General features: G+C 27.5%; 1 protein-coding gene, 1 long non-coding RNA gene and 1 pseudogene across 4 annotated transcripts; 1 reads left to right on the top strand and 2 right to left on the bottom strand.

Annotated features, from left to right (window-relative positions):
- Positions 1 to 7,943: 7,943 nt before the first annotated feature.
- Positions 7,944 to 11,345, bottom strand: LOC132937149 (uncharacterized; annotated as a pseudogene).
- An 11,913-nt stretch (positions 11,346 to 23,258) lies between these two features.
- Positions 23,259 to 37,083, top strand: LOC132935038 (uncharacterized). The gene is made up of 3 exons (XR_009663140.1): positions 23,259 to 23,499; positions 36,264 to 36,389; positions 36,460 to 37,083. It is a non-coding gene; the product is annotated as an uncharacterized LOC132935038 (long non-coding RNA).
- Positions 37,084 to 42,740: 5,657 nt separating this feature from the next.
- LOC132935036 (uncharacterized) lies at positions 42,741 to 48,801 on the bottom strand. 3 transcript variants are annotated; one of them, XM_061001471.1, is made up of 7 exons: positions 48,770 to 48,801; positions 47,780 to 48,694; positions 46,515 to 46,611; positions 45,802 to 45,901; positions 45,524 to 45,649; positions 45,078 to 45,236; positions 42,741 to 43,261 (listed from the first exon to the last, which is right to left on the bottom strand). In XM_061001471.1, the coding sequence occupies exons 2-7, from the start codon at positions 48,519 to 48,521 to the stop codon at positions 43,196 to 43,198; spliced, it is 1,290 nt and encodes a 429-aa protein (XP_060857454.1). In that variant the 5' UTR covers positions 48,522 to 48,694; positions 48,770 to 48,801; the 3' UTR covers positions 42,741 to 43,195. The 3 variants fall into 3 exon arrangements, with proteins under 3 accessions (XP_060857454.1, XP_060857455.1, XP_060857456.1); XM_061001472.1 differs by lacking the exon at positions 48,770 to 48,801 and having other exon boundaries at positions 47,780 to 48,539; positions 48,600 to 48,694; XM_061001473.1 differs by lacking the exon at positions 45,524 to 45,649.
- Between the last annotated feature and the right edge of the window lie 23,288 nt (positions 48,802 to 72,089).

The following is a 72,089-nucleotide window of genomic DNA, read 5'->3' as shown; positions in this document are numbered from 1 at the left end:
AACTCAAAATAAATGAACGTATACATAACATTTTCACTGTTTGTTTATATTTGAATTTGATTTGTTTTGAACTGTTTAGGAACATTTTCAGTTTCCAATTGTATTAGTCTTTTTTTCTATGAATGTCAATAAAACTTTATTTGTTGGGTAAAAATGCTTGAAAATTTAATTCAAGGCTCCTACTATATTGTTACAATGAGATTTAAAAAATATTAAATATCCTTAAACACAATTTTTTTTTTATAAGGGTTAAAAGTTCAAATTTTGACAAAATACGGAAAAATCACGAACGTTAGAGTTTTGCATAGGCGCAATTTGGGGGGGGGGGCTTTGCCCCCTCTAGTTTTTTAGGGCCCCCCTCAGTTTTTAAATATATTCATTCTTAAATCCGCATTATAAAAAAAATTATCAAATTAAAAAAAAAAATTAAATATGGAATTTTTAGCCAACTCGATAATCAGTGTACGTATGTTGTCTAATTAGTAATAAGTATAATAATTAACATCAATTTATAGAATATATAATCAATTGTTGTTATTAATGTTATTTTAATGATATGAATATAATATGACACATCGTTGAATAAAAGCTTGAGTATAGTATATTGTTCTATGAGTATAGGTAATCTGCTATCATAGTAGTAATACGGGTTTAAATATTATTGTCGAATATAAGCTATTTTTAGAATATGAAATTTACGGAGATGTCATCTGTATATATAAAACGGTAACCACTGATGATCAAAATCATCGAGATGAGACACAATATGTACAGCAAAACGCATGCCATGCAAATGTGATAGATGTTTCGACCACGACATCTTATCGTTTTGGTGTCCAACATCTGATACAGTCCTGTAAGTTTGGCCAACCTAATGTTGAAAACATGATTAGTCTCGTTCCGAATGTCAATCGTTATATTATTAATATACTGTTGGAAACAAGGAATAATAACATAATATATCTTTTAGTAGTTTTTTTTGACAAATATACTATATCCGTGCGCGTCACATATAATTAAAATTTCGTAAATATGCAATTTAACAAGACAAACCTGAAAGAAAATTGTGTTATTATACTCGTTTCCTATAAAATATTATGAATTGTTATCAAACTCTAATTTTAAATAATATTTACATCAATGTGATTTAAAAGGCTTGCTACTCGATAATTTTTTGAGCGTCTTTAACCGATCGTTTTAATTGAAAACGAAAAAAAATTCAGATTTTATAAAATTTAACGTAAAATACGTAGAAAAGATCGCGGTGCAAGTAATTTTTTTGTCTACCTATATCGCTGTTTATCTGAGTTGTACACTGCTGCCTGTTCATATGAATTGGACTAAGGCTACAAGCTCATTTTTATATATGAATCCAACCACTCCACACCATGCCCTCGAATTATTAATTTTAATTATAATTATGAATCATTTATTCATCATTGCCAATCAATTAAAACAAACCAATAATATTTTATTTTTATTTCTTATACCTACATTTATTTCAATACTGCAGTACAATTCATATCATACGAGACCATCTCCCACGTAGTAAAATATATAATTATTACTTATGTTATTTAAATATTGTATTAATAATAAACATATTATTATTACAATTCTTCGAGTTAACAGAAATAATATTACAAAGTATATTATATGTATATTGTCAGTGTTGGGGAGTAACTTAACTTAAGTTACAAGTTATTGTAACGAAATTATTTTTTAAGTAATTTGATGGTAATTTAATTACATTTTATCGGAAGTAATTTATATGTAATTTAAGTTAGTTTTTTGTAGTTATATTATTACTAAATTACTAGTTACTTTTTTTTGGATTAATACATTTTTTAGAACGTATTGATGATATTGTGTGTAGGTAAATATTAAAATATATCATAATATAACTTATAAGTTTTTTGATTTATAGGTAAAATTGTCCAAACTGTAATATTTTTGTTATAGCTATTGACTATTTGACTATAAAGTGTTACTTTTAGAATGGAATTCTTATCTTTACTCTAGCTGTGTTGTATCGTCGCGGACGGTTCACGGCGACAACGACTGCGCATACATCATTGTTGGAACTATCAATAAATAGTAATAATAATAATAGTGTGGGGGACGGAGTGGCCGAGCGAACTAAGGCGTTGGTTGTAACGCGCAACGTCACCGGTTCGAATCTCGGTCACGGGCGGAACTTCTCTCCGGGCAGACATCTGTCTGATCCCCTGACCGGGCATGGCAGAAACCTACGGGTGCCCAATTTGAAATTCGTCACCTCAGTTATGTGGGTAGGCAATTTTGGTTACCACTGTCTATTAATATAAAAAAAAAAACAACAAAATGCATTCCAGTTAAAAGCTCCATATTCTAATTTAAATAATTCAAGAACTATAAGTATAATTTTGGTTCGGAAAATATTGCAACTGGCTTAATTCGTTGGCGCTGTATTAAACGTATTTGTACAACGAAGATATACACGACTGCAGCAGGAATAGTAACGAGCGAACTAGATTCCATTGAACACGACAATGATCCATTAAATGTAAACGAAATTAATAGGCAAATTGTAAGTACAGCGTGTAAACGTAAGGCAATAGATGATGCCCATAATTATCCAAAAAAAAATTATACTAAAAGAGTTAACACAAAATAGTTCTTTTATAGAGAATTTCACCAATGACGATATAAATAAAATTAGAAATGTTATATATGACAGTCGTATAAAAGTTCTTCCAGTAATTCCTAAAAATATTATTGAAGCTCATTTAGCTTTATAAAATACGAATGTAATAACTTGTAAAGGTGAACAATTTTTAATTCTCAATGATCAAATAAAAAATGTTGTTATTTTTTCATGCGATACAAATTTAAAAATGTTATGCGAGGTTGATTCAATTTACGTTGACGGAACATTTAAATGCTGTGCTCGATTTTGGACTCAAATGTTTACTATACATGGCTCTAAAAATGGAAATTATATTTTATTATATTGGTTATTTGTTTGTTGCCCGATAAAATAACTGAAACTTATGCATATGTGTTTAATCAAATTATCAATAAATGTAATCGAATTGGAGAAACTTTTTTACCCAAACAAGTAGTGATTGATTTTGAAATGTCAATACATATTTCCGTCACGAAAGTTTGGCCTTCAAGTCATATAAATTGGTTGTAGATTTCACCTCACGCAGTCATGGTGGCGAAACATACAAAAATTTGGTTTAGTCAGTGATTACAATGATAGTTCATCAATTATTGGTACATGGTTACATAGTACATTTGGTTATACAATATACGCAATGCAAAAATGACATTAGGTATATGTAATACGGGCGATTGTAAACTCCGTCAGAATACCGGTCAAGATAAAAAGGTAATAATAATAGGTCTATGGTAAACTCCGCCAGTTTTATTTTCTTACCTATAATGGGTATATGTAAACTCCGCCAATTTTATTTTCTTACCTGGTCAGAGCTCACATTGTCACGTGCCTTCTCACATTAAATACGTTGAAATCTATTGCGATGATATACGTCAAAATTGATAAAATATTGTCAAGGTTAGATCGATTCATTAATAATTATTAATAATTTTATCATATTATCTGAAATCAGGATTTCCAACGATGATATCGGCAGTAGGTGAGGTATACGTAAAGACGTATACTTTGACGAACATAATCATTGGTAGTCTGCGTGTCTCCGTGTATATCTCCCAACGAAATTTTGTAATTTCCGATACTTCCGATATTTGTATATGTCCGAACGAAATATGTCGCAAGAAAGTAATAATATAAAATTAATTACTGGTAAACGAAGCAATTTATTGGTTGTATTTAAAAATTATAAGTATAATAAAAATATAAAATACGCGTCTGGTGAAATAAAATGGAGGTGCAATAACAAAATTGAATGAATATATATTACCTATATTATATCAATTGTATACTCTTAGCTGTTAGGTTAGTAATTTTTATATATATTTTGGCTTGATTTTGACATATTTTATTTATTATTTACGTAACAATTATATTTCAATGTGGACGATTATTAAAATTATGAATTTCTTTTTTAATAATATATTATATCCTCAAAAAAACTACTTCAGAGAAGTAAAAAAGGCTTTCTGTGCGTAAGTTGAAGAGATTGGGAGAAAAGATAGAACTTTGGTGTTAATAAAGATGTGAAATCAATCTCAAAGTTCTGTGCCAAAAAGTGCCACGGTTGAAAAAATAGAATTTGGGGCTTAATAAAGAAGTGAAATCAATACCCAAATTATGTGCCTCAACTTGAAAAAATATCTTATTCAAAAAAATTTCAAGATGTTCAACTGTACAAACATTAAAAAAAAATATTAGCACAGAACGGCGTACAATAATGATGAATTAGCCATAAATCGGAGTTGTTGACTTGTTTACGAGTTAATCTGTCTGACTAGAATTTTTGTTGATAATCTGTAATTAGGGCCACTTTGCGCTAATTTTCTCATTAGTATGAATTTTTGTTGACAAACTGTAATTCACGCAGTTCTGTGCTAATATTTTTTTTTAATGTTTGTACAGTTGAACATCTTGAAATTTTTTTGAATAAGATATTTTTTCAAGTTGAGGCACATAATTTGGGTATTGATTTAACTTCTTTATTAAGCCCCAAATTCTATTTTTTCAACCGTGGCCCTTTTTGGCACAGAACTTTGAGATTGATTTCACATCTTTATTAACACCAAAGTTCTATCTTTTCTCTCAATCTCTTCAACTTACGCAAAGAAAGCCTTTTTTACTTCTCCGAAGTAGTTTTTTTGAGGATTTCAATTATTTTTCCTAAGCACGTTGTGCTGCGATATACTGAGGATTATATATATTATTATATTTTATTTTATTTGGAAATATGTTTCTTCCATATTATAAATTCAAATATTACAGACAAGCAAACATGTACTTTACTTATATACTTTATTGTAACTATTGTAGAATAGAATAGAATAGAAGACTAGTTAGATGTTTTTGTGGGTGAAGTTCGCGGTACGGTAGCGGGAAGGCCGTAAAATTCCGGAAAATAAATTGGTGGAACGTATAAATCCCGGAACATATTTACACGGACCGTATATCACCGGAATCCAAAATCATTAAACCGTATTTGCCCGGAACGTATAGTTCCGGAACGTATTTTTCCGGACCGTATGTATCCGGAATCAAATCCGTATTCATCCGGACCGTATATACCCGGAATCTAAAATTTGAAAACCGTATTTGCCCGGAACGTATTTACACGGAACGTAAGTGACCGGAATGTATTTATCAGGGACGTATATTGCCGGAATCCGAAAGTTGTAAACTATATTTGTCCGGAACAGATATTTCCGGAATATAAAAATTTGGAAACTATATATCCCCGGAACGTATATGCCCGGGAATCAAATTTCGAAATCCATATTTTGACGGAACATATTATTCCGGACCGTATAAATTCGGAAGTTTTGTAAACTGCCTATCTTAAACCCCTTAAAAACGATGGTGAAAACCTCTTAATTGAATTTAGGGGAAAAATATGTGGGCAGATTCCTTGCCATGGACTCAATGTGATAAAGTGTATAACTGTATAACTGTATAAGACTACGGGTATAAAGATCCTTATTATCTATGTCTTCTATGATGAGACCAGTGAAGATAAGAACACAATTATTTACATATGAATTATTGAAAATAACCTCACCTTATTGTTTGCTGATATTTTAAGTGGTAACCGTCTAAAACCTGAACCATGGTTCCACTAATTAATAATTCGTTATTATAATTTAAAATTTTTGATTATTTGATTAAACGAATTTTGTATGATTTCTTTCGTTTATTTTTGAATTTTTTTAAATTCGTTACACCGACCATTTAAATAGAATCTCCATAAAGTTCTTTATCGATGAACTTTAGATTTCACCATTTGCCGTTCTCCTATGTGAGATTAATCTCATCTACTAACAAACGACCACAACATTGTTCTGAATAGAGTACATACCTAATATTATAATATACATCTGTCATTTACTAATTTACTGTACGTGTATACCTATTGTCCAGCGTTAGTATATTTCAAAACATGTCATATTATAGTATTATAACAAAATACATTTAATTATAATCATTTTTTGAGACGTAGGTATATAATATCATTAACTTTGATGATTGAAATTTAAAAACCATCAGTTATATAAACAAACAGTGGCGTCCATAGGCGGGGGCTAACGAGCTGAAGCCCCCTCCCCCATTGACCATATTATTATTACTTTTTCAAAAAATATTTATCAAGTTTCAACTGTCAACTATAGTAAGAAATACGTAGATTTCATATATCTCTTACCAGAATGAATTCATTTTCGAAAAAATATTGTATTTGCATACCAATTTTCCTAAAATTATCTGTTATTTTTCGGTACAAGTATGAACGACTTGTATGAAAGACTTTGTATTAAATTGTCTATATAGCATTAGCTCTACACATTTAATATTTTATAAGTTTTGTACAAATTAGCTGTGGTTTTGACGACATTTGAACTTTAAATGCTTATAAAAAATAACCATTATGTCTATGTATCGTTAATATTTTAGCTATAATTAAAACTTACGTTTACATTTTTAAGCTTTTTGACCGGATAAATAATTTTTTATTGACATTTATAGAAAAAAAATTTTAATTAACCAAATACAATAAAAGTCTGAGGTCTGAGGACGGAATAACCAAGTTGGTTACCAAACAGTTTTAATAAATTTTCATTTTATTTCTCCAATTATTTTAAAAAGCACTGAGCATTTTCAATTTCATCCTCCTAAAAGTACCAACTAGATCCAATTTGTATCCAAAAACATACGTCGGGTATCGAAGTTTATGATCTGAGCATTTTTTCTTCTAGAAAAGTTTAGAAGTTACAAACATTTTAAAATACCTCAAATAAACGTCTAAAATTATAAGACTGGACAAAATAATAATAAAATTGTAATTAATTTTCAAGCCCCCTCCCATTAAAAAATCCTGCATACGCCACTGTAAACAAATGTTCATGTTTAACACTCTTAAATATATTTACTATCGATGTGATGATATGAATAGGTAACTACTTCTAGGAAAACTATTGGCATAGAATGTTGTATGCTGCTGGCGTACTTACCAAATGCGAACAAAAGTATGTAAATAATATGCAATAGTTTAAGTTCGAAAATCATTTATTAGAGTCTTTAGTTATATAAATATGTGTGGTCCGTTGCATAGGTTTTTCAAATAGGTATTAATGTATTATATTGTAAACCTAAATCATTCAATGTAAGAACTATCGTTGATTTATTCGCTGGTGAACGACGCAAGAATTGGGATTTTTTCTAACTTTTGTAGTTTGGCATGAGCATTCTTTTTTTGTTCTTATCAATTTCACTGTTATCAATTGTTATTAAAATCGGGAAATCTGTACTCTATGGTCCCACCATAACAATGATAACAACCAAAACCATGATAACAACAGAAAACCGTTTTCAACTTATTAGTTATTTAATATTCCTATACTAATAAATAATAATAATAGTCCTTAAAAACTGCATCATTTATTAGTTATGCATAACGTTATTCTTTGTATTTTTAGGTAAATATGTGTGGTTTAATGTAAGAAGAAACTATATTAATTTGTATCAAATTTTAAACATCATAGCTAAATAGCTTACAAAAATGTATTCATGTAACATAATGCATAATTTTATTAAAGATGTAAGTTACAAATTATGTTAATTTATTTAATTAATACATGTTGCCAACAATTAATATATTTTTAAATTAGGTTAAATAATTATAAAAAAATAAAGTACCTATTTAAATGTATTATTTAAGCTATCGTTTAATGTATTTTAACGGATTTTTTGTTTTTTTTTTCATTCAACATCTAAATTATTGTTTTTAAAGTATACATAATAATATTATGTCCCACATTGTAATACAGATAAGTAACATGAGTTCTTAGTAAAAAATAGTAGGGTGTCTGTGTTTCAAGTTGTAAAACTGCATACAATTAAAAAAAATAAAAATACAAAATACTTAAGAATAAAACATAAAAAAAACTAAAAACATAAGATACATAATTTATTGATGAAGAGTATTTATTTACTCTGTATTTATTAGTTAATACATTGACTTCTTGTATCACTAATATTAGTATTTACAGTGTGTAAATAAAAAAAAACATCTAAAATTATGGTACACACATTCAACCCTGTGTAATAATATAATTACCTATGTGTGAAAAAATACATGATATCATCGTACACACTCACAGATACCAATAATTACATTATAATATAATGTATATATTATGAATATAGAATATGTTTATACTAAGGTATTCTGAGTTATAGTTGGATTTTAGGTAATACATGGGTTGAATCTAATATTTTAGTAGATGCATGTGTTACATATCCATGCATGACCACAAGGTACAATAACATACTGTTGACTATTTGCTGCCGTGATAAACATGCAAACCATACAAACAGACTCTTGCGACTCTGCTGTTACAGGTTGTGGTGGTTCTTCTGTTATATTTTGTTCTTCTTGGGCCGTTCCTGCTTCCGGTTCTGGATCTAAATCTACTTAATTCACCCAATTTACTTGTTGATTCAAGTATCTTGAAGTAGAATAAGATACCATTTGCATAAATTGCCAAATACTTATAACACCAGCATTATACTGGTTTGTGGCATTTTTGATCCTTTTTGATTGCAATAGATACTTCATCTTTAAACTTCTGGTTGGTTGAAGGTTATTACTGAGCTGGTTAAAAATTATATGGTAATTTTTAAACAAATTACTCAAATTACCTATTAATAAAAAAAAGTATATATTTATTTTAAGTGAAAGAAATTATTAATTAATAAATAAATTGTAGAACATTGTAATAACTTAGGACTTAGGATACGTGTGTGGATTTTAATGTTATATTTACCAAACAGTTCTATTTTAATGGTTTAAATTTACTTTTGCGTGGTGATAAATATATGAATCTTACAATAATATGTATTTAATGTCTGTTATCACCTGTTGAGGCGTGAAAAATGCTATGTTTTACAACTTTGAAAGTGGTTTCTGGTAAGAAATTTGATCTAGTTAGTACTTTGATTTGCTAAAAGTAAAAAAAATTCTATTGCTTTTCAAAATAACATAATATGGTAAATACAAAATTAAGTTTAAACCATAAAAATAAAAAAAAACAATATTAGTAAGTTGTTGTATAATAAAAAAAAAGTTTAATACAATTTTTACTTTAAAATTAAATTTAGTTTATATCAAACTGGGTCAAAAATAATTAATATATTTTTAAACTAACTATTTGAAATTCATAAAACAATGTGTTATATTAATACACAAAACATTCAAGCAAATTTGATCTTTAACAGTATAAACCAAAAAATGAACTAAACACTAACTACATTCAAATTCTTGCTAAATATAACCTATTATTAATTGCGGTTTTAAGTTTAGGTTGTCATTACACAGTCATAGTGATTGTAAATACTAAATTAGTACAAATCACAATGTCTATGTTTAATATTTATTGTTTGTGTTAGCGATCTGTTTATTAACTGTTGTCAACTTTATTACTTGTTATTTTGAAAGTGCTTTAACAATTACAAATGAGACAGTTATTATGCTTGTGCATTGTACATAGATTAAAAGACATGGTTAACGATAAAAATGAGTGAATAATATATGAATGAGCTATAAAATATGATTATTTGTCATAGACATACCTATAATTAATATAGATGTAGATAATACCTATTTGTTAATACTATTTCAAAATTGGGCAAATGTTAAAGGTAGGTTCTCTATTTTTAAACTCAATTTTTTTAAACTTTTTGCACACCATTTTCACTCCCCCTCGTCCCCTTATACGTCAATTATAACTTCTACTGACTATAATTAATAAATATTGATATATTTACCTAAGAATATCCATAAATTAGGATGTGTCACAGAGAATTTCAACCTTAATTGGTTATGGAAGCTCTCAAGATTGTTGTTTGTTCTCCTTGGAAGGCCATACACTGACATAATCTGAGCACCTACACGGTGCAACCAATACCTAGATAGATAAAATAATAACTAATAAATTCTTACATGATTAAGATAAATAAAAAATAAACTGTTGACTAATTGTAGACCTTAACCAAATATATTTGTTATTAAACATTACCTTTTATAATAGTTGAATAAATCATCCATCGGTACACCGTGGTTAATCACAAACATTTTTTATTAATCTAAAACCTCTCTCGATATCTTGAGCTGGGAGTAATGGTAATCCGAATAAAAGTTTTAAACTTTTTAATGCGTTTTCATTAGTTTTTATAAGCCTATAATATCCCCTACTCTTCATATTTTTGAAAACAGCCTGCATGAACAAAAAAAATTATGCATCGAATAAAATTTTATTTTATTACATAATAATTATAATAAAAACTTCTATTGTATTATAACCAACCTGATTATGGTGAAACTAACAACCTGAGGTTCATGCTCCTGGAAAATATGACTGGAGCACATCCCTCAATGCTGTTTCATAATTGTAGTGGGAGATATATTTGGTAAAAGATTATTTTTAATGTAATGGAAAACGGTGTCGTATGAGTTTCTGGTTTTCGCTTCCATCAATACAAATATTATTGGTAAAGACTGTAAATAAAGTTTTTACATTTAAAAATTTGGTGTATTTTATTTTAAGAAAAAAAAACTTACATAATTTTGTATCATAACATGAATAGATAACATTTGGTAACCCATTCTAGCCGGAACGACATTAAATGTACCATCTACATGGAGTTCTTCTATATTTGTATTAATGATATTTTGTGTTAATACTGGGCATGCGAATATCATGTTATTTTTTCCATCTATATCTTGCACGCAACTTCTGAATATCGATACATCACAGCAGTTATATCTTGGTAATTGTCCATTTTCAAAAATGATTGCCAGTTGCAATAAATTGTCTGGTAAAGGAGGCATCGATGATCTACGAGCTAAGCGCATTAGCGATTCAGCAGTAGACCATGGATACATGTTTGCTGCCAACGGATGTCTAAAAGATATATAATTATTATCAATATAATAAATAATTGTAGTTTTGTTTTCCAAAAAACATAATATATTTAATTTACCTTCTACACTCTTCATCGTAAATTAACTTCAATTGTACACTGTCTGAAGCCGCTCTTCTTTTTAAAATATTTTTAAGATCATCTACTAACTGCATATCATTATTTTCACGCTCATGATTGGTATGCGGTTGCATCACAATTAATGATCCATTTGGCATCTTTTTCATTGTACCCGTGCAAAAATGTAGGGTACGTTTACTACATTTGTAATAACTAATGAATAAAGAACAGATTATTATTGATTTATTGATTTTTAATTTATAGAATTTTTTCAATTTGGTTTTTAATTTCAATACTTATTACTAAAAACCAGATTTTGCATAAAATGCATTTTGCTATTTTCTACATCATAAACATGCAGTCAAGGATTGTTCCGGATTGTTCATAAATCATTACTTGATTGATAAATATCAAAATTGTATACTGCATATTTATGTATATTCTGACTTTATGGCATGGTCTGCATATTTTTGAATATTTTAACAAAAAAGTTTATGTATACACTTACACCACCTAACAATCCAAATAGGTGTTAAGCAAAAAAAAGAATTATTGACACGTTTATATATCAAATATTTTATGTTTTAGAAAATTAAATTTATTGTAGACTCTTACTAGAATTTTACCTATTTACATGGTATGAATGATTAAAAATTAAATTACAATTTATAACAAATTACATTTCTGTTCTACATATTATCTATGATATTTTTTGTTTATAAAAATTTTTATATAGTTTATAAATAGGCAGGTAATTAACACTACAAAATTAAAATAAGGTATAAAACTGAATAAAAATTTTAATTTTAATATGTATATTTAGTAATTTTTTCTTGCATATTTAGATTTTTTTGTGCATGTTTGCAAGCATATTTTACAATGTTGAATGCATAAAAATCCGGTCTTTAATTATTACTATTTGGGATTAATATAAGAATTCAATGATTATTTAATTCTTACATTTTCCTTTTTAATACCTAGGTATCTAGCTATCTAATAAATATCTGAATTAATATAAATATCTGATAAATAAATTGTAATTACATATTGTTAAAATAATTATAAACTAAATAAAATGTACCTATATAAATATAGACATAACATTGATAACTTATAAATTGTAAGTAATAATTAATATAATAATATAATTTTTAAATACTTACGTGGCTCCATTTTTTTTCCCATTATTATGATATCTGTATCCGTCGTATTCCATGATCAAAGACAGTAATATTTAAATAAATATTATAATATATTAACAATTATAATATTATAATATAATGTTAAAGTGTTAATAATAATATTAAGACACAAGACTACACTTGCATTAAAATCTCGATAGAGAATGGCAAACAAGAATACTTAAAAATATATTATTATAAATTTATAATTCTATAATTCGTTTATACTTATTGAAAGCGCGTCTAAAATAAATATAGAAAAATTATTTGAAAATAACATACAGTATATAGTATAACATATAGTATATTATACCTTCTATGGGTTTTATTCAATGCTTGTTTCAAAACAAAACAAAAATAGAATGGAAAAATAAATTGGTCACTGACCACTGTTTTGTATATTGCTATTTAAGTAGGTATTTTATTTCATTATTTGTATTTGTATTAACTATTAAGGTAGGTTGAATTCATTTTTGCCGAAAACATTGCATTTATAAGTATTAATAATGTTTAATTATTTTGATAATATGTATTATATATAGGTATGGATAGGTTCAAGGTATAAATAGCTAATACCTAAAAATTATTCTACTTGTTTTGAAAATTTCATTGCGTAGGTATACTAAAATTCTATACATTGCGTTAGGTTGGATCCCTACAAATCATGTTTTTGAGTTAAAAAAAATAATAACCATCGTATTCATAGTTCAAAAAAAGGTAGGTATCTAAAGGTAGGCAACCAAACCTCCTTTTACTTTTATGATTCAATACCTAGCTTGTTTTTATTAGTAGTTCAATCTCCAATGACAATCACAAACATTATAGTATAATAAAAACGGGCAGGTACGTTTATAGGGGAAGGAGAAGGGGTCAAGAGTAACTTTGCTAACATGGCTGACAAGATTTTTAGTCCATTTAGGGCAGCGGTTCAAAACCTTTTATAAGCGTGACCCTAAAATTTTAAATTAAACTCTTTGGCGACCAAAAAAAAAAAAAAATCATAATTGCAAACTCAAAATTCATTTATTTATTATTATCATCAAATTGGTAAATATCTATATTTATTAAATGTATTGATTTATCTATCTATAATCTATATTCTATTCTGAAATACTTAAATACACTATAACTCGATCATTTTATAATTTTATTATTAGAATATTTCAGGAATTTTTTTTGAAAATAATAATATTAATAATATGTAAATTTATTGTAAAACGTATGTAATGATTTCGCGACCCACCATAAAAACCTCGATTGGAAATCGCTGATTTAGGGGGTGGTAAATTTATATTGACATATTATTATTGTGTATTAATTGTATTAAATACAAATGTATTATATATGTATTATGTTTCAATTATTATTATAACCTTTTGTTAAAAGCAATTATTACAGATCAAAAATATAGTTTTATTGTTTCCATCCATTAGTCGGTAAATAATATTAATAATAATTACAAAAAATATTTAAGGTCAATAATTGAAAATAATAATTATTATGAACCAAGATAGGATTTTTACGTTGGCATTATTGATAATAGAATCAGAAATAACAATTAGGTAAAGTAGATTTTGTTGAAATTATCACTTTACTTTCAAATCTCCAATCTAGCAGAAAGTTGATGAAAATATGAAATATTGAAATTAATGCAGTTTAGCTTTCAAGCGACTTTTGTGATTTTTTTTAACATTTTTTTCAAGTTTAGGTTATATACTTCAAAATCTTGTTGTTACGTTTAAAATACCAAATAATAGAATTTTCGAATTTTTTTTGTATAGATAATATATGCGTATTTTTATCTTTCACATTTTGGTAGAATCAGAAATTACTTAACGTACTTACTTTTTACTTTAGTGTTAATAAATTAATTTAATAAAAATAAAAATTCCCAGACGGGTGAGAATACGCAAACTTCTGAACTTCAAAAAGTTATAACTTTTAAATTAAGTCCGGCCGCAAAATTCTGATTAAAAAATATTCATAATCACTTGGGAGCTAAACTGCAATTATGCCACAAAATAGTAGTTATAGGTACCTTACATTTTAAGAAATAACTATTTTTTTTTGGGGGGGGGGAGGGGCAAAATATGGTGCCCGACAACGGGAAAAGGACAAAGCTAAAAAAATTGAAGACGACTCACCGGCGTTTTTCAAGGGGTTAAATATAGGCAATATACAATACATTCCGGTTCCGGAAAAATACGGATTTTGGTTTTTGGATTCCGGTGATATACGGTCCGTGTAAATACGTCCCGGAATTATACGTTCCGTGAATATACTGTTTTCGAATTTTAGATTCTGGGCATATACAGTCCGGATAAATACGGTTTTTGATTCCGGATATATACGGTCCGGATGAATACGTTCCGGGCATATACGTTCCGGAAGAATACGGATTTTACATTTTTGATTCCGGTGATATACGGTCCGGATAAATACGTTTCGAAATTATAAGGTCCGGGCATATACTTTCCGGAACTATACGTTCCATTAAAATACGGTTTATATTTTTTGGATTCCGTCGAGATACGGTCCGGATAAATACGTTCCGTAGTTATACGGTCCGGGCATATACTTTCCGGATTATTATAGCCCTCCCGGTAGCGGCCGGCTTGTGGCGGTTGCTACGGCGCGGCGTTGGAAGGGGAAGTTTGGGCGGCCGCATCTCGCTGTATGACGGACGAAAGATTTAAAGACTCACAAAACTGCAATTTTTAGCTCTGTCTCTCTCGCACTCTGCATGCAACCAACTTGTGCGAGTGAGAGGTCCGAGCGCCGAAACGAAACTTAATGTATAATAGTCTCGCTATCGGTTGTCGGTGTGCTGTTTCTTATCGGTGTTACTTATGCACAGAAAGAAGTATCTAGCGAGACTCTTCGATTCGTTTTATAGTGCTACTTAATTTTCTTCAATGGCGGAGTTTACATGAACCTAATTTTACCTGTGTTTTTTTTTCTGGCGGAGCTTACATGCGCCCGTTTATTTATTATAATATATACATGTACCTACCTACAGACCGATACAGTGGCTATATCGTGTATATTTATGCCAAATCAAATATATAAATACCAATATAAGGAAGCCACGGCGTGACCTAGTAGGCAAAAGGACAAAAGGCAGTCAAATATAATATAATAATAACGCAGTTTATTGAATCAAAAAAAAATCAATAAAAAAAAATCGAACTTTTCGACGCATGTATTTATGCCTGTATAATATAGTAATACGGTTGCACCCAAAAACCGCACACTTTTGATTTTAGCCCTAAAAAGGTCGATAGCCAAAAACCGCACAGCTTAACGGTCATTGTATAACAAATTACCGTACATTTATAGTGGGTTAAAACCGCACACTATTTTTAGTAAAAATAGTGAAAAGATAAGATTATATGATATGTACTATTGTTTCAAATTTGGCAAGAATTTTTACGTGACGGAGATCGTATAAAGTTTCTAAAAAACGTCGGCAGTCGGTTTCAGCCAATCAAACTTTGAAAGTTTTAATTTTTTTTAAATTAATATTTAAAAATTTTTAATATACCTATACATTTTTTTTAAATTAATATTTTAAATTATTGAATTTATACATTTTTAAGTTGACATTTTTTTAAAATTGATATTTAAAATTTTTAAATAAATATTAAAAAAAAATAGAACAAATTATTAATTGTACATATACACGTGCGTTTTTTGTTTATAGACCTTTCTGGGGTCAAAATCATAACTGTGCGGTTTTTGGATACGACAATTTCTAAAATTGTGCGGTTTTGACCTGTATTTTATCAAAAATGTGTGGTTTTTGCAGCCAACGAGTAATACCTACGCGACGTAAAGTGGTAAAACTCGACTTTTCTAAAAAATTATCGATAAACATGCGCGACGGTGGCACTCGGTTTGCACGTTATCTCCGCCGCGGCGGGCCCGCCGTGAACAAAGTACGACCGGAAATACCTACCTACCAATTAAAAATATTGAGTTTTAAAAACTACGAGCAATGTTAAAACGCGTGGGTAATTCTTCTCCTTTGTAAATGCTGTATAATTATAAAAAAAAAGGCAGCTGCAATGGTGTATTTTATAATAACATATTAAGTGAAAGGGCTATGGAATATTATATTATGTGCATTGTTTTACGTGTCAATAATATCATTATATACTTTAAACCTATAACCACAGTCACGCATTCGTATGATTATTAAATTAGGCAATTGATGAGCCACCTGCTATGATATGAAATTATATTATTTTGTTACCCAAGTCCATTTCTTATGGTCGGTGGATACCAACAGTATTCATGCTGTCGACATGCAATATACCTACGTATTTTATAAAAAAGTTTATTAAAATACATTTTTATTTTTGTTGTATGACCTAAATTCAAGGATATTTGATCATCCTCGGGTAAATGTTTTAAATCGCTATTTTGTAAGTTGTGCAAGCTCAGTGTTTCGTTATTATTAAAGAACTACCCGGTATATATAGTTTCGTTTAAATATGTCAAAATTGCAATGAAAATATATCAAAATAAATTGCAGAATACATACGTTAAAATTGGAATGAAAATACATGAAAGCTACATAAAAAAAATAATATCATATAAAATATATAATTGGTAATTACTTATTGTTAGGTAGTTTAAATATTACAGAATTACAAAATATTATAAAAATATAAATATATATTTAAAGATATATTATAAGTTATACATAATATATTATTTTTCTGAATTAAAATGTATGGTTATATAAATTCCTAAATCATGTTCTTAAAGTATGTTTAAATATATTATGAAAAAGAACATTCAACATCTACACTTATTATGTCGGCGTATGTTTAAAATAATATAAAAATGTTGGCTTTATATCTAAATTAACATTTTGATTTCCTGCCGTAACCCCGGAGAAAAGTTTAATAGTTTTATATAAAGGTTTGTTTGGTATCCCAAGTACCTACCCCTATAATTGTATAATACAATTATAAGAGACTTGCGTACTTATATAATATATCTGATTATCTGAGTAGATGATGTCTGACAGACGACAGTAGACAACTGAATGATATATTATAATGTCATATTTTGATCTAAATCGGGGACAACGGTGGCCTATTTAGGTTTTTGTCTTGGTGGTGAGGGGGGGGGGGTATGATTTTATCGATTGTTGTGCATTTCACGAATTTATAAACACTTTGTCGGTAATTTTTTATTTGTTTTGCAAAAATAATTTGCAAATTTAAACAAAGCCGGCATAAATAAAGCCAGAAGTACATTTAAGTGTCAAATATAATACATTTGATTTAAAATGAAACATTTATAGTTTAATGTTTATATTTAGCCAAGTACCTAATTTATCATGGTTTGTTTCATATACTAGATGACTATATATAGCGCTCACGAAGCTATGGACCCTAGACAATTGCAGTGCATTCCCGCTTGAAAACTATATAAAAATATAAAAATTACTTATTAGAAAACCAGGTAAAACTTTGGAACAAGTAGTATTTAGGTATCAATAACTTAATACAAATGTAAAATTCAAAAAATAATTCAAATTAGCTTGCCCTCATTACAGAGGTTCTACTAATATGAAATACTACCAATCCAAAGTATACTACATTATTATTTTGTAATTTAAAAATTTAAATCACAATTAGATGAAATTTCTTATTTTTGTTCCAATAACAATGCAATTTTATAACTAATTAATATAGCATATTCAACAAATACTAACCAAGTCATTTTAATAGGTAAAATGAGATTGCATGTAACACTTTTACGAATATAAAATCGTCACATTTAGCATTTTATACCTAGTTAATAATTTAAAAAACAAATACATTGTCTGATATAAAGAAAAAAGTTATATGTTATAAGTTAAATGATATTCCATAGTTGGGTGAAGAATAATTTTTGTTTCTGTCCAAAAAACATATACAAAAATCTATTTAATGTAAACTTCAACCAAATGATGTTGTGTGTGACTATTTCCCTGCCTGAGTAGGCACCTATTTTTTTTTACATATTTGTGATTTTTGAGGGGAAAACGTTATTATCACCTTATTTGACGCAAGGAAAAATATTATGGTGATATTTATATACTGTTATAATATTATAAAACGTACGCCATACAATATGTTTTTAAAATATTATACTAATTTGATATATTGAGACTTTTTTGACCAATTAATATAACTAGAACGTTTTTATAACATATCTGTTAGCACGAGGAATCGAAATAATAATATTTTTATATTATTATTAATTATTTATACAATATCAAAATAACATAATAATTATATATATTCGCTATCTGGGGGATGGTCTCGTATAATATGAATATTGCAGTATTGAAAATAAAAAGGCATAAGAAATAAAAATACAAAATAAATGTTAGGTTTTAATTGATTGGCAATGACGCATAAATTATGCATAAATATTATTAATAATTCGTGGACCTAGTGTGGAGCTGTAGTGGTTGGCTACCGTCACTAGTGTGTGCATCGTCCGGCGTTGGACACGAATTTTGATCATAGTATAACGATGGACATTCGTAACGAGAAAAACCGTGTTTTAAACTTTAAGTTGGCCAAATGTACAGGTTTGTATCAAACGTTGGATATTGAAAACGTAAAATATCGTGGTCGAAAAATCGATCACATTGCCGTAGTATGCGCTTTGCTGTACAAGTCTCTACAGCTGGACGGTCAATGATGTTAGGTGTCGGAGCCAGTTTTTCAAATTTTCCGCAATTGTATTATAAATATTAAAATAAAATTTACATTATATTTAGTAACTTGAATATTACCCTTTACCACTAAATTGTATTGCCCAATACCTATTTAAGATTAAAGGGAGGGGCGCTGATACGGTGTATAATATTATAAAAAATTGACTCCACGGAAAAAACGCTCATGTCTCATTTATATGTCGGATTTCAATGGTTTTTCTTTTATCTGAAAGATGAAAACTTTTTGCGGGTAGGATCAACGCCAAATTTTCATTTCACTTTAAATAGTGCTTATAATAAATATTTTTGAAAAAAAAAACAAAGATTGTGTATTATACAAATGCATATATTAGCTTCCATGATTATAATTATAAAAATTAGGCATTGATCCTTCCTGTAAAAAAAAAATATGGACATTTTGATTAACCAAAAAAGTGATTGAACAAATTAATTTGAAAATGTGATTTCTTTTAGCAGGGAGGAGGTGGACCACCGAAGTCTTATGAATAAACAAATGAGTTATTATTTAACAAATACTAAACATAATCAAATAAATTCATTCATATGCCAATTACAGGGTGTAACAAGGGTGAAGACCTTGCACATAAAATAATTTTTGATCTAATACATTTTTATTTAATTATTATTTTTAAGCGGAGCGATGAATGTATTGATTTTACAATGATGTGTGTTTTTTTATTTTTTTTTTATTTTTGTGTTCGGCAGGTCAAATTTTCTAATTTTCAATAGTTTGCAAAATCGCCAGGAAAAACAATATAAAAATTAAGGAAAAACGGAAATTTTTACGCAAAATTTCGAGAAAATCGATTTTGGTTTTTGGTGTAACTCTAAAACAAATGAACGTATATACATGAAATTTTCACTGGGTGTTTATATTTGCATTTTCTATACACGATAAAATATAAAAAATATTTTAATTTGTTTTGAACGGTTTAGGAACATTTTCTGGTTTTCAATTTTATTAGTCCTTCTTTCTATGAATGTAAATAAAACTTTATTTGTTAGGTAAAAAAGCTTGACAATTTAATAAAAGAATCCTACTATATTGTTACAATGACATTTGAAAAATATTAATAATCGTTAGTCACAGTTTTTATTTTTAAGTATTTAAAGTTCAAATATTGACAAAATACGGAAAAATCACGAAAATTAGCAAATTATTTTGAGTTGAGAATTTATAAAAATTTTTCTTTTTGAATCTAAGATTTCAAAATGTAATACAAGATTATACATAAAATTTACCTTTATCAAAAAAAAAATGTCTAAAAGAAAGTCAAATTAAATTTTTATTAGCGTTTGAAATTCATATTTTTACAACATTTGATATTCACTTGATTTCTCGTGTAATGATTTTCTTATTTTGTTGTAATTAAAAAACATATGACAGTAGATACTTGAAAATATCACTGAATATTTATATTAACATTTTCTATACACGATAAAATATTGCTGGAGTGATAATAATGTAATAATAATAATAATAATATAGCTAAACCTGTGCACTTCGTGGCCCATAAAAAATGACAACTTTTAAAATAATTGTGATTGTTCAACTCTTTTTTGATGTAACACACTGCAGTAAGTGAAAATCAGCCACCCTGGTAGGCAATGTGCGAAAATTCGATTTGATACATGCTTATACCTGGTCTGCCCGATTAACCAATAGCAACCAATAATAAATAAATAATATTTTTATTAATTATTTCTCCTATAACCAATAGCATTCATTTATAAACAAATATTTCCATCGTAAATTTAAAAATCCCTGTTTTAGTACTTCTATTAATTGGTCGTAATGTGATGCTATATAGCCTATAGCCTACCTTTTATATTACAATATTATGTCAATATACTTAAAATAAAAATTCAAATGACTTAATATGGTTTTGATATTCTTTTTTTCAGGAAATATAAAGATTTTTTTAACTATATTTAGACGCGTGATGTTGTTACACGTTTTCGTATCGTCATTATCGGTCATCGGGCTTGGGACCACATGCGTGATGGTAAAAAATTACAATAATATTATTGTACAAATTGTATATGATATTCATATTAAACCTGTAGGAACCTACAATAGTTATTTAGATGACCGAGATTATTATCAATGTCCAATGATATTTTTGATCTAAGAATTTATAATTACCGTTACATTATTTATTTCACAAGGTATAAAACTGACTATATAGTTATTACAGTCGTGTATATTTTGACTTCAAATATGAAGCGATAAAAGCACTTGTATCATATGAGTAGTAGTGCTATACTATACCCTGCAATGAAAGAATAAATGTTGCTATGACATACTAGTTTATAGTTGTATGTATAACAATAGTTAATATTATGTTAATAGTTACCGCAGCTACTGCATAATATTTGCAAAAATAAATTCACTTTTTGTTAATGTTGATAAAATATTATATGGTACCCATTTGTAAATCAAAAGTTAATAAGTTCGTTTATCTGAAATTATTTCAGAGTTTCTCCAACGATAAGAGATTTAATGCTTCGGAACTTTTACTAAAAAAAATGCTGTGCTCAATTCCTCCAATATTGTTTGAAATATTTATGGTGTGTTATTTATTTGGCACTATAGACAATCAAGTAATTTTAATTTTTTTTGATATTTATCGTATATGCATAAATATTCTCATCTTCATACATTTTATTAGCGGTTTTTCGCCAATCACTTTTAAAATGTATGGATTAGTTTTATTCTTAACAAGTACAAACTACAAACCAGATCCAATTTACTTTCAAAATTGAACATTTGAACACTTTTTCTGGTATAAAAATTATGTTTACTGTTTGGAAACAAAAAAAAAGGTGTACGTGTGGGTATCTCCCCCACCCCTCTTCAGAACACGCATGAAGGGCTATAAGATATATTATGCACATTATATTGCGTGACATTAATATTATCATACTTTTAACTTAAAACCCTAGTCACGCATATGTATGGTTATTAAATTATAGTCAATCGAGGAGCCACCTTCTATATTTTAAAATTACATTATTGTGTAACTCAAGTCTATTTCATGCAGTCGGTGGATAACAGCGGTATGCATTCAGTCGGCATGCAGTTAACTTATGTATTTTATGAAAAAGTTTTTAAAAATAAATTTATATTTTTGTGTCAGGTATAACTTACGTTTAAATACGATCAATGATTTCTCACTGGTAAGTGTTTTAAATCACATTTATGTAAATTATATAAACTCAGTGTTTAGTCGTTATTAGAGTCTAGCTATAATTTCGTTAAAAATATGTCAAAATTGCAATGAAAAATGTATAAATATATCAAAACAAATCGCAGTATAAATATATTAAAATGCATTGAAAAATAAATTACAGTTACAATAAAATCATTTAATATCATATGAAAAAAGGTGGGTAAGTGGATGTCGCTCTGCTGTACAGTAGGTTACAACAGTGGGTCACTGGAATGGATGGTATTAACTTTGAATTCAATGATATAATATCATTGTATAAAAAAAACGATTCTGAGCGAAAACGGTCAGTCAGCCTATGATATTACCAAGTATATTTGATGATATCATTGTGAACAAAGTAATTTATATATTACCTATTCACGTGGAAATTTTCAATCCTTAGCTATAAAAGTTGAACATTTTATAAATTTTTAACTACTAAATAATTACTACATTTTAAATTTGTTAAATTTTGTCAAAATTAGAACTTTAAATGCTTATAAAAAAAAAGTGCCTATATATTTTTAGTATTTTTCAATTACTATTGTAACAATATATCAGGAGCTTTGTATTACATTTTCACGCTTTTTTCCCCGACAAATAAAATTTTATTGATATTTATGTTGAAGTTAATGGTGAAAGATTGGATAAAATTAAAAGTTCTTTTATAGAATTCGACATCTCGCAGTAAAAAAATCAACACAAATTCTAACGGAGTAGAAACTAAACATTTTTTAATTACCTACTTACCTATAGTAACATACCTAAGTGTCGAAATATACTTTCCCTTTCTAATATGATTATTAAAACGTGTGTTTAAATTATTTTGTTAATTTTGTTAACTTATTTTGTTGTTAATTATATTATTATTTAATTTTAACAAATATTGTTACAGAAAATAATTAACATTCATAAGGAATCTACAAATACTCAATTATTGGCAAACCTATAATACATACTTTTTTGGGTATACCTACCTCTGGCGTAGTTATAATGACCATATTATATGCGATAGTGTATTTCACGGCGACGGTCAGTTAATTGGTCATTCAGTGAAGATAAATCACCGGTCAAAAACCATTGACGGTTCAATCGGGTATACCGCTAGAGCGCCATAGATTTCTATTTAATCGTATCTGGTGAAACGTACAAACATTGAATATAAAAAAGGTTGGTAAATGGATGTCACTCTACTGTACAGTAGGTTACAAGTTGGTTACATTAATAGATGGTGTTAAAGTTGAATTCAATGATGTAATATCATTGTATAAGAAAAACGATTCTGAGTGAAAACGGCCAGACAACCTATTTACTATTTACTAATTATATTTGATGATATTATTGTGAATTAAGTAATTTATATAATACCTTTTTACGTGGAACCTTGTTTTAAATTTTAAATTCATAACTATAAAAGTTGAACATTTTATACATTTTTAACTACAAAATAATTATTAAATTTTAAATTTGATACATTTTGTCAAAATTCAAATTTTAAATGCTTCTTAAAAAAATTGTGTTTATGTATTTTTAATAATTTTCAACTGCTGTTGTAACAATATATCAGAAGCCTTGCATTAACGCTTTTTTACCAAACAAAAAAAATTTATTGATATTTATGGGAAAAAAAAACTAAAAAAATTGAAATCTGACAATATCTGTAAACAGCTCAGATCGTCTCAGTCGAATTATTTTCAAAATGTTATCGTGTATAGAAAATGCTAATATAAACTTTCAGTGAAATTTTCAAGTATCTTCAGTCATAGGTTTTTTAATTACTACAAAATAAGAAAATCGTTACACGAGAAATCGAGTGAATATCAAATGTTGTAAAAATGTGAATTTCAAACGTTCATAAAAACTTAATTAAACTTTCTTGAAGACATTTTTTTTTTAATAAATGTAGACAAACTTATGAGGAATCTTGTATTACATTTTCAAATCTTAGATTTAAAAAGAAAATGCGACGATTGTTCAATTTTTAGTGTTTATATATGCAGAGCGATTCGCCGATCGTGCTGTTGTGATATTTATACTATCTAAGACCCTTGAGAACCGTATCAGGTATCAAATACTTTGAACTTTACAGTGATTTTCTGTTAAACAGATGAATTTTTGAAAATATTGATACATCTAAAACAAAATTCATTTGAGTAGTTTACCCTTATAAAGTTAGCAGCACAACTATGACAGACACATATGTAGTACACCCGACAAACTTGTTGGTAACTTTTTGGACATTGTTGGATTACCCCCAGACGTCGTTCGACTTTATTTCTGTCGGTAGAGCTTTAGACACTTTTGTGCTGCCATCTATACCCCAACAGCACAACATAACGTTAGCAAAATTTCACCCTTATAAAAAATGTCCAGCTTGAGATTTTGAACATTGTTGGATCACTCTGAAAATTTGTTGGACATTATTTTAGCCTGTAGAGCTTTTCCAAAGTTGTGCTGTCCACAACGCAACTTAAGTTTATCGAAATCTCACCCTTAAAAAAAATGTCCAGCTTGATTTGTTGGACATTATTGGATCACTCTGAAAATTTATTGGACATTATTTTAGACGGTAGAGCTTTTGAAACGCATTTGAAACGTTTCCAACAGCACAACTTTTCGTTCGCGAAATATCACCCTTATGAAAAATGTACAGCTCGATTTGTTGGACATTGTTGGACAATTTGGAAAATTTAACTTTTTTTTATTGAAATTACATTTTATTTAATATCAATTTTTGACTCAACTTTTTTTATTATCCTTTTTAAATTTTTTTTCTCAAGATATTTTTTTAATTTAAATAACCCTCTTTTTAATTTTTGATTTTTTATTATACATCCAATTTTTATTTAACAGTTTTTTATCCTATTTAGATTTTTTAATTTAATTTTTTTCTACGAGGCTTTTTAAAATTTAATGTGCCTTTTTATTGAAATTTGTTTTTTATTAAATATTGTTTTTCATTCAACTGGTTTTTGACATTTTATGTCTTTGCTTTCGCACATAGAATTGCACAGTTCCTCATATGTTATTCAGTCACCATTTTACCATCCAAAGTTCCAGCCAACTCCCATCATACCGGCCCGAGTCACAGCATAAAGGTTAGGTCATACTTAACTTATTTTAATTGATATAAACTTAATAAATAACGAGTTACTTTTAATCAAATTCAAGTTGAGTTAATTTATAAATAATTAAATAATCAATATAATATAAATAAAAATTATTATTTATGTTGCATATTACATAACCATTTACTAGAATAGGAAATTAGAAATATAGTTAAATCAATTTCTTGTTCCATTAACCCGAATTCTTCAAGAAAAATAACTTAATTAAATAGTAAATACATATTACAGCAATAGCCATTTAGGTACCTATAAATTATATCATAATATATAGCGGTGTATCGTGTATATCAAGATATTATATCATGCCATACTGCGACATACGGGCATATTGCAATAATAATAATTATTAAATACTAAAACTAATAAGTAATATGATATTATCTTATTTTATTGATATAGATACAAATCACAAATGTACAATTATCAAGAACATATTATAAAATATTTTAGCCATAAATGAGTTATTTATTTATTTACAAATCAAAAGATTGTATTTATTTCGGAATTTTCGATTTCGTATGCTTTTGGTACCTACTACATAATTAATTCTATGTATAGAAATCCTATTGGATATTTCCCGTGTTCAATGATATTTATGATTTTTATTATTTTAAACCATATCACTGGGTGCTTATATAGATGTTGAAAAAAAAAAAAATTATAAGTTAATTGAAAATGTTTATATAACTTTTTAAAATGTTTTCCATCAACTTAACTTAACTCAGTTAAAAATTATCATTAACTTGCCCAAGCTCGCTTGTTTGTAAGGTTCCCACATTCCTATATATTTTCCCGATTCCACCATTTATACAGTTCACTATCATCGCACGACTAGAGCCCGTACATCGCCGGGGCAGTAACTGTCCACCAGCGATAGCCCGTGAGCGGGCAATATCTGATGACCAGGGTTGGGATTTTGTAGCATTTGCATATTTCTTATGAGATGCTTAAATGAGATGCAGAATACGCTAAAAATGTGTTTCGTGATACAGAGAACTCAAATTAAAAATGTTATTTTGCTTTTTTTCGGACTTTTTTGCATTTTTACCTATTTTTGAATCAAAATTGGTCATATTTTATGAAACTATATTTTAGTAAAAGTGTTCTTAGATTTTTGTTAATTGAATTATTACGATAAATTCGTATTAGGCATTTGGTTCTAATTTTTGTTATCTGCTGATTTTGTGGGTTTTTTTGTCGATTTCTACTGCGATTATTAATAATCGCCGATTATAAACGAACGTTGAATGCGTTGAATATGTTGTAAAGTCAATTCATTTGGATTCTGATCAGAATGACTTAATTATTTCAAATCTTAAGTAACTACTTATAATAATTTTGTAAGTGATTAAAAAATTATTAATTAATACATTTCCTTTTTTTTTTGCATATTTTGTTGTTTTTATTGCATATTTTTAGCGCAAATTTAACGATATTTAAGGTAATGTTATAGGGCATATTTATGCAATTTTAAGTGCTATAAAATCCCAACCCCACTGATGACAAATTACGCCGTCAAACTGCACGACTGCTCAAATCAGGTTGCCCCCATACAATAGTATAGTATAAAAAAATTAACGTTGTGCACTAACAAATCATATAGCCCATCATATGAAGGCAACAATACAATTAATAATTTATAAAATTATTGATTATTGTATGATTATAATATATTACATTTAATATTGGTCGATTTCTTCGGGGATTTTATGGAATATATTTAAAAAGAAATTTTAACTAAGAGATTAATAAAACGTTTTTTTTTTTTCAAATTATGGATTAATATTCTTAACATATATAGTATCAATTATAGGTGTAATTATAATTTTCTTACAGGTTGATGTTTTTAAAATAAAATAATCACTTATAATAAAAAAAAAAAAATGGCCAAATGAGTATTAAGACATCGAGCAATCACATATTGTTAAACAAGGTAAACGGTTTACGATTTAGAATTTATAATACAACTAAATAGTAGGAATAATTATTTAATTATTAAAACGAAATGGTATAGTTATAATATTTTGTAATTGTAATTTTTAATCAATTGAATAATAATTGTTCAATTGTTATCAGACGATACTTTGTTAATCAATAAGTTATTTATCAAATTTTATCAGAAAACAATACAAGATTATAATATCAAATATTATAATAATAATATTACGTATTTATAAGTTTACGGACAAAACGCCTTTTTTTACTAAATCCAAAATAAACAAAATAAATTTATTTTATCTATTGACTATAATAATTATTATAATATAATCGTATTTAATAATAGATATTACAAAGATATAATATTGATTTTTTGTACAGTAATTATTTAAAATTTCATCAATAAATTTTGAAGAAGTAAAATAATATGCTTATTACGAGCTATACTGAAAGCGTTCGCCGGCAGTACGCGGGTCGTGGGTCACATGATTATACCGCTATCATGCCACTATGGTATTCAATAATTCGCTGGCTTTCTAGAAACTAGAACAAATATTACAAATTAGGAGATTAATGAAATTAAAATGTTGAAACGTCATTATTTTCAGAAAAATTAACTCTACACAATGGCTATATTCGTTTTGTTTTTAAATAATTAAATGCTTGTCCCTGTGAGTCTTACTAAAAAATCAGGATTATGATATCTCCATTTTTTTCAGGAGATATTGCAATGGGTAAATCCTCACGGGACACCCTGTATAGTTTCTCTAAGTCCTGTACAACAAAAATGCAAAAATTCATTGCATTCATTGCATTTTATCTCGTCTCCCTTGAAGATTTCTGCGTCGCAAATTATACACACAATTTTCGTTAAATTTATATATACGTGAAAAACTACTGATAAGCAACAGGTAACAACTATTATAGAGACATAGACCACACTCGACGTTTAAAGACTTAAAAGAAAATTGTGTTATCTTCGTTTCCTATAATAATGTTATAAATTGTTATCAAACTCTAGTTTTAAATAATTTGCATCAATGTGATTTAAAACACTTGCTAGTCTATAATTATTGAACGTCTTTAATCGTTGGTTTTAATAAAAAAATTAAATATTATATTGGTTTTTATAAAATTTAACGAAAAATACATTAACAAGATCGGTGCGAATAATTTTGTCTACCTATCGCTGTTCATCTGAGTTGTCTACTGCTGCCTGTTCGAGTAAAATGTATCAAGGCAAAACACACATTTTAATAGACGATTCCTTGGTCGACTAAATCATATATTTTTTTTTACCTTCTTCAATATGCGCTGATTGGCAATGAATATGTGGGGCAAGGATTCGTCACAAAGAACCCAGATGGTCACGCTTCCGGGAGTTTCGGTTGCCGGTCGATGTAAAGTCCACACACTATATTATAGTGACTGCAGCCAACCACCACTCTACGTCATACCACCGGATTATTAACAATAATATTATACATAATTTATGCATCATTGCCAATCAATTAAAACCTTTATTATATTCATATTATAAGCGACCATCCCCGTTTGAGCACATCCCCTGGTTGGACCTAGGGGGATGATTTGGAAATCTAAAAAACCCGGGGCATTCACCCAGATGCATACAAAAAAATTCATTTAAATCGGTCCGACCGTTTAGGAGGAGTTCAATCACAACACACGTACAGTAGAACTATATATATGAAGATTATATGCGACCTGTTAGCAACAATATAATATAATTATCATGTTATTTTAACATTGTATAAATAATTACAAATTATATAAAAATATTATTTCAATTCCTCGGCCTGACAGAAATTCTATAAAAACGTTATAATAATATTAATTGGTTAAATAAATCTCATTATATTAATGACATTTGTATCATATTTTTATAAAATTTTAATAAAATTTTTAGTTTGGCGTATATTTAATAATATTATAAGTTATAACAGTATATAAATATATAAATATCATCATAATATTTTTTTTCCGTTAAAATAAGGTTATAATAACGTATTTTCCTCAAAAAGTTTTTCTACCTTCATCAAAAAAAAAATCACTAGAAAGTATCATTTTTTAAGAGCGTTTGATTTAACGTTTTTACAATAATTTATAAAAAGCTGTTTTTATAATAATTAAATTTGATTATTTATACTAGTGTGCAAGAATGACACACAGTCTCCGCTCAGAATAGTTTTTGTTATTAAATTAAATTCTAATACATCCATCACATTGACATATCCTCGACAACTACAGTAGAGCTGATCGGTACCAACTTATCCACCATTTTGTTAGTTGTTTATAAACAGTCAACAATATACTTTTTATACCAGAAAAATGATCAAATCTTCAATTCTGAAGGTTGTTTCTGAAAGTAAATTGGATTTAATTAGTAGTTTGTACTTGATAAGAGAATAAATATTCCGTAACTTTGAAAAATGATTGGGAAAAATTACAAACAAATCACGGAAAAACGGATAACTGTATTGTACTCAAACTGTACCTAAATTGCCTATTTAGAACGCCGTATTACAATCGGCTTGTCGATATAATATTTTAATTATAGTATTATACAAATGTAATTTTATTATTTTCTTCATATTATTGTAGCGAATAATTGTGATACAAAGTCTTATTGTTATATATCTGCGTTATTATTGTACTTGATAAAAATCCTATAATTTGACATGAGGTAATATCGTCAACAAGTAGTTACTGTACCTAAATATCTTCACACATCGTTGTAATAAGTAAATTTAAATATTTTAAATAACAGTCCATATTAAATAATTGACCGTTGGAATTTGTTACACACAGAGAACGGTAACCATTAATGTCAATCTTTAGTTCCGACTAAAGAGATGATTGCGTGATCTCTCTATTATTTTAATAATATAATTATATAATAAGGTATATTTATTTATTTAAAATTTAACGGATCACAGTACAATATATAATACAATAGTAGGATATTGACAGTAATGTAAATAATAATAATAATAATAATAATAATAATAATAATAATAATAATATCACAAATGTGAAATGATAGTATAGAATAAATACATAGAAAATAAAAAAATGTTACATTAAATACGCGGGGATACTACATGGCGACTGAATGTATACTGCTGGTATACGTCGAATGTAAAAAAAAAATCCGTCGACTTGTGTAACAAAATAATGTCATTTCGTATTACAGCAGGTTGCTACTCGATTGACTAATTTAATAATCATACTTATGCGTGACTACGGTTATAGGCATAATGATATTATAGTCACGAATAGTATATTCCATATCCCTTTAACCTTTGATTTTATAAAATATACCCATGGAACTGCAACTGTTCATAATAATTATATAGCATGCATTTTTGTATAATAATAGCGAAGAAGAACTACGCGTTCTAACGTTACAATATAAAGACTGCCCCACTACGTCGATGCTTATTATAATAATATGATAATATAATGATAATACTGATAAAATTGGTATATTATATTAAGTTTATAACCTACAGTGGCGTCGAATCCGATAACTTTCACGGGTGGAATCCACCCAACTAGTCCCAATTCTTGTGTTTTGAATGTTTTTGTTGTATATAAAAAATACATTCATATAATTGAATTAGTGCTTGCAAACGTTATTATAACGTTATATTTGATAAAAAACGATTGAAATTTGAAAACGGGCGTAACAGGCGATTTTTACCCCCCTGTCATATACCGTCTGCAGGGGCGGACTGGTAAAATTATCACAATTACCTCAGTTACCAAACGATTCCGCATAGTTGAATATATTCAATGCACAATGTGCCAATGTAACATTTATGTGCAAAAAATTGATAACTAAAATTAAATTATATCATGCTATCACTAGATACAATATTCATATCATATCGTATTGCATTTTAGTGTAAACAAAAAAAAGTTGGGTAAGTGGATGTCACTCTGCTGTACAGTAGGTTACAAGTGGCTCATTGTAATGGATGGTGTCAAATTTGAATTCAATGATATAATATCATTGTATAAGAAAAACGCTTCTGAGCGAAAATGGTCAGTCAGCCTATGATATTACCAAGTATATATTTGATGATATTATTGTGAATAAAGTAATTTATATATAACCTATTTACGTGGAGCCTTGTTTTAAATTTTCAATCCTTAGCCATAAAAGTTAAACATTTTATACATTTTTAACTACAAAATAATTATTAAATTATAAATTTGATAAAATTTGTAAAAATTTGAACTTTAAATGCTTATAAAAAAAAATTGTGCCTATGTATTTTTGATATTTTGCAACTGCCATTAGAACAATTATATATAAAAATACATTTATATAATTGAATTTTAATCAGTGCTTGCAAACGTTATTATAACGTTATATTTGAAAAAAAACCATTTGTAAACGGGCGTAATAGGCGATTTTTACCACCCTGTCATTATACCGTCTGCAGGGGCGGACTGGTAAAATTATCACAGTCACCTCAGTTACCAAACGATTCCGCGTAGTTGAATACATTCAATGTGCAATGTGCAAAAGTTGAAAATTTTATAAATTTTTAACTACAAAATAATTATTACATTTTAAATTTGATAAATTTTGTCAAAATTAAAACTTTAAGTGCTTATAAAAAAAAATTGTGCCTATGTATTTTCAATATTTTTCAACTGCTATTGTAACAATATATCAGGAGCCTTGCATAAAATTTTCACACTTTTCTACCTAACAAATAAATTGTTATTGATATTTATAGAAAAAAAAAGTAAAAAAATTGAAAACTGACAATGTCCGTAACAGCCCAAAAAGAGTCAAATTATTTTCAAAATGTTATCGTGTATAGAAAATACTAATATAAACATACAGTGAAATTTTCAAGTATCTACAGTCATACGTTTTTTAATTACAATAAAATAAGAAAATCGTTACATGAGAAATCGAGTGAATATTAAATGTTGTAAAAATATGAATTTCAAACGCTCATAAAAATTTAAATTGACTTTCTTGTAGACATTTTTTTTTTTGATCAAGGTAGACAAACTTATGGATAATCTTGTATTACATTTTCAAATCTAAGATTGAAAAAGAAAAATGTTTATTAATTCTCAACTCAAAATAATTTGCTAATTTATGTGATTTTTTCGTATTTTGTCAATATTTGAACTTTAAAAGCTTATAAATAAAAACTGTGACTTTGTTTACCATATTTAAGATATATTTTTATGGTATGTAGATTTGGACACAAAACCGATGCGTTCACCAAGTATAATTAACATTTAATCCTAAAATGAACGTCCATATTATTATTTTATATCATGGAATTGATTTAATAAGTTTTTAAATATTTTTAATTATTTTTTGTCCGTGAGAATGGACTTACCTCTTATTTGTTAAGCACTATCAGAAGCAAAATTACAGTATATTCATCTCTATTCCCTAAAATGTAAACAGGACATATTGTTATCAGCTGTGTGTAAGTTGTGACCACGATTGATATACCTTAATTCAGTGTTGGAAGGAACGACCTCCATGAGCAACGGATTCCTGGAACAAATTTCTTTTCCAAGAACGACACGTTGAACGAATACCTTTATATATATATAAAAAAAAAACGAGAAAATGAACGAGTTCTTTTTTTCAAGAAAAAATTACAACATTTTTAATTTTTTTCTAGTTCCAAATATGTACACAGATATGTAAATGATTGACATCAAGGTACTCGTATATATTATTTTAATGTGTATAATGTATATTGCCAATATTAATGATCGTTATCAGGTATCGACGTTAATCGATACTCATTAGTCATTGGTCACATTATTAATATTTTTCATAAGTTATAACTTATAATTTATATAGATATGAGTACCTATATAAAATATAATTATTATTAACTGAAAACAATATGTCGGCCAACAATTGAATTTAAAATCTCAAAATAGAATTATAAACTATGTACCTACTTGTAAGTTGTTGGTATATACTATATTGAAAATTAAAGAATATGAATATGAAAAAAAAAAACATTAATGCGATTAAATAAGAATTTTCATTTTATTTGGAACTAATAAAGAAACTTGTTCATTGTCCAATGGAAAAAATTCTTTTTTTTTAAGGAACAAGGAACGGAACGCTTTCTCGTTTATAAGGAACTTGACAAACACTGCCTTAATTAAACATATATCTGAAACGATGGTTGTTACCAATTACAATAATAGTAAATACGGATGAGGTACTGTATTTTTAGCAACCATGTAAAATATTGAAATGTCTTGAAAATAAGCCAAATAACAGTAAGCCCATGTCACTTACTGCTTATATGCTTCTTATTGGGATCTACTGTACTTTTACTTCTAGTTTCACAAAAAATATAAAAGTTGTATACTTTATACATTTTTAATGTTAAAATTTTAAACTATCATAACAATTAAATTTGAATTTCCAGTAAACAATTTTTGTTTGATAAAGTTAAAAAAACTTATGAGAAATTTTTAATTAGCTATGAAATCTTAGATTAAAAAATAAAATTTTTTTATGAATTTCTAACTAATATGCATATTTTTTTATGTTTACGTCTTTTGTCAACATTTGAACTTTAAATGCTTGTGATTATGTATTTTTAATATTTTTTACTGTCATTGTAACAATATAATAGGTGCCATGTTTTAAATTGTCAAGCTTTTTTACCCAATAAAAAATACCCGTTGTATCATAATTTTTTGTTTCGTTTTTGGCGCTTTTGAAAAGTACTTTGAAAGTTACAAAATTAGAAACAACTTTATTAAATTTAATTTTGGAAAATTCTCTTAAATACTATTTTTTGTTACCTATGAGCCGATGAGACTTTGTGATATGGAAGTTTCAGTGTACATATTATATAACTTAAAAAAAAAAAACATCATTTGATTTGCCTAAATCGTCATAATTGTGGCTGTGAATTAAATGCAGTGAAAAATATCAAAATATTCACCTTAAAATGTATTTCATATAAAAATGAATTTAAAATTCAAAAAAGTTATAAAAAGTATAAAAATGTATCCAGCTGTGATAACAAAAACTATATTTTTAATTATTTTTAACCATTTACAAAAATGTAGAAGACAAAAATTTAAAAAAAAATTCAAAATTGAGTTAATTTGTATTTAATTCAAACTTTTTTTAGGAAATTTATGTTTTACAATGACTAATAGGCTAAAAATAATGCATTTTCCTACAAATTCGAATATGAATTTATAGAAAAATTACACAATATTCAATATTGATTTAAATCTTTAAATTTTATTATTTTTTTAATAAAATATCGTAATTAACAGATATGAGGAGGATTATCAATCTGTAATCTATGACGGACAAAGTTTTCCTATAAAACTTATATCTTAGCTATTGTTAAACCTTTCTAATGTTTTTGGGTGATTTGCGTCTATAAGGAAAGAGGAATCCCATACAACTGCCGTGTATTGCCTCGATGAAGTAAAACATATTAGTGTGCGTTGTACCATTCATTTATAATTGTAATTAGTATATGTATTTAATATATTAGTTTTCATAATCAATAGTTTTGTAACAAATAGTTTGATTCACGTTTCAATTATCACATCAGAAAGTAATTTCAAATTGTTTAGTTTCTACTCCATAAGAATTTGTGTTGATTTTTTTTACGGTGAGATGTCGAATTATATTATAAGAAACTTTCAATTTTATCCAATCATTCACCATAAGCTTCAACATAATCTTAATTGTTTAATACGAATCTTTATATCTGTTACATCATATCTGTAAAAAAATAATAACAATAACAATCAAACATCACACATACAATAGATAATGATATAAAATCAACTAAAATATGTTAATATTAGGAAACATATTTATAATAAATAGTTTAAGTGGGGGATCTAGTGGTTTTACAATGGTGTTTTTTATTTATTTTTTTTTTAAACCTGTATTCAAAATTTCTATCAGAAGGAGTAGTGTTTCGGTTTTAAAATTTCGTATCTTTTCTTTTAGCAAATCGGATCTAGATGGTACTTTAGAGAGGTCATTGTAAATCGACTTTATTCAATAGTTATTTAATGCCACGGGAAAAACCACCAACAAATTACGAAAAAACGCTAAAATGGGGATTCATTTCTAACGCTTTGTCAATCGCCATAGAAACGAAGAATAATAAAATATGAATAACGATTTTAGTTATTTTTTTGTAATTTATAATATTAATTCAACTTAAAGGCTATAATAATATGTAATAACAATATAACCTATCTAGACTGACAAACCGTCTTCGCTCAGAATCGTTTTTCGTATACAATGATATGATATCATTGAATTAAAATTTAATAAAATCCATTATACAGTGACCCACTTGTAACCTATTGTACAGCAGAGCGACATCCATTTAGCCGCTCTTTTAGTTTTCTTTTCTATAAATTTTAATACAATTTTTGTTGGTTCAAAAAGCTTGACAGTTAAATACAAGGTTTTAGCTGCATTTCTTAATTTTTCGGTCGTTTTTCCCGTGTCGTAAAATAATTATTGAGAAAATCAAAAATGACTTCTCTAAAGTACCATCTTGATTCTATTTGCTAAAAAATAACATACGATATATTTAAATCGAAGCACTCCTTCTTTTAGAAATTTTGTATACAGAAAAAAAAATAAACACCATTGTGCTGAAACCATTTTACTAAAATAAACGATTATTGGTTATGCTTGTGTAATGGGAATGAATATAACATCATCATTAGGTAAGTCAAAATATTAAGATTATTATAAAAATATATGTCATAATAATAATATAATATATTATAAAGTATATAAATATTTGTAATTTACCATTGGTTATTTTTAAACAGAAATACATCAGGGGTTCCCAATGGCGCGGCATCTTATTTAAACCAACATTTGGTGCCCTTCCACAAGTCATATCAAAATGTTCAATATTTATAGCTAAGGACTGAAAACTTACAACAAGGTTCCACGTAAGTAAATTTTCTGTAACTAAAGTATATCACAAAAATATAAATCATGGTTTTTTTTTTTTTTTTTTAGTTATTTTATGTTCAAATTTTAACATAAACCGTCAACCACAGAGCCTTGTCTGAAAATGTCCGTCAACAGTTCAAAACAAGTCAAAATATTTTGAATATTTTATGGTCTATAGCAAATGCTAATATAAATGTTTAGAAAAATTGCATGTATCTATGTTGGTCATTTATACTAGCGTTACGCCAAAAAACCGATTTTGCGTAAAAATGTCCGTTTTTCTTAATTTTTATGTTGTTTTTTCCCGGTGCTTTAGAAAATTATGGGAAATTTTAAATGTTGACCTCCCAAATGCACCAACTAGATTCTCTTTCCCATCGAACAAGATACTGTTGAAGAAAATCGAAGAAGTTGCACTAACCCAAACGGCGGTGACAGACACACACACAAAAAAAACACACATCATTGTAAAATCAATACATTTATCACTCCGCTCAGAACTTAATAATATGTTAATATTGAGACGGTTTTTTATAATTTTATAATTTTATATTTTCAAATTATAATACACTAAATTATCGTTCACTAAAATAAACGATATTTTATAATGGTTATTTGTATATATTCAGTTGTATTTGTAGTATGATGTGGATTTGAGAGGAGATGCTTGATTCATATTTAAAAAATATAATCAACTTTATCAGCACCTACTTCTGGGGGCATCGTATCCCATAAATGTTCAAATAAAGATTAATAAATTAAGTCAAAATATCAATATTATAATGTATATTTATTATGTATGATAATAATATAATATAATAAATGGAAATTTGTTATCTATTCTTGGTTATATTTAAACAGAAATACATCAAACTTTTTTGGCCTGCGACGCTTTGCCAATATTTTCCAAGGGCGCCCTTCCACAAATCACATCCTGACTAATCGTACAAATATGAGCAAGTGGGAATCGCTCTGCTGTAACTCAAATCGTTATTCTTGGTTATTTAATAAGTACTATTTATTTTTGAAGTAAAAATTCTTTCTTGATTTGGGAAAAAAACTGTAACAAATTTGAAACGAAACGTTTTTTTGTTTATTTATTTTGCAAGTCATGAACGACGGCGGCGACGTGCACGTTTATTTTTATTGTATTGATATTTCTCAATCTCTCCCTAATTCACTTATAACTTGACGGGCCCCAATGCTTATGAAATAAGTTTTACTTCCCCAGAGTGTAATGGTGGGCTCACACCCTCGTGTTTTTTCGTTTTATGGTTTTTTTTTTTTCAAAAATAATTTCATATTATGTATTTGATTAGTTATAAATATCTAGTTATTATTTATATCAATTACTATAGTTCATAAATATATTTATTATTATTTATAAATAACTACCTATAACAATACACAATAATTAGAAAGGTAGATAATAAATAAACTTCAGTCTCATGTGTACTCTTTTAATACCTCGTTTGCTTCTAGGAATTTTAACTGTACTAATCTACAAGCAATTAAATAATAATTTGTAATAAAATATAAATTTAGAAACAATTAATGGATGGTCCAAGGTACAATTTTTTTTTTTGGTTCAAGGTACATTCGACTTTTCTTTTAAATAATTGTTCTTTTGGGCATTTTGTACATTTATATTGTAACAAAGGACCACACCATTTAATTAAATATAATAATTAACAAAGGTTTTCAATAGCTTAACTTATTAATTTGAGTTGAAAAATTAGAACATAACAAATAATGTTTTAAAATTCAAAAATTGTTTTTTTTGTGATAAGAAAATGGTTTGCAGCTTATCAAAAAAATACGCGCATTTTTCTTATCAATATGTAAATTATTTATTGTAGTAGAACTAATGACGTAAATGTCATCCGTGAGATTTTATTTTCTCCCAATATTTTATAAAATATTTACATTAGTCCAAGGTACAACACTCTCCCCTACTATAGAAATTTTAACTAAGAGATTGATTGAACGTTTTTTCAAATTACGGCTCAACTTCCTTAACATATATTATAGTATAAATTATTGGTGTAATTATAATTTTTGTACAGATTGATGATTTTAGAGTAAAATGATTACTTATAATAAAAAAAAATAAAATACTCTTAACAGAATGCCATTCCAAATGGAAAACTTTTATGCAATTAAATATTTTTAAATAACTTTGTATACAATTAATAGACGTTTGCATTATAAATACAGTACAATATTTTTATTTTTTATTTATAAATTAAACATTAAAAAAAGCGGGTAAGTGGATGTCGCTCTGCTGTACAGTAGGTTACAAGTGGGTCATTGTATAATGGATTGTATTAAACTTGAATTCAATGATATAATATCATTGTACAAGAAAAACGGGGAATCAGTCTGAATTTTTAAATTTTTATTATTTATTATACACTTTATGTTGAGTTAATATTATATTATAATTTTTTATAATAAAAGGCCAAATGTAAACTCCTACACGAATAACCTTTTTACCTGCATTTTCATTAAATGTAAACTCCTACACTAATAATTAATCCTACACATTAAAATTAGAAGCAGTCAATATCAATTTATACTTAATCAAAGAGATAAATATATACGAGGAGAAATTTCACGTTTAGAGTTTATCTCCAAAGTATGCCACAAAAATATACGTAAATAATTATGACTTAGTATTGTTTTATTGAATTTTTTATTATTTTTTTCAAAAAAAGTTTGTTTTAATAGTAAATGATAATGATTATCGTTTTATTAATATTTTTATTATATTTTTCAAACCATTTTTATTTTATGTGTTAATATATTGCAAGACTGATATTTTTTACAGCATTACGGTATTAATTTTTTGTAGGAGTTAACACTATCTTTTATAGGAGTTAACACTATATTTTGTAGGAGTTAACACTATCTTTTGTAGGAGATAACACTACATTTGTAGGAGTTTACCATTTCCCACCGACAGAGCGCCATAGATTTCTGTTTAACCGTATCTGACGAAACATTCAACTGTCGATTATGAAAACTAAAATATGAAATACCTACAATATATACTAATTACAATTATAAATTAATGGTACACCAAACACTATTTTATTTTGTACTTCATCAAAGCAGTTGTATGGGATTACTTTAACAGTTTAACGAAATACTAAATTTACATAATTTACATAAAAGTGATTTGAAACACTTACCAGTGGATAGTCATTGAACGTCTTCCAACGTATGTTGTAATGCAAAATTAAAAATGTATTTTTATCAGCTTTTACATACAATTTGCAGGTAACTGAATACCGACCGCATACTGCTGGTTTCCGCCGAACATATGAAATTGACTTGGGTAACAAAATAATCAGGGACTAAAACGGGTTTGTAGTACGACACACTTTGTGTAGTACGAAATATTAAGTGTGGAATACGAAATAAAAAAGTGTGTAATGGCCTAATAGTAATAACTAGTAGCTCTTTTTTACACTTTTTTCTTCATTAATTGAAAAATTATTAATTGATGTTTCATTAGGAAATAGACAGATAAGAATTTTAAATATTAATAATAATTATTACCTATTATTAGGAGTTGATTTTACTTTTTTTACTTATAGATACAATGTGTAAAATATTATAAAATAAAAATATTTCGAATAATCGATACAAATAATTATCAAACAATAGTTATTGAATGTATTGTTTAATGTACCTAATGCATGTTATTTCAAATCAAAATCAAAATAATATTATTGTTTATGTTTGAAAGCTATTTATCATATATTAATATTTTAATTGATAAGTATTCCAAACCTTGAGTTCATTTGTAATTAAATATTCACAATTTGATAATTACAGTAGCTTTTAAAAACGTTTAATCAATCAATTTCGTGTGATTGTGAGTACCTAATATTGTAGTCTATTACATTTTATATTTAATCTGGGATTTTTATTTCGCAATTTACTGTCTATATTATAGTTCAGTGCATTTATTGTGATATCATGTATAATACCTTATTAATAACCGGAACAATATACGGACATAAATCGTTTTATTGTGATGTAGTCTATACTCTGTGAATAAAGAAAATTTGAAATTAAATACTATATGTTTATGTGTATGGATTAAATACACTTTTTTTGTTGTATGGGGGTGGTAGGCAAAGCATCGCGTGGTAACTCAAAGTTTAAATGTTTAATATAAAGTCTGTAGTACGAAAAAAATTATATTTTAGCCTCTGAAAATAATGGAATTTCATATAACAGGTGGCTCGTCGATTGAGTTATTTATTAAACATACGAATGCGTGACTACGGTTATACGTTTAAAGTATAATAATATTATTGTCACGCAACACAATGCGCATAATATATTTTATAGCCCTTTAACCATTCATTATGCAAAATATACCAATGCAACTGTAGCTTTTTATAATTATACACCATACGTTTTTGTCTACCTACAATATTATTAACGAAGAAGAACTACGCGCTTAAACTTTAGTCGTACTTTTTAAAACTCAAGAATTTTATTTTCGGTGCATAAACAAAAGAAAAGAAAAAAAGAAAAAAAAAAAGAAAAGAACTACGAAAATGCATATTATAATAGTATGATAATTATGAATAGTATGAATTTTATTTGTAGTTCATTTCATTGAATATTTTTAGTTAAAATTTATTCCGCTAATATTAAATTATTATTCTTATTCTTATTATATACACTAAGTGTATTACACTTATTAGTTTGGTACATAGTAAAAAAAAATTGCATGGCTTAGTTTTATTAATTACTAGCTCAATTACCCAGCATCGTAGCCAGGAAAAAAATTCTGGTTGTTCAACTCATTTTGGACGTAACAGGCTGTCAGCTTAATAAAATAATAAGAATTAGGTTCTTGTACTTATTGTTGGTCAATTGCATTGCTTTTATTTATTATCACAATTTTGTTTTTTTATTTTATCAAAATTGACCTAAGCAATACTTATTCTTAAGCATCGACTATGAATACGGTCCTAAAACCTTTATATTTAATTTTTAAGAATATTAAGTACTGTATGATAAATATTGTCATTGTATTAAAAATCCTTTTTAATGAATAATGACTGCTATTTTATTAACCAGTTTTCGACAACATGGTAGGTCATCGATTTTCTATTAGGGTGCTAAGGCCATTATCAATTTTTTCATAGTAATTATCGATAAAAAAAAATTTCGGTGCTTCAACAGCTTGAAAATAGCGTATATAAGATTCTTCATCGTATATGTAGTTCATAAAATAACCAAAAATTACGTAAATCTTTACATACATAATTCTACTGTACGTGTGTTGTGATTGAACTCCTCCTAAAAGGTTGGACCGATTTGAATGAATTATTTTGTATGCGTTTGGGCGACGCCCCGGATTGTTTAGATTCACAAATCACCTCCCTAGGTCCAACCAGGGGATGTGCTCAAACGGGGATTTAGAGATTTACGATGGAAATTTTTATTTATAAATGGTTGCCATGAGTTTTGGAACTGTTATAATAATAAAAAATTATTGGTTGCCGTGAAATCAGTGTATTAATTATTCAATGCATTTAATTTGTTTGTACGCCGTGTTTTGATATTTTATATGTATCGCCATAAATTGCGTACCTAAATATTGAGCGCATTATACTTTTATACTCACACATAAGTTACGTAGTACGTAAAACAATGCCACGTCTTCAAAATTGTATTTATTTTATAGTTCTGGCTATAAAAAATATTAATACAATATCGCCTCATTTCTATTTGATAAATATTTGATGTTCAAGTATAACAAATTTGAATAAATTATATTTTTTTATTTTGTTTTATTCAAAAATCATGAAAAACTTGAAACTTGAGAAATCACCTTATATTATAATATTAATTTAAATTATAATTTTTTATTACAATAACATTTTCCAAGTAGGTATTTATATTATATTTGAATTTCATTTAAGAAATCTTAAAATTATAAGTTAGGGATTATGATTGGAGACTACTATAGTTCCATAAATACATTTGACTAAAATGTTTTAATACAAGTTAAATAATAATTAGGTTAGCACCTACTTACTTTAAAAAATATTTCCAAGTTCACTATATTTACCGCAAGTAGATCGCCTACTTGATAATATACTGCTGCTAATCAGAATTTTTATTCCAGACAACAGAAAAGTTAAGATAAATTTTGAACACCATACATCGAATATTAAATAAAGAATTGAACAAAGTTTGTTACTCATATAAAGTTGGTACATTTAACGAGAAACGAAGTGCACGGGATCAGCTATAGTTACTTATAAAATAAATAAGTCATTTATGTTATAATATTATATAATGTGTATTTAGCAATAACAATATTTTTAACATGGTTTTAATTTGGTATTTTATTATATTTATTGTTATATTAATTAATTTAGTATATTTTATTAAACATGATGCGCTGACTTGTCTTGGGCGTGAATGTCGTATGCTGGCTTGACTTATGCTGAAATAGTTCAGTCATCTCCGAATAATTGACGTGCGCTAAATTTTCGAGGATCCCAAAACAATATACTAATAAATATCTTATTTTTATGATTTACAACGAACTCTGTGTAAACTACTACATAACCATAATATTTATCTATTTATGTTAACTACAATTATAATACGTTATGGCTAAGAAGTTAAAAGTAATTATTTAGGTAATCGTGAGAACTAGGTTTTTTGTTATAATATATTTAAATTCGACTAGATAATAATATTATAAATAAAGTAATAACTAAAAGAAAATGACTACATTTAAAATAAACATGGACAAAACTTATTCATTTTTAGTTTGTATATAATTTACTAAAACCGAAATAACTGTGTAACAATTACCCATAGTCTGCAAAAAAAAAATAAAAATATTAACAATCACTTCCTAAAAGCGGGTAAGTGCAGAGGGTGGAGTATGTCAGGAGTGTTGAAAGTTTGTCCATCGTCCTCCGGTCCTCGGACAGGATAGTGTATTATTACAGTATTCGATTTGAATGCAAAGATTAAATTCGATAAAAACGATTTTGAGCGTAGAATCAGCGTAACAGTTAGTAATTAAATGTAGATGTAAGATATAAATTTATATACAGAAATAAGTATGTTTAGTAAATAAAAGTAAATAATTTGATATTAAATTAATAAATTATGTATCTGATCAATAGTAAATTGAATAGATATAAATTCATAAATTTTCATTTTTTTAGCGCTTAATTTAAAATTGTATTCGTTTCTATAGTGATATACAAAAAAGTTAGAAAAAAAATTAGCGAAGCGTAGGATATTTAGGGTTTTTTTTCCGTGGCGTTAAAAAACTATTGAGTAAACAAAAAAAGCGACCTCTTTGAAGTGTAAAAAAAAATTAATAAAATAAACATTGTAAAACCACTAGATTTGTCACTCGGCTCAGAATATAAAAATTTAATCTATACTAATATATAAAGCTGTAGAGTTTGTTTGTTTGAACGTGCTAATCTCAGGAACCTTGGTTCGAATTGAAAAATTATTTGTTTTTTTAGATAGTCTATTCATTGAGGAAGGCTTTGAAGGCTATGGGCTATATAACATCACGCTACGACCAACTAATAGAAGCGCTTAGACATATATTTTGAGATTTACGATGGAAATATTTGTTTATAAATGGTTGCAATTGGTCATAGGAGTGACAATTAATAGAAATAGTATTTATTTATAATTGGTTGCTATTGGTTAATCGGGCAGATCAGGTACAACCGTGAATCAAATCGAACTTTCGCACATTGCCTACCAGGGTGGCTGAGTTACACTTACAGCAGTGAGTTACACCGAAAATGAGTTGAACAATCACAATTTCTTTGTCATTTTTTATGGGCCATGAAGTGTGCAGGATCAGCTATATTACGAATAAATGAATGTTTGTGTGCAATTCTCTGGAAAGAAGACGCGGGCCAATTTAAAAAGGGTTAAATTTGGTTTTTAATGTACCCTATGTATTAATTGATTATCTTAATCCACGGTATTAATATATCAAAATAAACCTGGTATAACTTTAATACATTAGAGTTAAATCATACACCCACGTACAAACAGCACTGGGTTCGCGATCTACTATAGGTAGAATGCCTACCTAATAAAACATACTGCTGCGAATCAGAATTTTTATTCCAGGCAACAGAAAAGTTTAGATACATTTTGAACACCATACATATCATAAAGTACCGAGATAATTTAATAATTTTACCAAATATTTATATTACTTACTTTATAATTTTTATTCACAAGGTTTATGATTTTGTCAAAACGTTAAAAATGTGCAATATTTTATTTATTTTATAGTTCTGGCTATAAAAAATATTAATACAATATCGCCTCATTTCTATTTGATAAATATTTGATGTTCAAGTATAACGAATTTGAATAAAGTATTTTTTGTTATTTTGTTTTATCCAAAAATCATGAAAAACTTGAAACTTGAGAAATCACCTTATATTATTATATTAATTTAAATTATAATTTTTTATTACAATAACATTTTCCAAGTAGGTATTTATATTATATTTAATTTCATTTAATAAATCTTAAAATTATAAGTTAGGGATTATGATTGGAGACTACTATAGTTCCATAAATGCATTCGACTAAAATGTTTTAATACAAGTTAAATAATAATTAGATTAGCATCTACTTACTTTAAAAAACATTTCCAAGTTCACAATTTTTGTTCTAGTAAATTTTAACTTTTTGTGGTTGGCATTATTCAATATCATTGTTAATAATATCAATTTTTTACATTTCATGTCCATTTCGGTCCAATTACTGCTGTACAATGCGAATATTATTGAATCTTTCTATAATAATAAAAAAAAAGTTTCAGTAAAAAGAATGTTCATTTTGAATCCGGGACTATAAAATTCATTGAATCCGAAACTTTTTCTAAAACGTGTATAGATTTATATAGTAGTTTATGAAATAAAATATTGGTGCTTGTTAGTACATATTATGACTAATACATAATTATTAACATTTTTTCGGTAATATTTTGTTGTAAATAAGTAATACCATAACAATTCATAAGACATTGATGCTGGATCACAAATTGATAAACAATACTAAAAAATAATCAATTTCAAATTACTTGAGCGTGTATACTGCCAAATAAATAACACACCATATATATTTGAAACAATATTGATGGAATTATACACATCATTTTTTTTACTATAATATCCGAAGTCTTAAATCTTTCATTATTGGAGAAACTCTGAAATCATTTTATTCAAGATAAATTATTACTACCAGCTACCTTAGTTCACACATGAACATAAACGAATTTAATATTATACTAATATTATGTATGGAAGTGGCCAGTGGGGAATGGATAATATAGTAATCTAAGTATTACGTAAATGTTACCATTATGACAGTAAAACAAAGCAAGATGACTGTAAATGACGAAACGAAAATGTTTAACAATATCACTCGTTGAAAAAATGCTAAAATATCTTCATATTTCCTGAAAAAAAGAATAGTAGTGTCATTTAAGTCATTTGGCTTAACTCAAGGTAATAACTTCACACATTTGAAACCCACTCGTTAAAATTTGATAGCACCATTCAACCGTTGATCGTTATTCAAAAAGAAAAAAACTAATTGATAAATTTTTAAAATTTCCACAAAAATATTAAAATTAAAGTTGAGACTCTATAAATGCTGTTACTATTAATTACATTTGTTTTTATTTTTTGTGTGACTCTTTTTATGTTTACTATTTAATTATCAAAGTAATAGTTTCAATAATTTTTTTGATCAATAATTATTATTTTAAGATAACGGTTTTTGAAAAGTAATATATTTTTGGTGTCAGAATTTTTCAGTATGTCAGTATTCAGTAATCAGTATTTTTAATATATACTATGTTAGTTTTATATTATTATTGCATGTATATTTTATAATATGCATTATGTACCCTTAGTCGTAATCCATATTATGTATATTCTCCTTGAACTAAAATACCAAGGTATTGACTACGTACATGCATATTTAGTTAGTTAACATTTATTTTTATGTTAAAATGTAATACATAATATTTAATGGTTATTCAATAAATAAATAAAATTAACTCTCACTTCATTACTACTTGATGATCCATTATAATTGTTTTTAATTCCTCATATATTAAATCGTGATCATTAGATGATTTATTTTTATTTTCATCTGTGGAATCTACAAGGAAAATAAAACAGTTGTGTTAATTTTGCAATAGTTTAGTAAATATCAAAAGTATGAGCAAATTTTGGAAACGATAACATCATACAATATTATTCTTTATCAATACTAATTTGGCCAACGAAACTCACTAAAATTATTCATACAAGGCATACTTATAACGTAGAAATTTAGTTTTAGTTTTAAACTGAAAAACTGAAAAAAAAAAAGTCCTAAATATAAGAAATAGAACACATTACAAAACATCATAAGAATAAAAAAAATTGATGATATTAAAACAAAAATATTAAAACTGTTATGTTCAGAATTATTTTTGAAGGTTTGATTTATCAATTGCTATTGTTTTAAATTTCTTCTAATAATACACCATTATCCTATCCTGAGTATAGAAGAGAAAAACTGATGCTGCTATCTTCATATTTTGAATACAGTTTAAATCACTTACTCCAATAAAATAAAATTTGGGTATTAACCACAAAAAATTATTTTTTGGTGTGCTCATAATATTCTGTAAGTGTATGACTAAAGAGTTAAATTCACTATTTCCATAGGTATGACAGATTAAAAAAATACATGTACCCACATAATTTCAAATGTGTACAAATGTGTACCTCATGAGTTTCAAAAGATAGTAACTTTTAACTTCGACTAAACCGACAATTACTACACCTTTCAAGCTAAACAATTTAATTAAAGTAAATACAATACATTTAAATGTGAATGTATTAGATATGAGTCAAACTCAAAAATATGGTCTTGAACTAAAACTTTTAAAGTGTGTATAGAATCAAACTTGAACCGAAAGAATCGAACCCATACTTAACATTATGTTTTATACAAAACTAAACTCGAATTGAGATTTTGAAATAAAGTACGAAACGAAGTTTTTAGTTATATGTTAAACCAAATTAAATATAAAACAAATTTTATTCAAACCGTATGTGGTGTTCTAATTTTTTACTAGTGCTTTTATTTATTATTGAATTTAAAACTTTTTAGAGTTTTGCTTAGTTCAGTTTATTTAAAACTAAGTTCAACAACAAACTCATATTGAACAATTAGAGTTTGGTTCAAATTTCTAACTTCGAACCGTTCACCCCACCCCATACAATTGAGTAGTATGTATAATAAACACTATTAAGTATGCCTAAAAATTCGTACTCACATATTGAGGAATGCTGGTCACGAAGTGATTTGTGTCCAACAGATTCGTAAGCAGAGCAAATCATTTCCAACTGGCAGCTCATACCAAAGCACAGTATAACCAGAAGCAAATCGAATAAAAGGAAAAACATTGCCGTAATGAAAACGAATAATGTCTCGATGAAGTAAAACTTATTGTAGTGTGAGTTGTACGTGTCCTCAGATGCGATTAAATAGAAATTCATGTTGTTCATGCGGTAATACTCGATTGAACCTTCGTGGTTTCTGACTGGTGATTTAACTTCACTGAATGCTAAAGTGGCGACAGAATAATTGACTATCGCAGTGAAATACATGGTCGTATACATGGTCATGAACCACGTCAAGCGTTCTCGCCAATGATCCAGTATGTGTTTGTTCCTGTTACTGAACGATGTAAAATCGTACCTCGTGATCGACAAACAGTTCCATATGGTGTTCGAGTGACGGATGATGACACACATTTTGTAAGTAAGGTAAAACGTGTTTACTGCTTTACAAATATAATCTATACTTATAGGAATATTAACCGACCAGTTGTACAGACCACTTAGCACTAAAATCATCGATACGATAAACACGTATAGCATAACGCACCACATAACAACGTGATAGATATTTCGACCCCGACATTTTATGGAATTAGGATCCACCATCTGATATAATCCTATTAGTTTAGTGAACTTAATGTTGAAAATATGATTCTTCTCATTCCGAATATCCATCGTTATATCACCAATATACTGTTGGAAAACAAGGAATAATATAATATATATATTTCAGCCGCCTGTTGACAACTTTACTATATCCGCGCGTGCCACTTATAATTCAACCATCGTAAATTGTATTCTTGCAATAACCAAATAAACCTTAAAGAAAATTTTGTTATCCTCCCAACCTATAACAATATTATAAATTTAACGTAAAATACAATATACGCAAGATGATCGGTGCGAGTAATTTATTTGACTACCTTTCGCTGTTCATCGGAATTGTACACTGCTGCCTGTTCGTATGAAATGGATTAAGGCAACACGCTCATTTTTATAGGTGGTTCCAATCACCCCTCCACGCTATGCCATCGAATTATTAATAGTGATAGGTTTTAATCATTATACCTCTCTGTTCTCAATATTGCAGTATAATTCATATTATATTATGAGACCATCCCCCAGGTAGAAAAAAAAATTATTATTATGTTATTTTATTATTGTATAAAGAAGTAGTAACAATATAAACATATTATTATTATTATTTCAATTTCCGGGTTAACAGAAATGTTATAAAAACCTTCTAATAATATCTATTGATAAAAAAAAAACACTACTTACGAACTAGGCCGTATTTCTTAAAGCTCCTCCTCCCAATTAAATTTTTATATTATTTTAAAAAAATGACTGTATTATCTATTTAAATTAATAATCTTCATTCTATAGTAATTTCAGTACCTTTAAAGTTTTAATTTAATTCCAAAATATTATTCATTCAGGGCGTATTTCACCTCCCAGCTACAAATGAAAAATAATACGACAATAATAGATTATGTGAACCGTACCGTCGCGACTGTCCTTAAAGCATTATAGTATACGTTTTTCCAAAGTCGTTAAATCAATTTAACATATAAATGTAAAACGTAACTCTATCAAAAATATCTTTATAAGTAAATTGTAATAGTTATAACTAAAACATATATATTTTTTTTAAGTAAAAGTTGGAACACATCTGACTAAAAACTCAGTTGATCAGCGCCTTTCAAAAATTACAAGGGCAGCCAAGGCACCATTTGCTGCCACCATAGACACACCTATGGACGGAAGTATCACGGGAGTAACCGCACGTCTTCCTCAATTGTTTGGGTCGTACGTATAAGGTGAGCTGTATTTGATATGCTCATTCCAATTGATCTTGAGTCAAGACAACTTTATTAAATGTGTTGCATCATCATTTGTTACCAGCTTACCAAATCTACAATTTATTGTAAACGATAAAGTTTTATAAATAAATGGTTTATTTTATTTACTAGTAGGTACGTTATAAGTTTTTTAACGATTATGGATCGATGACATATAATTTCGTTAAAACAAAAAAAGACGTGTTTCTTTATTTTCAACAAGCAATTTTTTTATAACAATTTCAAAATTTTTAAACATGGGCGTACCAAAAGCAAAATCAACTTTATTTTTCAAATGGTAACTCCTACTATATTTTAAATAGGCTACTTATTTTAATTAGTATGTGGAACACATAAAATATAGTGACTTCTTTCAAATTTCTTAAATTATAATAAACAATTTTAATGGTTAACGTACATCAATATATTGGGCATTTAAAATTATCTGAACACTAAATTTTATTGTTTAATGAAATAATGACTTTTTTGAAAAAATAATTTATTGTGAAAAACATAATAATCAATGCTAGCTGGTTATATAAATCTAAAAATATATTTTTTTTGGTTTTAAACATCCTAACTTTCAAAATTATTACGCAGTGCGGATGATGCCTTATGAACTAAGGCATTTAAAAAAAAAAAAATTAGTATTGCAAACTTTTAATACTATTAATATTTTTTAATATTATTACTGTAAAAATATTATTATGATCATAATTAACATTATTTTTCATGGGTTGAAATATTGTTCTAATTACGTTTTTCCCTCAAAAAACACAAATACCTATATAAAAAATATATTTTTCTTTAATTCATATTCTAATATAACAGACTATGCCCATTAGCCTGTTTATAAAGCCTATGAAGCCTTGTAATATTAGGGTACATGATAAATATGCACATAAAAATCAAGCTACTTTAGGTACAAGTGTAATTGAATGAAACTATTTATGAATTTACTATATTCAGCATAAGAATGAGATATAAAGATAAGTAAATACCAATATATATCCCAGAGTTCATATAGACATTAATTATTAATTAATTTTAAGTAGCTGAACGTTATAGTAATTAAATATATACATATTATATATTATGTTATAATATTTATTTTGACAAAATATAGCTCACCAACCGTATTAGTAATTAAAAAAAAAAAAACAATATAAAATAAGGTAGATATATTATTTTGATGTTAATATACACAAAACTAAAATTATCAGTGTATTAAATGTTTTCTTGATTTAATTTTTACTTTTTAAAATGTCGAGTAGGTGCATCCAAAAAATATGTTTTTATAATGGAGATGCAATTTCTTTCTTATGAATGTTCATTATTTTCTGTTTTTGTAACAAATGATTTATAGACACGTTTTAATAATCACATTAGAAAGGAAAAGTATATTATGGTTAATTAATAATTACCATTAGGTATGTTATTATAAGTGATTTTTTTTTTAAATTAATGTTTTGGTTAAAATTTCAAATAATTGTACAATTATTTCAGGTTATTAATTAGTGAATTATACCTAACAAATTTAATCTCTTTTAACACTTCAATTATTTAAAGATATATTGCAAAGAGTTGTTGGTATAGTTATTTGTAAATCATATCATATCATGAAGCTTCTCAGTTTAAGCGAACATTTTTACTGAATTCTAAAAAAGCTAATTTAAGCAAAAATAATCTATAAAATATATTATGATATTTTAAGTATGTTTTTTTTTATACATAATTCAAATAAAAAATAATTGTTTACTTATTTAATTTCATAAAATTGTGATCATAGATGTGTACATCTACTATATTATAATGTATTAATTGTTCTTGTTATATAAAAAAATGTGAGAATTCAAGTATTATATTTGTAAGGATTTTATCTTTTTTATCGTTATTTATAGAAAAAAAAATAATCGAAAATTTAGTCTGCTTAGATATAGTATAATATTATAAGTGAATCTAGTTGGCGCTTTGAGAAGGTTGAAATTTAAAAATTCAGGTAGTTTTAAAAAGCATTGGGAAAATAAAAATTAAATTAAGAAAAAACGGAAATTTTTACTCAAAATTGGTCTTCGATAAAATCGATTTTAGTTTTTGGCTTAACTCTTAAAACAAATACCTTAGATACATTGCATTGTCATTGAATGTTTTTATTATCATTTCCTATACACCAAACAATTTTCAAAATATTTTGACTTGTTTTGAGCTGTTTAAGGACATTTTTAGTTTTTTTAGTTTGTTTTTCCTATAAATGTCAATCAATTTGATTTCTTTGGTAAAAAAACTTGAACTTTTAATACGAGGCTCCTAATAAATTGTTACAACAGCAGTTAAAAAATATTAAAATACATAGTCACGTTTTTTTTCAAGCATTTGAATTTCAAAATTTGACAACGTATATCATAATGAGAATTTAAAAATGATTTGTATTGCTAAGGATTGAAAATTAAAAACAATGTTTCCCGTAAGTAGGTTAATCGGTAACCAAAATATTTAAATAAATTAAATAAAACTTTTTTTATACTTATTTTATGTTCAAATGTGGTTGGAATTAGGTACTTAAACGATGAAGAAGGATTTTAGTTTTGTGTTAAATTATAAAATATTTTTTGTGGGTACTTGAAACTTTCAAAGTACCTAATTTTATATAATGTTTAATAATATGACATACAGTGGAATCGAATCCAATACATTTCAAGGGCAGGAACCGCTCACCTGGGTCAAATGGTTGTGTTTTGTATGTACATATTTACAAATTATTATAATATTTGTTAATTGATTATTATTTTTAGAACTTACTATGATATCAAATAATACATAAATATAATTTTATAGTCAGTTTAAATAGTCGTAATAGGTACGTATAACACGTATAATACGTGTTAAGAGTGGCAGGTACCCTGTGACCCACTTGAGGTGGTGTTGCATAGCAAGTCGAAGGATATTTTCGATTTATAGATATGTCCGAGTAGCAACGTGGGCACACTGACGTCCCCTAAATTATAAATGGTATAAGTACCTATAACGGAAAAGACCCTTAACAATTAATTTTTAGCATGCATACTGGTGCATGCATGCTGGTATCCGCCGAACGTACGAAATGGATTTTGGTCACAAAATAATATAATTTAATATTATAGCAGGTGGCTCCTCCGTTGACTAATAATTTAATCATCGTCCGAATGCGTGACTATGGTTATTAAGTATAGGTTTAAACTATAATGATATTATATTGTCACGCAATACAATGCACATAGTGAGTTTTATATCGCTTTAACCTTAATTTTATAAAATATCCCCATGCAACTGTAACTTTTTATGTACTTTTATAAAATATTAACGAAGAAGAACTACGCGTTAACTTATAATATAAGAACCAACCCACCACGACGATGCATATTATAATAATATGATAATATAATGATGTATTAAGTATGCGATGTATATACAGTGATGTCAAATCCAATTAGTTTCAAGTGTGGGAACCACCCACATAGGTAAAATAGTTGTGTTTTCTTCAATTTATTTAGAACTTACTGTGATGTCCTTACTGTATTATTAAAAATTGTATAGTTCAATTTTAGGTTATTATACCAATTTATTTTAGATTCTGAGCGGAGCGATGAATGTATTGATTTTACAATGATGTGTGTTTTTTTTTTTTGTGTCATCACGTTTTGGGGCAGTAAAACTGCTTCAATTTTCTTCAAAAGTATCTTGTTCGATGGGAAAGTGAATCTAGTTTGTGCATTGCAGAGGTCAAAATTTAAAATTCCCAATAGTTTTCAAAAGCACCGGAAAAAACGGGAATTATTATGCAAAATTTGGTTTTCCACCAAATCGATTTTGCTTTTTGGTGTAACTCAAAATAAATGAACGTATACATGACATTTTCACTGGTTGTTTATATTTGAATTTGATTTGTTTTGAACTGTTTAGGAACATTTTCAGTTTCCAATTGTATTAGTCTTTTTTTCTATGAATGTCAATAAAACTTTATTTGTTGGGTAAAAATGCTTGAAAATTTAATTTAAGGCTCCTACTATATTGTTACAATGAGATTTAAAAAATATTAAAGATCCTTAAACACAATTTTTTTTTATAAGGATTTAAAGTTCAAATTTTGACAAAATACGGAAAAATCACAAACGTTAGAGTTTTGCATAGGCACAATTTGGGGGGGGGGCTTTGCCCCCTCTAGTTTTTTTAGGGCCCGCCTCAGTTTTTAAATATATTCATTCTTAAATCCGCATTATAAAAAAAATGATCAAATTAAAAAAAAATGTATGTTGTCTAATAAGTAATAAGTAATAATTAACATCAATTTATAGAATATATAATCAATTGTTGTTATTAATGTTATTTTAATGATATAAATATAATATGACACATCGTTGAATAAAAGCTTGAGTATAGTATATTGTTCTATGAGTATAGATAATCTGCTATCATAGTAGTAATACGGGTTTAAATATTATTGTCGAATATAAGCTATTTTTAGAATATGAAATTTACGGAGATGTCATCTGTATATATAAAACGGTAACCACTGATGATCAAAATCATCGAGATGAGACACAATATGTACAGCAAAACGCATGCCATGCAAATGTGATAGATGTTTCGACCACGACATCTTATCGTTTTGGTGTCCAACATCTGATACAGTCCTGTAAGTTTGGCCAACCTAATGTTGAAAACATGATTAGTCTCGTTCCGAATGTCAATCGTTATAATATAAATATACTGTTGGAAACAAGGAATAATAACATAATATATCTTTTAGTAGTTTTTTTGACAAATATACTATATCCGTGCGCGTCACATATAATTAAAATTTCGTAAATATGCAATTTAACCAGACAAACCTGAAAGAAAATTGTGTTATTATACTCGTTTCCTATAAAATATTATGAATTGTTATCAAACTCTAATTTTAAATAATATTTACATCAATGTGATTTAAAAGGCTTGCTACTCGATAATTTTTTGAGCGTCTTTAACCGATCGTTTTAATTGAAACTGAAAAAAATTCAGATTTTATAAAATTTAACGTAAAATACGTAGAAAAGATCGCGGTGCAAGTAATTTTTTTGTCTACCTATATCGCTGTTTATCTGAGTTGTACACTGCTGCCTGTTCATATGAATTGGACTAAGGCTACAAGCTCATTTTTATATATGAATCCAACCACTCCACACCATGCCCTCGAATTATTAATTTTAATTATAATTATGAATCATTTATTCATCATTGCCAATCAATTAAAACAAACCAATAATATTTTATTTTTATTTCTTATACCTACATTTATTTCAATACTGCAGTACAATTCATATCATACGAGACCATCTCCCACGTAGTAAAATATATAATTATTACTTATGTTATTTAAATATTGTATTAATAATAAACATATTATTATTACAATTCTTCGGGTTAACAGAAATAATATTACAAAGTATATTATATGTATATTGTCAGTGTTGGGGAGTAACTTAACTTAAGTTACAAGTTATTGTAACGAAATTATTTTTTAAGTAATTTGATGGTAATTTAATTACATTTTATCGGAAGTAATTTATATGTAATTTAAGTTAGTTTCTTGTAGTTATATTATTACTAAATTACTCGTTACTTTTTTTTGGATTAATACATTTTTTAGAACGTATTGATGATATTGTGTGTAGGTAAATATTAAAATATATCATAATATAACTTATAAGTATTTTGATTTATAGGTAAAATTGTCCAAACTGTAATATTTTTGTTATAGCTATTGACTATTTGACTATAAAGTGTTACTTTTAGAATGGAATTCTTATCTTTACTCTAGCTGTGTTGTATCGTCGCGGACGGTTCACGGCGACAACGACTGCGCAATAGTGCGCATACATCATTGTTGGAACTATCAATAAATAGTAATAATAATAATAGTGTGGGGGACGGAGTGGCCGAGCGAACTAAGGCGTTGGTTGTAACGCGCAACGTCACCGGTTCGAATCTCGGTCACGGGCGGAACTTCTCTCCGGGCAGACATCTGTCTGATCCCCTGACCGGGCATGGCAGAAACCTACGGGTGCCCAATTTGAAATTCGTCACCTCAGTTATGTGGGTAGGCAATTTTGGTTACCACTGTCTATTAATATAAAAAAAAAAACAACAAAATGCATTCCAGTTAAAAGCTCCATATTCTAATTTAAATAATTCAAGAACTATAAGTATAATTTTGGTTCGGAAAATATTGCAACTGGCTTAATTCGTTGGCGATTGTAAACTCCGTCAGAATACCGGTCAAGATAAAAAGGTAATAATAATAGGTCTATGGTAAACTCCGCCAGTTTTATTTTCTTACCTATAATGGGTATATGTAAACTCCGCCAATTTTATTTTCTTACCTGGTCAGAGCTCACATTGCCACGTGCCTTCTCACATTAAATACGTTGAAATCTATTGCGATGATATACGTCAAAATTGATAAAATATTGTCAAGGTTAGATCGATTCATTAATAATTATTAATAATTTTATCATACTATCTGAAATCAGGATTTCCAACGATGATATCGGCAGTAGGTGAGGTATACGTAAAGACGTATACTTTGACGAACATAATCATTGGTAGTCTGCGTGTCTCCGTGTATATCTCCCAACGAAATTTTGTAATTTCCGATACTTCCGATATTTGTATATGTCCGAACAAAATATGTCGCAAGAAAGTAATAATATAAAATTAATTACTGGTCAACGAAGCAATTTATTGGTTGTATTTAAAAATTATAAGTATAATAAAAATATAAAATACGCGTCTGGTGAAATAAAATGGAGGTGCAATAACAAAATTGAATGAATATATATTACCTATATTATATCAATTGTATACTCTTAGCTGTTAGGTTAGTAATTTTTATATATATTTTGGCTTGATTTTGACATATTTTATTTATTATTTACGTAACAATTATATTTCAATGTGAACGATTATTAAAATTATGAATTTCTTTTTTAATAATATATTATATCCTCAAAAAAACTACTTCGGAGAAGTAAAAAAGGCTTTCTGTGCGTAAGTTGAAGAGATTGGGAGAAAAGATAGAACTTTGGTGTTAATAAAGATGTGAAATCAATCTCAAAGTTCTGTGCCAAAAAGTGCCACGGTTGAAAAAATAGAATTTGGGGCTTAATAAAGAAGTGAAATCAATACCCAAATTATGTGCCTCAACTTGAAAAAATATCTTATTCAAAAAAATTTCAAGATGTTCAACTGTACAAATATTAAAAAAAAATATTAGCACAGAACTGCGTGAATTACAGTTTGTCAACAAAAATTCATACTAATGAGAAAATTAGCGCAAAGTGGCCCTAATTACAGATTATCAACAAAAATTCTAGTCAGACAGATTAACTCGTAAACAAGTCAACAACTCCGATTTATGGCTAATTCATCATTATTGTACGCCGTTCTGTGCTAATATTTTTTTTTAATGTTTGTACAGTTGAACATCTTGAAATTTTTTTGAATAAGATATTTTTTCAAGTTGAGGCACATAATTTGGGTATTGATTTCACTTCTTTATTAAGCCCCAAATTCTATTTTTTCAACCGTGGCCCTTTTTGGCACAGAACTTTGAGATTGATTTAACATCTTTATTAACACCAAAGTTCTATCTTTTCTCTCAATCTCTTCAACTTACGCACAGAAAGCCTTTTTTACTTCTCCGAAGTAGTTTTTTTGAGGATTTCAATTATTTTTCCGAAGCACGTTGTACTGCGATATACTGAGGATTATATTATATATTATTATATTTTATTTTATTTGGAAATATGTTTCTTCCATATTATAAATTCAAATATTACAGACAAGCAAACATGTACTTTACTTATATACTTGATTGTAACTATTGTAGAATAGAATAGAATAGAATAGATGACTAGCTAGCTGTTGTTGTGGGTGAGGTTCGCGGTACGGTAGCGGCCGGCGCGTGGCGGTTGCTACGGCGCGGCGTTGGAAGGGGAAGTTTGGGCGGCCGCATCTCGCTGTATGACGGACGAAAGATTTAAAGACTCAAAAAACTGCAGTTTTTAGCTCTGTCTCTTTCGCACTCTGCATGCAACCAACTTGTGCGAGTGAGAGGTCCGAGCGCCGAAACGAAACTTAATGTATAATAGTCTCGCTATCGGTTGTCGGTGTGCTGTTTCTTATCGGTGTTACTTATGCACAGAAAGAAGAATCTAGCGAGACTCTTCGATTCGTTTTATAGTGCTACTTAATTTTCTTCAATGGCGGAGTTTACATGAACCTAATTTTACCTGTGTTTTTTTTTCTGGCGGAGCTTACATGCGCCCGTTTATTTATTATAATATATACATGTACCTACCTACAGACCGATACAGTGGCTACATCGTGTATATTTATGCCAAATCAAATATATAAATACCAATATAAGGAAGCCACGGCGTGACCTAGTAGGCAAAAGGACAAAAGGCAGTCAAATATAATATAATAATAACGCAGTTTATTGAATCAAAAAAAAATCAATAAAAAAAAATCGAACTTTTCGACGCATGTATTTATGCCTGTATAATATAGTAATACGGTTGCGCCCAAAAACCGCACACTTTTGATTTTAGCCCTAAAAAGGTCGATAGCCAAAAACCGCACAGCTTAACGGTCATTGTATAACAATTGTATAACGCGTACATATTTTATAGTGGGTTAAAACCGCACACTATTTTTAGTAAAAATAGTGAAAAGATAAGATTATATGATATGTACTATTGTTTCAAATTTGGGAAGAATTTTTACGTGACGGAGATCGTATAAAGTTTCTAAAAAACGTCGGCAGTCGGTTTCAGCCAATCAAACTTTGAAAGTTTTAATTTTTTTTAAATTAATATTTAAAAATTTTTAATATACCTATACATTTTTTTTAAATTAATATTTTAAATTATTGAATTTATACATTTTTAAGTTGACATTTTTTTAAAATTGATATTTAAAATTTTTAAATAAATATTAAAAAAAAATAGAACAAATTATTAATTGTACATATACACGTGCGTTTTTTGTTTATAGACCTTTCTGGGGTCAAAATCATAACTGTGCGGTTTTTGGATACGACAATTTCTAAAATTGTGCGGTTTTGACCTGTATTTTATCAAAAGTGTGCGGTTTTTGCAGTCAACAAGTAATACCTACGCGACGTAAAGTGGTAAAACTCGACTTTTCTAAAAAATTATCGATAAACATGCGCGACGGTGGCACTCAGTTTGCACGTTATCTCCGCCGCAGCGGGCCCGCCGTGAACAAAGTACGACCGGAAATACCTACCTACCAATTAAAAATATTGAGTTTTAAAAACTACGAGCAATGTTAAAACGCGTAGGTAATTCTTCTCCTTTGTAATTGCTGTAAAATTATGTAAATAAATGCTGTATAATTATTAAAAAAAGGCAGTTGCAATGGTGTATTTTATAATAACATATTAAGTGAAAGGGCTATGGAATATTATATTATGCGCATTGTTTTACGTGTCAATAATATCATTATACATACTTTAAACCTATAACCGCAGTCACGCATTCGTATGATTATTAAATTAGGCAATCGATGAGCCACCTGCTATGATATGAAATTATATTATTTTGTTACCCAAGTCCATTTCTTATGGTCGGTGGATACCAACAGTATTCATGCTGTCGACATGCAATATACCTACGTATTTTATAAAAAAGTTTATTAAAATACATTTTTATTTTTGTTTTATGACCTAAATTCAAGGATATTTGATCATCCTCGGGTAAATGTTTTAAATCGCTATTTTGTAAGTCGTGCAAACTCAGTGTTTCGTTATTATTAAAGAACTACCCGGTATATATAGTTTCGTTTAAATATGTCAAAATTGCAATGAAAATATATCAAAATAAATTGCAGAATACATACGTTAAAATTGGAATGAAAATACATGAAAGCTACATAAAAAAAAATAATATCATATAAAATATATAATTGGTAATTACTTATTGTTAGGTAGTTTAAATATTACAGAATTACAAAATATTATAAAAATATAAATATATATTTAAAGATATATTATAAGTTATACATAATATATTATTTTTCTGAATTAAAATGTATGGTTATATAAATTCCTAAATCATGTTCTTAAAGTATGTTTAAATATATTATGAAAAAGAACATTCAACATCTACACTTATTATGTCGGCGTATGTTTAAATTGTTTAAAATAATATAAAAATGTTGGCTTTATATCTAAATTAACATTTTGATTTCCTGCCGTAACCCCGGAGAAAAGTTTAATAGTTTTATATAAAGGTTTGTTTGGTATCCCAAGTACCTACCCCTATAATTGTATAATACAATTATAAGAGACTTGCGTACTTATATAATATATCTGATTATCTGAGTAGATGATGTCTGACAGACGACAATAGACAACTGAATGATATATTATAATGTCATATTTTGATCTAAATCGGGGACAACGGTGGCCTATTTAGGTTTTTGTCTTGGTGGTGAGGGGGGGGGGGGGTATGATTTTATCGATTGTTGTGCATTTCACGAATTTATAAACACTTTGTCGGTAATTTTTTATTTGTTTTGCAAAAATAATTTGCAAATTTAAACAAAGCCGGCATAAATAAAGCCAGAAGTACATTTAAGTGTCAAATATAATACATTTGATTTAAAATGAAACATTTATAGTTTAATGTTTATATTTAGCCAAGTACCTAATTTATCATGGTTTGTTTCATATACTAGATGACTATATATAGCGCTCACGAAGCTATGGACCCTAGACAATTGCAGTGCATTCCCGCTTGAAAACTATATAAAAATATAAAAATTACTTATTAGAAAACCAGGTAAAACTTTGGAACAAGTAGTATTTAGGTATCAATAACTTAATACAAATGTAAAATTCAAAAAATAATTCAAATTAGCTTGCCCTCATTACAGAGGTTCTACTAATATGAAATACTACCAATCCAAAGTATACTACATTATTATTTTGTAATTTAAAAATTTAAATCACAATTAGATGAAATTTCTTATTTTTGTTCCAATAACAATGCAATTTTATAACTAATTAATATAGCATATTCAACAAATACTAACCAAGTCATTTTAATAGGTAAAATGAGATTGCATGTAACACTTTTACGAATATAAAATCGTCACATTTAGCATTTTATACCTAGTTAATAATTTAAAAAACAAATACATTGTCTGATATAAAGAAAAAAGTTATATGTTATAAGTTAAATGATATTCCATAGTTGGGTGAAGAATAATTTTTGTTTCTGTCCAAAAAACATATACAAAAATCTATTTAATGTAAACTTCAACCAAATGATGTTGTGTGTGACTATTTCCCTGCCTGAGTAGGCACCTATTTTTTTTTACATATTTGTGATTTTTGAGGGGAAAACGTTATTATCACCTTATTTGACGCAAGGAAAAATATTATGGTGATATTTATATACTGTTATAATATTATAAAACGTACGCCATACAATATGTTTTTAAAATATTATACTAATTTGATATATTGAGACTTTTTTGACCAATTAATATAACTAGAACGTTTTTATAACATATCTGTTAGCACGAGGAATCGAAATAATAATATTTTTATATTATTATTAATTATTTATACAATATCAAAATAACATAATAATTATATATATTCGCTATCTGGGGGATGGTCTCGTATAATATGAATATTGCAGTATTGAAAATAAAAAGGCATAAGAAATAAAAATACAAAATAAATGTTAGGTTTTAATTGATTGGCAATGACGCATAAATTATGCATAAATATTATTAATAATTCGTGGACCTAGTGTGGAGCTGTAGTGGTTGGCTACCGTCACTAGTGTGTGCATCGTCCGGCGTTGGACACGAATTTTGATCATAGTATAACGATGGACATTCGTAACGAGAAAAACCGTGTTTTAAACTTTAAGTTGGCCAAATGTACAGGTTTGTATCAAACGTTGGATATTGAAAACGTAAAATATCGTGGTCGAAAAATCGATCACATTGCCGTAGTATGCGCTTTGCTGTACAAGTCTCTACAGCTGGACGGTCAATGATGTTAGGTGTCGGAGCCAGTTTTTCAAATTTTCCGCAATTGTATTATAAATATTAAAATAAAATTTACATTATATTTAGTAACTTGAATATTACCCTTTACCACTAAATTGTATTGCCCAATACCTATTTAAGATTAAAGGGAGGGGCGCTGATACGGTGTATAATATTATAAAAAATTGACTCCACGGAAAAAACGCTCATGTCTCATTTATATGTCGGATTTCAATGGTTTTTCTTTTATCTGAAAGATGAAAACTTTTTGCGGGTAGGATCAACGCCAAATTTTCATTTCACTTTAAATAGTGCTTATAATAAATATTTTTGAAAAAAAAAAACAAAGATTGTGTATTATACAAATGCATATATTAGCTTCCATGATTATAATTATAAAAATTAGGTATTGATCCTTCCTGTAAAAAATAAATATGGACATTTTGATTAACCAAAAAAGTGATTGAACAAATTAATTTGAAAATGTGATTTCTTCTAGCAGGGAGGAGATGGACCACCGAAGTCTTATGAATAAACAAATGAGTTATTATTTAACAAATACTAAACATAATCAAATAAATTCATTCATATGCCAATTACAGGGTGTAACAAGGGTGAAGACCTTGCACATAAAATAATTTTTGATCTAATACATTTTTATTTAATTATTATTTTTAAGCGGAGCGATGAATGTATTGATTTTACAATGATGTGTGTTTTTTTATTTTTTTTTTATTTTTGTGTTCGGCAGGTCAAATTTTCTAATTTTCAATAGTTTGCAAAATCGCCAGGAAAAACAATATAAAAATTAAGGAAAAACGGAAAGTTTTACGCAAAATCTGTTTTCGAGAAAATCGATTTTGGTTTTTGGTGTAACTCTAAAACAAATGAACGTATATACATGAAATTTTCACTGATTGTTTATATTTGCATTTTCTATACACGATAAAATATAAAAAATATTTTAATTTGTTTTGAACGGTTTAGGAACATTTTCTGGTTTTCAATTTTATTAGTCCTTCTTTCTATGAATGTAAATAAAACTTTATTTGTTAGGTAAAAAAGCTTGACAATTTAATAAAAGAATCCTACTATATTGTTACAATGACATTTGAAAAATATTAATAATCGTTAGTCACAGTTTTTATTTTTAAGTATTTAAAGTTCAAATATTGACAAAATACGGAAAAATCACAAAAATTAGCAAATTATTTTGAGTTGAGAATTTATAAAAATTGAATCTATTTGAATCTAAGATTTCAAAATGTAATACAAGATTATCCATAAAATTTACCTTTATCAAAAAAAAAATGTCTAAAAGAAAGTCAAATTAAATTTTTATTAGCGTTTGAAATTCATATTTTTACAACATTTGATATTCACTTGATTTCTCGTGTAACGATTTTCTTATTTTGTTGTAATTAAAAAACATATGACAGTAGATACTTGAAAATATCACTGAATATTTATATTAACATTTTCTATACACGATAAAATATTGCTGGAGTGATAATAATATAATAATAATAATAATAATAATATAGCTAATCCTGTGCACTTCGTGGCCCATAAAAAATGACAACTTTTAAAATAATTGTGATTGTTCAACTCTTTTTTGATGTAACACACTGCAGTAAGTGCAAATCAGCCACCCTGGTAGGCAATGTGCGAAAATTCGAACTTGGTATAACTTTGATACTTTAGAGTTAAATCATACACTTACGTCCAAACAGCACTGGATCCACGATCCACCGCAGGTATATTGCCTACCTGATAATATACTGCTATGAATCAGAACATTTATTAATCCAGGCAACAGAAAAGTTAAGATAAATTTTGAACACAATACACCGAATATTAAATAACGAATTGAACAAGGGTTGGTACATTTAACGGACAACGAAATGCACAGGATCAGCTAGTACGTATATAATATTATATGTGTATTGCATCACATAATATCATGACGTATGGTTCGCCGTAGTTGATTATCCTGTGTTTTAAATTTAAGTATGCATACTATCACTATGGAAACATTTTATATTACAATATTATGTCAATATACTTAAAATAAAAATTCAAATGACTTAATATGGTTTTGATATTCTTTTTTTCAGGAAATATAAAGATTTTTTTAACTATATTTAGACGCGTGATGTTGTTACACGTTTTCGTATCGTCATTATCGGTCATCGGGCTTGGGACCACAGGCGTGATGGTAAAAAAATTACAATAATATTGTTGTACAAATTGTATATGATATTCATATTAAACCTGTAGGAACCTACAATAGTTATTTAGATGACCGAGATTATTATCAATGTCCAATGATATTTTTGATCTAAGAATTTATAACTACCGTTACATTATTTATTTTACAAGGTATCAAACTGACTATATAGTTATTACAGTCGTGTATATTTTGACTTCAAATATGAAGCGATAAAAGCACTTGTATCATATGAGTAGTAGTGCTATACTATACCCTGCAATGAAAGAATAAATTTTGCTATGACATACTAGTTTATAGTTGTATGTATAACAATAGTTAATATTATGTTAATAGTTACCGCAGCTACTGCATAATATTTGCAAAAATAAATTCACTTTTTGTTAATGTTGATAAAATATTATATGGTACCCATTTGTAAATCAAAAGTTAATAAGTTCGTTTATCTGAAATTATTTCAGAGTTTCTCCAACGATAAGAGATTTAATGCTTCGGAACTTTTACTAAAAAAAATGCTGTGCTCAATTCCTCCAATATTGTTTGAAATATTTATGGTGTGTTATTTATTTGGCACTATAGACAATCAAGTAATTTTAATTTTTTTTGATATTTATCGTATATGCATAAATATTCTCATTTTCATACATTTTATTAGCGGTTTTTCGCCAATCACTTTTAAAATGTATGGATTAGTTTTATTCTTAACAAGTACAAACTACAAACCAGATCCAATTTACTTTCAAAATTGAACATTTGAACACTTTTTCTGGTATAAAAATTATGTTTACTGTTTGGAAACAAAAAAAAAGGTGTACGTGTGGGTATCTCCCCCACCCCTCTTCAGAACACGCATGAAGGGCTATAAGATATATTATGCACATTATATTGCGTGACATTAATATTATCATACTTTTAACTTAAAACCCTAGTCACGCATATGTATGGTTATTAAATTATAGTCAATCGAGGAGCCACCTTCTATATTCTAAAATTACATTATTGTGTAACTCAAGTCTATTTCATGCAGTCGGTGGATAACAGCGGTATGCATTCAGTCGGCATGCAGTTAACTTATGTATTTTATGAAAAAGTTTTTAAAAATAAATTTATATTTTTGTATCAGGTATAACTTACGTTTAAATACGATCAATGATTTCTCACTGGTAAGTGTTTTAAATCACATTTATGTAAATTATATAAACTCAGTGTTTAGTCGTTATTAGAGTCTAGCTATAATTTCGTTAAAAATATGTCAAAATTGCAATGAAAAATGTATAAATATATCAAAACAAATCGCAGTATAAATATATTAAAATGCATTGAAAAATAAATTACAGTTACAATAAAATCATTTAATATCATATGAAAAAAGGTGGGTAAGTGGATGTCGCTCTGCTGTACAGTAGGTTACAATAGTGGGTCACTGGAATGGATGGTATTAAATTTGAATTCAATGATATAATATCATTGTATAAGAAAAACGATTCTGAGCGAAAACGGTCAGTCAGCCTATGATATTACCAAGTATATTTGATGATATCATTGTGAACAAAGTAATTTATATATTACCTATTCACGTGGAAATTTTCAATCCTTAGCAATAAAAGTTGAACATTTTATAAATTTTTAACTACTAAATAATTACTAAATTTTAAATTTGTTAAATTTTGTCAAAATTAGAACTTTAAATGCTTATAAAAAAAAAGTGCCTATATATTTTTAGTATTTTTCAATTACTATTGTAACAATATATCAGGAGCTTTGTATTACATTTTCACGCTTTTTTCCCCGACAAATAAAATTTTATTGATATTTATGTTGAAGTTAATGGTGAAAGATTGGATAAAATTAAAAGTTCTTTTATAGAATTCGATATCTCGCAGTAAAAAAATCAACACAAATTCTAACGGAGTAGAAACTAAACATTTTTTAATTACCTACTTACCTATAGTAACATACCTAAGTGTCGAAATATACTTTCCCTTTCTAATATGATTATTAAAACGTGTGTTTAAATTATTTTGTTAATTTTGTTAACTTATTTTGTTGTTAATTATATTATTATTTAATTTTAACAAATATTGTTACAGAAAATAATTAACATTCATAAGGAATCTACAAATACTCAATTATTGGCAAACCTATAATACATACTTTTTTGGGTATACCTAACTATGGCGTAGTTATAATGACCATATTATATACGATAGTGTATTTCACGGCGACGGTCAGTTAATTGGTCATTCAGTGAAGATTAATCACCGGTCAAAAACCATTACCGCTAGAGCGCCATAGATTTCTATTTAATTGTATCTGGTGAAACGTACAAACATTGAATATAAAAAAGGTTGGTAAATGGATGTCGCTCTACTGTACAGTAGGTTACATGTTGGTCACTTTAATGGATGGTGTTAAATTTGAATTCAATGATGTAATATCATTGTATAAGAAAAACGATTCTGAGTGAAAACGGCCAGACAACCTATTTATTATTTACTAATTATATTTGATGATATTATTGTGAATTAAGTAATTTATATAATACCTTTTTACGTGGAACCTTGTTTTAAATTTTAAATTCATAACTATAAAAGTTGAACATTTAATACATTTTTAACTACAAAATAATTATTAAATTTTAAATTTGATATATTTTGTCAAAATTCAAATTTTAAATGCTTCTAAAAAAAATTGTGTTTATGTATTTTTAATAACTTTCAACTGCTGTTATAACAATATATTAGGAGTCTTGCATTAACGCTTTTTACCCAACAAAAAAATTTTATTGATATTTATGGAAAAAAAAATAAAAAAATTGAAATCTGACAATGTCTGTAAACAGCTCAAAAAGTGTCGAATTATTTTCAAAATTTTATCGTGTGTAGAAAATGCTAATATAAACATTCAGTGAAATTTTCAAGTATCTTCAGTCATAGGTTTTTTAATTACTACAAAATAAGAAAATCATTAGACGAGAAATCGAGTGAATATCAAATGTTGTAAAAATGTGAATTTCAAACGTTCATAAAAATTTAATTTGACTTTCTTGAAGACATTTTTTTTTTAATAAATGTAGACAAACTTATGAGGAATCTTGTATTACATTTTCAAATCTTAGATTTAAAAAGAAAATGCGATGATTGTTCAATTTTTGGTGTTTATATATGCAGAGTGATTCGCCGATCGTGCTCGTCCTGTTGTGATATTTATATTTTCTAAGACCCTTGAGAACCGTATCAGGTATCAAATACTTTGAACTTTACAGTGATTTGCTGTTAAACAGATGAATTTTTGAAAATATTGATACATCCAAAACAAAATTTATTTGAGTAGTTTACCCTTATAAAGTTAGCAGCATAACTATGGCAGACACATATGCAATACACCCAACAAACTTGTTGGTAACTTTTTGGACATTGTTGGATTACCCCCAGACGTTGTTCGACTTTATTTCTGTCGGTAGAGCTTTAGACACTTTTGTGCTGCCATCTATACTCCAACAGCACAACTTAACGTTAGCAAAATTTCACCCTTTTAAAAAATGTCCAGCCTGATTTTTTGGACATTATTGGATCACTCTGAAAATTTGTTGGACATTATTTTAGCCTGTAGAGCTTTTCCAAAGTTGTGCTGGCGAACAACGCAACTTAACATTAACGAAATTTCACCCTTATAAAAAATGTCCAGCTTGATTTGTTGGACATTGTTGGACAACTTTCAAACTTTGTTGGACTATATTTTCACAGGTATAAAAATTTGTAGTAGCGCTGCCAAGTCACGCCAGCAGCAGAAGTAATTGTTGGGACATAATTTTTGTGCTACACAGGTTCATCTCTATTTGTTAGACACTTTTGGACAACTTTCAGAATTACTTTCAGAAGTACAATTTGAAATACATACTGAACTTTTTTTTATATGCTGTTAAAGTGCAAATGTTGACATAACTTATCATATTGAAAATCTCCAAACTATTTTGTAGTTTAAAATTTATAAAGTATACAACTTCTATATTTTTTGAGAAACTAGAAGTAAAAGTACAGTAAATAAGCAATAAGTGAGATGGATTTAATGTTATTTAGTTTATTTTCAAGACAATATATACTATTTAATACTTGGTAGTATATTCCGTAGTTGGCAACAACCACAGTTTCAGATATATGTTTAATTAACGCACTTTTTGACAAGTTCCTTATAAAAAGGAATGCGTTCCACTCCTTGTTCTTTTTTAAAGATCAACTAATTAAATTTTTAATTATAATATATACCAACAACTTACAGGTAGATATATATTTTCTAATTCTATTTTGAGATATTAAATTCAATTGTTGGCCGACATATGTCAACTGTCTTATCGTTTATTGTTAAAAATAATTATATTTTATATAGGTACACATGTCTATATAAATTATAAGTTATAACTTATGAAAAATATTAATAATGTGACTAATGACTAATGAGTATCGATTAACGTCGATACCTGATAACGATCATTAATTGGCAATATACATTATACACATTAAAATAATATACATATCTTGATGTCAATCATTTACATATCTGTGTAAATTTTTGGAACTAGAAAAGAATGAAAAATGTTGTAATTTTTTCTTGGAAAAAAGAACTCGTTCATTTTCTCGTTTTTTTTTTTATATAAAAAGGTTCAACGTGTCGTTCTTTGAAAAGAAATTTGTTCCAGGAATCCGTCGCTCATGGAACTCGTTCCTTTCAGCACTGAATTAAGGTATATCAATCGTGGTCACAACTTACACACAGCTGATAATAATATGTTATTTTTACATTTTAAGGAATAGAGTTGAATATACTGTAATTTTGTTTCTGATAATGCATAACAAATAAGAGGTAAGTCCATTCTCATGGATAAAAAATAATTAAAAATATTTAAAAACTTATTAAATCAATTCCATGATATAAAATAAGAATATGGACGTTCATTTTAGGATTGAATATTAATTATACTTGGTGAACGCATCAGTTTTGTGTCCAAATCTACATAGCATAAAAATATATCTTAAATATGGTAAACAAATATTCAAGAAAATAATATGGTTCTCAAAATATTTAAAAAAAAGTTGTATTTATAATTAGGAAATATTTTAGTTATACTCTTTGCTAAGAATTTCATATTTTTGAAAAAAATTTATAAAAAACATTTACAAAACATTTTAATCATATATTTTCAAAAAATATATAAGAAACTTTATAAAAATATTATGTTTACATTTTTATGCAATGATAATAATATTACAATATTTGCAATCATTATAATATTATCATAATTATATTATAGTACAATATTTTGTTATTATGAGAATAAAATATTTACAAAATATTCCGGGTTATCCGGGTTCAGACTACACCGTGATGTGTCGTTTTGTTTTTTTTGTTTACACTAAAATGCAATACCAATGATATGAATATTGTATCTGGTGATAACATAATAAAATTTATTTTTAGTTATCACTTTTTTGCACACAAATGTAACCCACACGGTCAAAAGTTGAATATATTCAACTATGCGGAATCGTTTGGTAACTGAGGTAATTGTGAGAATTTTACACGACACGGTGTAGCGTGGACCCGGCTTAAACATGTTTAGTCGATTACCTAACATTTTATGTTAGATGGAGATACTGTTAATCCGTGTGCCACGACAGAATAGTTATCATCACTTTTATTTCTTTTTTTTGTTATTTAATTACCTATTTCAATATTAGTTAATAAATTATTTAAATATGGTTATATGTGTTTACCATTAAGTCATCGGACATTTGAAAGTATTTGTGAAATTGTTAAAATTGTTAAATAGTACCTAACATAATAGGTATACTGATATTGATATACAAAATATTATGTAATATTATACAGTATAACAACAATTAAAAAAAAAAAAAACACCTATATTGTATTCAAATACTTAGTGAGTATATTTTGTAAAATACATTTTCATAATAGGTAGTGTTTTAAAAGTAATTTTAATAATTTTTTAATCGAATACTGGTATTAGTATCTTAATACTTTTTCAAAAGTATTTTTACAAGACTATCGTACTTCATCAATTTATACATACAAGATGTGAAAAAGGTGGAAAAGTGGGTACCTACCGATCTGCAAAACATTAGTCATGACACAATGTCTCCGCTCTAAATTGTTTTTCATGTGGTATGATTTTTCATTGTACTCAAATGTAACACATCTAGTGTTGGGAATCATCTAGATAAAATTATTTCTTTAATTATCTTAGGTATATAGATAAAAATAATTAAACCATCTAATTATCTCATCTAGATAAATGTAATGGTTATCTGTGGTAATTTATCTAGATAAATAATATAATAATAAGAATATTTTTAAATACTGAAATAGCCAATAATTTACGAGAACCGAGTAGTGATTCCAAATTCCAATATTATTATAGTTAAAAAAAGGAAATGTTTACTGAAATATTGTCAGTTTTATTTTGTTATTTTATTTTTATTCAAGTTGTATTAAAAATTTAAATTGTATATTATTTTAGTTGAGAAATGACATTAAGAATTTATTAATTAATAAATATTATCCAATTAGTAATTACTAATAGATTACATTATTTATAATATAATTTAAAAAAATATCTATTACATCTATTTAAATATCTATTTTTTTATCTAGATTAATGTATGTGTATTTTTATCTTTATCTAGATAAAAAAAAATGATGTTATATTTTATCTTATCTAGATAAATTTTGAATGAATTATCTATTATCTTATCCAGATGATTTTTTGGTTATGTTTTCCCAACACTGAACAGTGAACACATCCATTGACAATTACAATGACATACTAGACAACTTCTTGTACAGCAGAGTGAAGACGTCCACCAACTGTCTACCTCTTTCATCATACTTTTATATTTTAATTATTAATTATATTATAAAATATAATATCATTTATTTATTAAACTTAACGTTTACAGTAAATTGTAGACTTGGTAAGCTAGTATCAAATCATGATGCAACACATTTAATAAAGTTGTCTAGATCATTTGGAATGACCTTACCAAATACTTCAAAGCTCACCTTATACGCACGACCACATAATAGAACAAGACGTGAGGTTACCCCCATGATACTTGCGTGTCTACGGTGGCAGTCAATGGTGCCTGGGCTGCCCCTGTAATTTTCAAAAAGTGCTGGTCAACCGAGTTTTTAGTCTGATGGGTTTCGAATTTTTATTTTTTAAAACAATTTATCTTTTATGCATTGTTATAATTATTACAATTTACTTATAAAGTTAGGTTCGATAGAATTAGGTTGTATCTTTATATGTTCATAACACGTATTGTCAAATTGATTTACCAACTTCAAAAAATGTATACTATAATGATTTAAGACAGTCTCGACGTTATGGTTCACACCAATTTTTTATATTATTGTAAATTATACAATATAAAGTGTTGGGGAGTCACTTATTTTTCGTAATTAAATTAAATTACTCATTCCTTATCAAAATTGTAATTAAATTATTTTTAAGTTACTTTTTTTTAATTTGGTTAAGTTACATTACTTTTGAGTTTAAAAAGTAACTCAATTACAATAGAAGTTACTTTTTTATCAAAAAATATCACTGGAGCTTAATTATCATGTTGTTAATATAATAATACATAAATTAAACAGGTACTGACAATCAACAGTATAAAATTATTACAGATACTCATTTTGCTACACTATTATCATTATTATTTTTTTTTTAATGAACTTAAGACCGGCAACTATAGCAATCGGGTGGTTTTTAACTGTGGGGGAGAGTACTGTAGGTTTTTTGTAAACACGTGTGTTTTATAGTTTGGCAGAATTTCAAATTGGGCACCCGTAGGTTTCTGCCATGCCCGGTCAGGGGATCAGACAGATGTCTGCCCGGAGAGAAGTTCCGCCCCTGACCGAGATTCGAACCGGCGACGGTGCGCGTTGCAACCAACGCCTTAGTTCGCTCGGCCACTCCGTCTCCCACACTTTTATTATTATTACTATTTATTGATAGTTCCAACAATGATGTATGCGCAG

This window comes from Metopolophium dirhodum, chromosome 1 (assembly GCF_019925205.1).
Source record: "Metopolophium dirhodum isolate CAU chromosome 1, ASM1992520v1, whole genome shotgun sequence".
Taxonomy (NCBI): domain Eukaryota; kingdom Metazoa; phylum Arthropoda; class Insecta; order Hemiptera; family Aphididae; genus Metopolophium; species Metopolophium dirhodum.
Note: the sequence above shows the minus strand (reverse complement) of the source record. Positions and strands in the feature narration are given on the sequence as shown.

Bases quoted from the DNA above. Each gene is read 5' to 3' on its own strand.
- LOC132935036 (XM_061001471.1), bottom strand. From the start codon at position 48,521: ATGGATATTCGGAATGAGAAGAATCATATTTTCAACATTAAGTTCACT. The intron at 45,902-46,514 runs GTGAGAGTTAAT...TCTTTTTTTCAG, and splicing joins GATCATCAAGTAGTAATGAA to GAAATATGAAGATATTTTAG. The intron at 43,262-45,077 runs GTAAGTAGATGC...TTTTTTTTGCAG, and splicing joins ACTTGGAAATGTTTTTTAAA to ACTATGGGTAATTGTTACAC.